General features: G+C 39.4%; 4 protein-coding genes across 5 annotated transcripts in view; 1 reads left to right on the top strand and 3 right to left on the bottom strand.

Annotated features, from left to right (window-relative positions):
- Window positions 1–7,479: 7,479 nt before the first annotated feature.
- LOC311057895 (claudin-7-A-like) lies at window positions 7,480–13,463 on the top strand. Its single transcript, XM_084075046.1, has 4 exons — window positions 7,480–7,970; window positions 10,845–11,009; window positions 11,135–11,219; window positions 12,457–13,463. The coding sequence occupies exons 1-4, from the start codon at window positions 7,748–7,750 to the stop codon at window positions 12,611–12,613; spliced, it is 630 nt and encodes a 209-aa protein (XP_083931172.1). The 5' UTR covers window positions 7,480–7,747; the 3' UTR covers window positions 12,614–13,463.
- Window positions 13,464–14,939: 1,476 nt separating this feature from the next.
- npm1a (nucleophosmin 1a) lies at window positions 14,940–24,200 on the bottom strand. Of its 2 annotated transcripts, none has more exons than XM_084073477.1 (11): window positions 24,016–24,200; window positions 21,255–21,334; window positions 20,553–20,672; window positions 20,154–20,247; window positions 19,122–19,237; window positions 18,990–19,033; window positions 18,825–18,897; window positions 18,079–18,150; window positions 17,768–17,872; window positions 17,379–17,453; window positions 14,940–16,219 (listed from the first exon to the last, which is right to left on the bottom strand). In XM_084073477.1, the coding sequence occupies exons 1-11, from the start codon at window positions 24,062–24,064 to the stop codon at window positions 16,169–16,171; spliced, it is 879 nt and encodes a 292-aa protein (XP_083929603.1). In that variant the 5' UTR covers window positions 24,065–24,200; the 3' UTR covers window positions 14,940–16,168. The 2 variants fall into 2 exon arrangements, with proteins under 2 accessions (XP_083929603.1, XP_083929602.1); XM_084073476.1 differs by having other exon boundaries at window positions 18,987–19,033; window positions 24,016–24,199.
- Window positions 24,201–29,622: 5,422 nt separating this feature from the next.
- Window positions 29,623–38,972, bottom strand: kcnip1b (Kv channel interacting protein 1 b). The gene is made up of 9 exons (XM_084074568.1): window positions 38,900–38,972; window positions 34,655–34,782; window positions 34,161–34,230; window positions 34,001–34,071; window positions 33,782–33,889; window positions 33,591–33,695; window positions 31,410–31,472; window positions 29,778–29,871; window positions 29,623–29,702 (listed from the first exon to the last, which is right to left on the bottom strand). The coding sequence occupies exons 1-8, from the start codon at window positions 38,955–38,957 to the stop codon at window positions 29,824–29,826; spliced, it is 651 nt and encodes a 216-aa protein (XP_083930694.1). The 5' UTR covers window positions 38,958–38,972; the 3' UTR covers window positions 29,623–29,702; window positions 29,778–29,823.
- Window positions 38,973–67,912: 28,940 nt separating this feature from the next.
- hrh2b (histamine receptor H2b) overlaps window positions 67,913–67,952 on the bottom strand; it is a gene marked incomplete at both ends in the record, with an annotated part of 1,338 nt that continues 1,298 nt past the window's right edge. The window contains one exon of the mRNA XM_084074261.1: window positions 67,913–67,952. This exon is cut by the window's right edge and continues 464 nt beyond it. Within this exon, the coding sequence (XP_083930387.1) occupies window positions 67,913–67,952 (40 nt within the window).

The following is a 67,952-nucleotide window of genomic DNA, read 5'->3' as shown; positions in this document are numbered from 1 at the left end:
AGCTGAAATGACTGTGCTTTTCCCACTCATTCCCACAAGCTCATTAATAAGGCATTGGGTTCACTATGACCTGCTCAAACTGCATTTGTGAAACCCACAATAACTTTACATCATGCTTAATCGTTTTAAATGCCATTCAAAAGTACACAGTAAAACCAATGCAGTGTTAATTTAACTCTGAGAACTGAGGATTTTACTGTGTAATTGTCCATGGTTGTGATTTATCAGGTGGGAGGCACCAGCACGCCAAACATCACCCCATCATTGTTCCCATATTTTTGCACTCTAAACCATTATCAACCTAAGTTGATTGCAGACAACTCGGATTGCAGTTCCAAGCTAGCTATGTACAGCTGGAGTCTGATTGACAATTCCAATTAAAGTTTTAGAACATAGATGTGGCACATGAGTCAATAGAAAAAACTTCCAAAGAACTCAGGCCTCTGGGCTGAGAAATATAATACTCTTCTCCGTCTGATCGACTTTATAATCATCTGTGTGAAAAAAAGAAGAAGGAAAAAAAAGAAGACGGCTGAACGGTAGCAATTACATCTCTTCATGACTCCATTAGACACTCTGTGATAACCATGGTAAATGGATGACGGATTATGTCCCACATGAAAAAAAGGTAATTATGCTAACAGGCCTATGCCAGCACACAGTGCGGGATCTAGAATATCAGCTTTGCTGGATTATTGTGTTCTAAGAGCTGTCACTGACTTTCACAAATAACCCACCTTTGAGCTGTGACCTCAGTCAGACTAAGCCATCTGCCTTTCCTCCTCTGATCCCTCAGGCTTTAGTGACAAAATCTCATGGATGCATGAATCTAGACTATTCATATAATATTATTCTGTATAACCACCCACAGAAAGTAACAGTGTACATAAAGCACTTTGTGAGTCCTCTCTGTGAAAAGTGCTATACAAATAAAATATACTTACTTACTTACACACTCAAACTTAACAGAGCTTTATGTTTTTTAAAGGCAGTGACTATGGATTAAGGCATATCCTAAATGTCTTGACTATTCTAAAATAGTCAAGACCGTTCTCATAGCACTTCAGGGAACTGAAATAGGATGCATTGCATACTGTCAATTAAGAGCATCTATCTGTTATATTTTAGCACTGGACAAGTACCCAAGTACCCATGACACTGAATTGCTTTTAGTGTTAATGCTATGATGAAAAGGGAACAAAATACAGAAAAGTTAGGTAGACTTTAGACTTGCATTTAATTCTGGTGTCAATGGCTCAGATGCTGGTCACTCCCTGTCCCTGCTAAGCGTAAAACAGACACGATAGGAGGAAGTGATCAATTACCAAACTCCCCTGGGGAACTCATATCAAATAAAACAGAGCCAACAGGTGGATGCACAGCAGCAGGTATCACCAGCTGGCATGAGTTTGAGCTTGGTATTTACACTGGCCTACTGTCATGGACATCTGACACCTGAATCAGGGAGCAGGCACTACTCCACTTGTCTGTCTGGCTTTATTTACAGGTCCAGTTGAATTCCACAATTTTTACAGACACCTTCATCATGTATGACAATCATTAAAGTCCAATTATGTATTTCCATTCTTTTCCCCTCTATTGTGTTTCATACCTTTGCCATATTTCTTGTATGTTAATAGGTAATAGATTAACATTGCTGTCAACAAAGGAAGGAACTCCCCAACAAACAAAACAAGTCCTGCTGGCATTCTCAGACAGTGTGGGGGAGACGTTTGACTCAGAAGTGTGCTGCTGGCGTGCTTCACCTTTGTTGGAACATTGCCATTCTTTGCAAATAAACGCTTGATGTGGTATATTTGTATATTGAAATATATGTTTATCATAACCATCCTTTATTTGAACTGGGTAAGAGGAGTAATATAACCCTCTGAGGTGTTTTAGCTGCAGAGTTCAGCCAGACCATGTCAAACTCAGAAGAAACACTGCATGGCTGCTTTGGAGAATGTGGTAGAATTCTCAGTTGAGGAGATGTTGGAGTTCATTTGAATGCCAGGAACCAAAACACTGCAAGAAAAACACGAACTTTGACATTTCACAGAAGTAAAAAACAGGTATCGTTTTAAATAAACAAGAATACTAAGGCGCCACATTGAATGCTGCTGTGTTGGAATTAGATGACAAAAAAATAGCTTTCACTATTCTCCACTAGATGACAGCAGTGAGTTGTGTGGTTTCATTTATTGTCATTTAGCCTGGTGTGATCTTTTGTCATGTAGTGCTTCACCAATCTTAGTTCCCAAACTCATGATTACTGTGTGAGTGCTTTGAGGCATATTCTAATCACTGTGTTTTAAAAGTAGAGGATCTCAGCATTTTGAAGTCAAATTTGGTGTATTGGGGTTTATTTTAATGTGAGTAGTTATACATCCACTTTTAAAAATATATATATATTCTGACACAAGTAACATATTTGCCACTTTAGTCTGTATTTTAAGAATAGGTGCTATAGAGTGCTTTGAGGCTTTCACAAAGCTATATGTCAGCTTGAGACTGAAGTAATAATACAAAACCTTGGCCCATATTACAATTCATTGAATAGCTGTGTTGACTTTGGTATGACCCACCTTTCATAGCACAGTGGATTCATTTTATAAGAGGAGTGAGACAGTGAACTAAGACAAACACTCACCCTCATCGAAACAAAACATTACTGTTTCTGTTGGAAGATGAGTCACACATGTCAAACCTCTAGTCTACACAACCAAAACAGACTGCCCCCACACCTAAAACTACCACAAAGAATGTCTGTTTGAAATATTTTAAGATTGCACAAGTGATTATGAAATAATCTACACTGTATTGTATGTATGTTTATCTCACACTGAATAGCTCTGCACATACCATGCATTTCAACCAAATGCTGTCTTTGAGCACTAAGCAGGAATGTACTTGTGTAAGTAGGCTACTGTAATATGCAGGCATTTGTATGTTAATTGCTTACATTTTGGTTTGTCTTGTTTTTTTGTCTCTTTTCCCTCTACACTGCTTTGAGGGAGCCTAATAATGAAGGTGTTCAGTAAACCTGTTTGACTGGTGGCAGGGACTGACTGACTGACTGACTGACAGACTGACTGACTGACTGACTGACTGACTGTCTGTCTGTCTGTCTGTCTGTCTGTCTGTCTGTCTGTCTGTCTGTCTGTCTGTCTGTCTGTCTGTCTGTCTGTCTGTCTGTCTGTCTGTCTGTCTGTCTGTCTGTCTGTCTGTAACTGGTAGTTGCTCAACTAGTCATGCAACATATAATGTTGTAGGTTACAGCTTTATTCATTTCAGGCTCAAAGGAAAAAGCTAAAACATCATCAGATTTATACAGCTATGGATAAATATGGTGTACTAATAAAATCAAGACTCAGAGTATACAAATGTAACCAGATGGTCCTGTGGCTCCATTTGTCTGCCTTTGTACGCTATCAGAGTTAAATTAACACTGGGGATTTTACTGTTTACAGAAAAGCCAGCAACAGCGTTGTCTCATGAAACTTAGGCTGGATCACAACATCTATTGGAGTCCCGCCCCTACCTCCATTACATCACATTGCAGTAGCAAAACTGTCATCTGAAAACAGTGCTGCCTCGGGTCATGGCACACCTAAAAATAAAGCTCTTAGTCAGTCAGGAGCTGCCTGGATTACAGGGTCATCAGGAACTCAAAAGTAAATTCAGATTGAGTGATGAGATTTTTGATTTTTGTTTTTAGCAAGTGTTTGAGTTTCAGATATACGTATGTAATGAAACTAGAGGTTCGGGCACACCTAGGTTGCACAGAGGAGACTGCACAGAGAGACTGATATGCCCATATATGGAGATCTCTGGATTTGTCGGTCCTTGTCCCTTTTATGCCCACAGATGGAGAGTCCCTTTTATGCTCATATATGGAGATCTCTGTATCTGTCGGTCCTTGTCCCTTTTCTGCCCATAAATGGAGATCCCTGATGTCATCAGTATATGCCCATATATGGGCATGCCCCCTTTTGTGCCATGGTGACATGAGCGTGATGTCAGAGGTCCGTCTGTCTGCCCACCGGCCGGTGCTCCCTTGAGACAATTTTAATATAGGATAGTATAGCTTCTATCTGAAAGATAACCAGTTAGGAAAATGGAAACAATACGATACCTTGTTAAGTATACTTCAGTTGGTCAGTAAACAGCAGTTGAGGGTGAAATGCTTTGAGAGTATTCTCAATAGCAGTTTTTGAGGGATGAGAGTTTGTTGCATATTATGCTCCAATTTCCCAGCACAAGATTAGTCTTGGCTACCACTATTGCATCAAAGATCAGCTAAATTAGGTTTGAAAGGCCATGTTCAACCCCAGAGTTCAATTCTATTTTGTGGAATCCCTTCCATATTATACCCTGAACTTCAGAAACAACAGAATGATGTTACTATGGCAATTTCTGTCAGCTCTAGAAAACACATTACCCTATTATCTATCCTTAAAGTAATATTTTCACTTACAGTAATTAGTATGGGAGACTCCAGTATGACTGTAAATAATGTGAATCATGCTTATCAGAGGATTCAGGCAGTATCACCAATGGCATTTTTGGCTCACTATGTCCTTGACCTGTTCTCTACTGTATCTACTACAGGAGAAGATACATTTTACATTTTTGTTTCAACAGAGCATGACAACAAGTTCAAAGAAGGTACAGTTCATAACTAATAGAGCAAAGATTGAAAACAAATATGAAAGAGTATGAGTAAGTTAAGACTATACGGCCTTAAAGGAGCACTTCATCCATTTTCTTATCATCAAATCATTTCTCCTAATGCTCATTATTAGATGGCACAATATCCATCTACTCACCCTGTGTCTCATTGGTGTGCTGTGGACAGTTCAGAAAACAACATGTCAGCACACCAATGACATCATCAATGGGGATTCTAAGCTAATAGAAACTACAGTCTTTCTCTTTATGGAAAGTTTGCATGCTGAAATAGCGATCCTTTAAGTATAGCATCACATCAAGGTGTGTAAAAGTATTTTTTCTTCTTTTTTTTCGGGGAAACCCATTGAGATCAAGCTCTCTTTTTCAAGGACACCCTGATAACAGCATATAAAACACATACATAATGAAAAACAATAACAAACATTTGAATCACTTTACAATGTCACAGATGCAAATAAATATAATGTTACATGACACAGGTGCAGTCACTATGTAGAGTGTCCTCAAGAAGCACCCTAAAATGAATAGAATAGTACACACACAAACACATTAAGCATGCAAATCACAGAACAATGACTGACCTATGTGGAAAACCAATAATTTGATATATATCATTTTTCATTACAAACTCACTAGTGAAATAAAGACCTATTGCAGGAGGATACAGTTTGTACACACAAGCATGAGTACATGCAAAAACAGTATTCACTATTTGTATGTGACATTAAGAATTCTCTGCACAAGCAGGTGACTTTGATCATGTTGGCAGTGCCCTGGAATTGCCCCCAAAATGCATATTTCTGCGTAACTAGCCTGCAAGTTAATAATAAAATTGACACGTTCAAGCAATGGGTGAACAAAGGTTGTGTTGTGACAGCAGCACACGCTCACACAAAAGCGTGAGTGTGAGGAATAACACATGGCCAACACATAGCTTGAGTAACCAAGGGTTCGATTGTGGGGGTTATCCATGCATCTGTTTTGATATCTGGTCATTCATTTTGATCACCAGTGAGGATAGGTTTTTATCCCTGCTTCTGGACAGAATTAAATACATGCATTTCCTTTTGGTAAATGTATTCTGAACAATAGAATGTCTGATATTCTTTGACAATATCACTATTTAACTATTTATTACTACAATTATGTTAAACACATTAATCCTGGTATCCCTATTTTGGGCACATTTTTCTAAAGGCATTATCTTTTATTATTATTATTGTTTAATTTATTTTAAAAAGCAGATCTAAAAGCTGACAACCTACATCACTAGGTTCTGGGTTTGATAATAATACATTTCATCAAATAAATGCAAGGCTCTGTTGTTTGCTAGACAACACTTTACCAATGTATTTGACCAAATATATTGGTCAAATGCACGTTTTGAAATAAGAATATTTATAAATAAAATCCTACCTAGTTAAAACCTTACACTCATTATGCCTTCAATAGGACCTACATTTCAAAATGGAAAAATACAACTATACAATGGATAGGAACTATAGGCTATGTGTTCCCTTACTGACCTACGAATTTGAGGAAACTTAAACCTCACATAATAAAGTAGCCTATACTGTTTTGGCTGTTGAATAACATTTCCATAATGGTTCTTTTACACTACTGGATAAATATCACTTGTCATCAAGTCATTTATAATTATGTTAAATATTTTTTATCATTATTATTTTTTATTATTATTATCTATAAGCCCATGCTGTGTAGACTGAACTAATATTATTGGAACTAATGTAAATAAATAAATACATAAATATTACCAAGCCCTACACAGCCAAACCAAACAATCAAAATCAACATAATGATGTGATGCGACTTCTCTGTTTCCTCACAGAGTGAGGAAACAGAGAAGTTGAAACTGTACAATAAAAGAAAGGGAAAAAAGGAAATTCATAACAATTAGACTATGATTTACAGATTCAGCATCAGCAATGCATTTGACAATAAAATTATAAATGAAATGAATGATGTCTCAAAGCGTCATGAAATGGTTGTGAATAGCAGTGGTGGTAAAAGTACTTAAGTAAAAGTATCATTACTGCAATGTAGAAATCTTCTGTTACAGGTATAAGTCCGGTATTCAAAATGTACTTGAGTAAAAGTACAAAAGTATGGGCATCAAAATATACTTACAGTAAGTACTAAAAAGTACTCATGCACAATGTCCCATTTCACAAGTTTCCAAATGTATGGAATCCAAGCGGGCTGTTTTCAAATAGTCAATGTATAATAGGTCTGAAGTGTTAATGTATGTTTTGTTTTACAAAGTAACTAGTGATAAAGTTTTCAGATAATTGTAGTGGAGTAAAAAGCGCAATATTTGCCTATGAGATGTAGCCTAGTGGAGTAGAAGTATTGAAAACTGGAAAAACTCCAGTAAAGTAAGATTATAATTGTACTTAAGTACAGTACTTGAGTATTATAACAGTAACAGTTATCAGTGTCTACGAGCCCTCCCCAAATCTCTATTGTGGTTTGTGTCTAACACAATTATGTACTTAAAGCTAAACTTTCCACCATTGGTGTTGTTGTATAGTTGGTTTTGTTTACTTTTAGCCAAAGGCAGCCTATGGGTTATTTCAGTGCCTTTCAGTGTGGGTGCGGGGGTGGTGCAGGTGGGTGCACCGGGCAGGTGGGCGGATGAGACGCAGTGACATCATGATACTTCAGCTCGCGGGAGAAGACAATGATGAGTCGATACTACGTGCGCGTCCCCGCCCCCTTGGAACTGAAACCGCCTAAAAATGCTCGTCCCCGTCGCTCCTTTCCCATTGAAGGTGCTGCTGAGGAACAGGTGCGTTTAGAGGAACAGTTGTCTTCGAGTTTAATAGCGAAAAATCTCTGCCGCTTTCCCAACTTATATTGTGGAAAGCCAAAAGAAGTAACTTTCTAAATATTTAGGCATTGCTGGCTAAACCTTTTCTTTGGAAACATTTAAAAGATTATTTAAGAAACCCATCAGATTTGAGGATCATCTTTTCAGCAGGTGGACATAGTTTTTTTTGTTGTCTTTGAGCGAGTCGTTCCGAAGGACTTTAAAATGGCCAACTCCGGGATGCAGATTTTGGGATTTGCCCTGTCGTTATTAGGCTTGATCGGATTAATAATCGGCACGATCTTGCCTCAGTGGAAGATGTCTGCGTACGTCGGTGACAACATCATCACCGCGGTGGCCATGTACTCAGGACTGTGGATGTCGTGTGCGTTCCAGAGCACTGGCCAGATCCAGTGCAAGGTGTACGACTCCATTCTACAGCTGGACAGTAAGTGAACAGTGGCCTATTCATCCATTCTGTTGGAGAGTAGCAAAACAGCATTGCTGAAACAACTGCGTTAAGTAAATCATCTGCACCTGTTGTAGGCTAGTGGTGTAAAGTAACTTAAGTACATTAAGTACATTTACTCAAGTTCTGTATGTACAATGTTGAGGTATTGTTACTGTACTGGAGTATTTCCAATTTTCAGTATTTTTACTTATACTTCACTACATCTCAGAGGCAAACTATTGCAAGCACATTTTCAATTCCGGACTTTTACTTGGAACAGAGTATTTCTATAGTGCAATATTGATACTTTTACTTAAGTAAAACATGGGAGTACTTTTTCCACCACTGCTGCTTCCCATTTTCTATACTAGAGCTGAGAGTGGATCTTGTAGCTACTAGGCCTGATTCCTGTAACCAAGGCCTACACTCATTAACCCAGCCAGTCCCCATGACGTTTACCTCACAGGACTTTCTTGTTATGTGTAGCCATACTAGCCTACACTATATGAGTCCTCATCTGTCATTTTGGGGTAAAATCAGTAAGTTTAGCCCACACTACAAACTTTAAAGGCATAGGCTATTCCTCTTTCATTGCCACTAAGAGAAAGCCAAAATGAGTTTCAGTAAATGTGGCTGACTTGTCCTCTAGGAGGTAATGATTATCTAGAGCCCATTGTCCTGTACCTGTATTGTGGCAATTCCACCACCAAGGAAAAAAAACCTGTTCTAGATGTTTGCAACGTGTTCTCAAGGTGGTAGGCCTAGATAAGGGCCGGGGGACTGTGTTAGGCAAAACATCACATAGCCTACAGCCCACTGTTTTGTCAACATGGATAAATACCTTACTGGGTCAATACATGCATTTGACTGGTGTCAAATAGCCTACAGTAATTTACATTAAATTCCTTGACATTTTGCAGCTGTTGGGACTGACTCTCATCTGGTACAGTCTGTACTGGACAGTCCAAATGCAAGTAGCTACTCCAATAATCATCATAGAAACTGGCTATAATATTTATTAAAGGTGATTTGACAAAGTGGCTATTCAAACTGTTGTTCCTTATACTCCCAGACTTTTAGCTGTGTGCTGTGCTGTTTGTGGCAGTTATGAACCAAACCATACACGCCTAGTTCTTTTAACACAAAATATAACATGACATCGCGTTACCTAACCTGACTACAACTATACAATCCTTTACCATTGTGTTTGTCACTACCAGTACCTTCAAATGAGTATCACCCTGTGCAGTCATAAGAATTGGAGTATTTGTTTCAATTTTTGTATTTATTAGTCTTTTCTTTGAATGCCTTTTTTCACCTTAAGGGCAGGCACGGCATGTTTGTAGCTGTATAGGTAAACATTTGAGTGAGATTAGATAATATACCAATTTCCTATGTTTTAGTGGCTGTAAAACCATTTCAGTTATCAAAACATTTGATAAGATGTCTGTAAAACAATATATCTTATCGCCTCTGTAAACATGAGCACAAGCCAATCTTGATAAATGTGGTGCGATTAAAGCTTTCACCAGATATGGAGCAAGTCCATACATAAATAATGTATGTGACTACTATTATGAATAGTGGAATCCTTCAAATGGTATCTTTAGAATTAATCAGGCCTAGGCACAAATATAAAATAGGAAAGTAGCATTGTTTTACTTCACTACTTGTCTTTTGATAGAAAGATGAAGGTGTTAAGCCATGACCATAAGATCTACATACTGAAATCTACCACTGGATACTGAGGCCTGTATTTGATTTTAATGCTAGAATCAAGCTGAGGGAAAATCCACCTGTTGAAAAAGGCAGGTTGTGTGCAGCACGCAGAGGGAGTGTCTTGTCTTGGTTGGAGTGAAACCTGAGACCTTACATGCGCTTAACTGGTTAGACCTGTTCTTTCTGACATGACAACCTACACCCAAGAGAGTTTCACAGGGCTTCCGGTTAGAGGCCGTTTCTGCTGCATGGGGGTGGGGTGGGGAGTGGCTGATCCAATGTAATCTCTCAAGAACAGATTCCGACCTGCGGTGGAATCTGTCGGAGCGGTTCGTCCTAACCAGTGCGCATTGGCTAAAAGTGGGCGTGCCTTCAGATCAGGAAGTGGGCCGCGCTTTACCCAATCAAATGTAGTGGGCGGGATTCACGTGTCCATCCACCATGATCCACCCTCCCCCCCTCGAAACTAGCCGAAACTAATTTAACAATAGCGTCCTCGGAGCGGACAAAACCACGGAAAGATATTCACATTTTAAATTACTCTTTCATCATAGAAACAAGTGGGCTTATAACCAAAACCATCCATGTTCTCTGGGAGAAGTGGTGTTAGTGTTCCGTGTAGAAATATTGTTAGTGGGAATGAAAACATGGTCGCACCAACCGGAAGTGATGCGCTATAGGCAGACATGAAACCGGTGTTTCCCTGCGCTCTAGTCTAACATTATACTCCTGCCAGACTCCACAGAATATCAGAAAAGCAGAGGTCGCTGTTTTTCATTTTCTGTGGGGTCTGGCTACGCGAGACTAGATCCAATGTGACATAGGAGCGAGGAGTTGTTCAGTGTAAATTTAACTCTTCAGAGTGTACAAAATGTTACCGAATGTTTTAACTGGTTTACGAGTTTCCTCAAATGGTTTGTATCCGAGTACACTAAATATAATTCTTGTGTTAAAATGTAAACAATCCTGTGGCCTAATCAAAGAATGCTTTTTAGGACCCTGTGTGGGGCCGTCCACTTCAGAAATTCATATCACACACACCAGTTAGTTCAGTTAAGGGGGATTAAGTTATTTGTCTAGTAAAGTCTTGTGATTGTTCCCATGTGTTTTATTTTTGTCACATGACTTGACTCTCCCTTTTCACCCACCCAGGTGCTCTTCAGGCTACCCGTGCCCTTATGATCGTAGGCATCCTTGTAACGGTGGTAGGACTCGGTGTGGCTACTATGGGAATGAAGTGCACCACCTGTGGAGGAGACGACAAAACAAAAAAGTCCCGCACTGCCATGGCTGCCGGCATCATCCTTCTGCTTGGATGTAAGCTCTACTTTTTGTTTTTATTGATTTTTGGTATTTGTTTATTATTTATTATTCTCTAAATTGTTGCTATTTTCACTCTCCTCAGTCATAATTAAGATGCCGTTTTCCCCACCTTTCCACAGCTCTGAGTGCGATCGTCGCCTGCTCTTGGTTTGCTCACAACATTATCCAGGCGTTCTACAATCCATTCACTCCTGTCAATACCAAGTAAGTCGGAACACCGTCGTACGAGAGCATAAACTATGCATTATGGGGGTAAATGGGCATTTCTACATTATGCACCCGTGCATATATTCCTGTTCGCCATACCTGATATTTTCTTGGGATGCTTTGATTAACGTTGTTTCATTGATTAATATATTTTAGTGGTAGTCAACAGACTACCCATGGAGAAGAACTAGCCTGCCCGTGATAATATTCCTTATTCCGGCAAATTTAAAATATCTGACTGACTTTCCCACATGTAGAGAATCTACCCTCACCTGAAGAATGCTTATTATATTTTATCCATTTTGAGCCTGAATGACAGACACAGTCAAATCTAGTGGAATCTAGGGGTGCCACTGTTAAATTGAACTATTCAATTTAATCGATTTATATAAAATAATTGATAATTTAATCAAATGAATGAATCAATCCTCATTTTGGGCATGTCAGTATAGGTGGAATGCTTCAAAAGAGTGTTGCACTTTTTGTGTGTGAAGTATAAAAATGTTTGAAGGGGTGAATCGATTTATCTAAAAAAATATCTTCTCGATTAATTGAAAATGTAATCAATAGAATAATTGCTAAGTAAATAATCGATAGTTGCAGCTCTAGTGGAATCAAGGAAGGATGTGGACAGAAAAGACATTGATGAAACCGGCTAGAATGAAAGCATAGTTATCTCTCCATTTCTCTTTGAATGTCCTGTTTTCACTGTCAATGTTCCTCTTTAGACTTTTGGTTGAAAGGTTTCTCTTGTTTAAAATGTACCTACAATAACAATACACTGTTTCTCTCCATATCTAAGAAGCGACATTAAATGGTGAAAGGGCTCTTGTTTATCTCTGTTCAAAAAGGAATGACTGTCCCCAGATAAAAAGGGCTCTTAGAGTTTTTAATGAACTAAATGTACTCCAAGGATATGGTCTGCACAAAATGATTGCACAAGCATTTCTATCTGCACCTGTAACATTTGATTACACACACAGTTCTCAGTATGCAGTTATACCACACATCTTTATTAACTTTTATAGCAATATACAGTATAGGCGGTATATAGAGTTCCAGCTCTTGAATTAGCCATTTATTATTTTCCAGCCCGCCGTCTATTGGCTTTGAAAATAAATTAGCCCCAGGTCAAACTAACTCCCCCCACTCTATATTTCATCATGATGGTATGAATTGCACACATACAATTTGAATTCATTTGACATAATTTATTTTCCCACCAACTCTGCAGGTATGAATTTGGGTCAGCCATCTTCATTGCCTGGGCTGGAGCTTTCCTGGATGTAGTCGGGGGTGGCATGCTGGCGGCATCCTGCCCGAGGGGCAAACCTTCACCCAAATATCCCATCTCTAACAGACCCCCCAGCAGCTCCAAGGAATACGTTTGAACAGGATGGTAGCCAGTGCCTGGAGCTTTCACATCTACACTGGTCCAACTCGATAGCATATGGTTTTAATTATATTCTAGTAGCCGTGTACAGTGTATGCTTTATTTTTTATGTTGCTTTTGATGATGCTGTTTTTTTATTGTAATGTTATTTTAACATAAAACAACAAATTTAGACCACAGCTCATGTTTACTTCAACTCGCGTTCCCTGTCCAATTGGAGTGACTGCTAATCAGAAGAGGCTTTATTATGTTTGTTTTTTTAGATGGTAATTTTTAACTTGACACACTTCAGTATAACCTGACTGTATGTTGTTAAAATTGTCATGTTGACATTTTTCACATGCTATATATGCCCAAAAATGGGACATGGCAACAAGGAGCTCTGAATACATGACACACAAACACAGGTGTACAGATTTCTTGTCATTTAAATTCCAGCATTTAAAATGTGCAGAAGCTATTTTCTGTTTGTGCCTTATTTCTTCTTGCCTTCATTTTATGAATGTAATTCAAATGTCAACAGAACATAATGGCACTGTGGCATTATCTCTGAAGTGCCTAAGTAGAATGATAAAACGATAAAACAAAGTCGAATAATCCAGTAGTACTGCTATTATACCCAGCCTTTGCCTTATGATTGCCAAAGTTTTTGTTGTCGGAGGACTGTAATACCAATTGTCAGGTAGTATATTTAAGCACCATTTTGTGCCTAAATGGATACTGCCATTACCATACACTTACAATAACTGTTTCCACACTTACAAAATGTAATGTTATGTTTTTACATGTGTTAGGAATTTGATTATTTCATGATGTACATAAAATAAAACTGAAACGTTGTACTGTCATTGATTCATGCACATTTTTCACTGCCAAATGGAGGATACCCAGACACACATTTTCAAAATGAAGGAATCACCAGTATGAAATTGTCCATATTTATTTAATTTAATTTAATTTAAATATACATTTTGATTGGCATTGTAATTGTTGATGCGAAGCACCATTCCACATTGTCATCAAACCACTCTGTTGTGAATCTTGTTCATTTTAAACCTACTAAACGGTTTGTTAAATATCTGAGTTCTTTGTTTTTTATTTTCCTTTGCTTAACCATCCACACAGTAGCAGTTGATGGAACATAATGAACTGTGTAATATTTAGCTATTTAACTTTTGATAAAACAATGTTTAGGAGTTTTAATCCTTGCTCAAACTTGCACTCTGGGAAGAAGCCTATGCTGCCAAACCGGATCTGTGACAGCCACAGCAGGTTGACGACTTCACACGAATGGTTCACATAAGGAACTTGGGCATCCTAAGATGAACGATTTTTAAGTTCCTTTGGCATTATCGCCATCTTGTGGAGTACATAGGCAACAACACAATGAAATACAAAATGTGGAAAATGTTTAATTTAATACATTTAATTTATATGGATACATCTGATCAGTTTATTTTAACATACTATATATTGGCTATGTTTAAAATAATATTGCTACCGTAGAGCATGTTTACTTTTCATTTTGCAAAAACAAATGTTCAAGGATGGCCATGTACATGCATGTACAAGGCCGGTAACATTGCAATGGATACAGTACACACACACACACAGACACAGAGTATCCATTGCAATGTTACCATAAATCATGTGTATTCACTATCTACAGCTCTACTGTAGATAGTGTGAATACACATGATTTATGGTCTTCACTGTGGCTGTATTCCATTGGATGTCCTTTCCCTGTCACAAAAGCTCACATCTCGCTGCTGTGCTTGCACATTGCTGTACTTCACCCAGCAGAATGTGTTAGTCGTGTTTTCTTTTTTTGGGGTGTATGTAGTCCGTAGGAACTACGTTTCTCTGACTTGGTACAGTTGGCAGGTAGTTAAAAAGTGCAGCTCAGTCAGTGGAGTCTGTCTTCTCTTGGGAGCCAGATCTGTGCTTACTGTGTCTACGTATAAGGATGCCCTAAGTTTGAGATCAGTCAATGGTCAAATATTCCATTAGAGCAAAATAGCATTCCAACTTGCTCCGTTTTTTTGGTTGATTCTTTCCAAATGTCTGAGTTTCTTTTTTTGTTTCTTATAATCTGGTTTAGTCTAGTGGGGTATCTGTCCCAGAACCAGCTAGCAAATGGGGCATCTCTCCTTCTCTAGGAGATGGCTTGGTTATGGAATGTATGTATAATTACTGTGGTGCGTACTGTCCCATTTCTAGTCTGCATGCATCATGTAGTGCTTTCCATTGGATGCAGAGAATTGAATTGCAGAATTCAGCATACATACACTTCTCAAAACCATCACTGAAGCTTGAAATCTTACTTGGGAAGTCAATATATTTGTTTATTAAACAAAGCAGTGAACAATTTCTTTCCTGTAACCTTCAATGTAGTACTAAAACAAATAGCAGCACAAGGATATAAAATCTAATTTACAGCAACAATAGATCAAATCTTGAACTTAACATAAAATTGTTACATTTTGTTAAACAGCAACAGAAAATGAAGATAACATGCAAGAGCCATTGAAGGACCTGTTGCTGCGTTAAGCATCTCTGTAATCCGATTCCGACATACAGTATTACTTTATAGCTCGCCCTTCATAAAGAAGACAATCTTCCTTTCGAAAGTGTACAAAGGGATGCTCCTCAACACTACAGTAAATGTTTTCAATGGACTCGCATAAGCATTCATTTATTAAAACTGAGCCCACACAAACCACACAGCAAAGCAAAATTAAATACATTCTTAACATGGAATGGCATTTTACTAACGGAACATTTTCTTAATCTCAAACTTTTATGAAAAAATAAAATTGGCAACTGAACCAAGAGGCCACACCCAAATTCCACATATGTGCCTGACCTAGATTGCAAAGGCCTAATTTTATGGTGATGGAACTCTTTATCCTGATTAAATAGAATCGTGGACGGCAAAAGAAAAACAAGTTTAGAGTAGTTCATTTCAGATTTTACTATGCAATGGGCCATTAGTTGGTTTCTATGTGGAAAGACAAATTGAACACAAAAAAATAAGTTTAATTATTTAATTCAAGAAAAGAAGTAAGACTGGTGTCTCAAATTGGTTGGGGCTTGAATGTTATTAAAACTGCACTCAGGAATTGATGCCAGAATTTGTGCATGCACAGATCCTGCATGAGGCCCAATCAACCTATCAAAAGAAAGACCACGGAAAGCCTTGGGCAGTTCCTGCATGCTTTCTTAGGTGCCATACAATACAATAATAAAGAAGCCACATATGCAACTTTCCAAGTTGGATCTCCTGATCTGATTAAACCTGGAACAATATCCACATACTGCGTACCGCCCGAGAGGGTAGTTCAAAGACAGGACTTTACAGGTCACTGCCCTGTTGTGTTCATACACATGGCATCAGTTCCTCTCAAGTCTCTGATACAGCAGGGTGGTGGGAGCTGGACTCAACTTGAATGGATACAATGGGAAAGACGAGGCACTGGCTGAGACTCCAGAAGGTTTGCGAGGAAGAATATGTAAGGAGGGAGATGAAGGAAGTGAAAATCCCTGGACCACATTATTTAGCATCAGTCACAGTCTGTCTCCACTTCCACAGGTCAGCAACCATCTATAGGGAAATACATACACATATTGGTCAACATGTTCACCATACATGCTGAAGCAAACATATTGTAAGAAAAGTGTAATTTTTCATTTAGTTGTGGTGGAACTAAATTAGCTTATTTTTATAATACATTTGTTCTGATGACAGTGAAATGTCACCTCAACCATGGTGGGTGTCTGATTAAGTGACAACAATTTCATATCTTTGTACCAAGTTGCACCATTCACCTAGCCTGGACTGCATAAAGTCTTGGAATGCTTCTTTTTATCTTGTGGCCATATTAGGGATGGGTGATATGGACACTTATCAAATATCTCCATTTTCGACCAAATACCTCAAAGGCAATATCGTGACTGGAATATCGTATGATGATTTTTTTTCCTTTCGTTTTTTGTTGTTGACAATTTCGAAGTATAAAATATGGCTTAAGTGATCATATATTACAATATCCAAAATCCCAGACGATATCTAGTCTCACATCACAATATTGAGATAATATCGATATATTGTGCATCCCTAGGGCATATTAAATAGATTATGAAGGGGATGAGCCAGTGGGGGTCACTGGTTGGATATTCCTATCTTCTATTAACTTGCTAGCATGAAGGCTAATTTACACTTTGTTGCATGGTAACAAAAATAACATTTTGAACTGACTGCACGCACAAGTCATGTCAGAAAATGTCACTTGAAATGAATGAGGCATTAAAGATAACATTTGCAGATTTTGAATGCAAATCCAATTGTTCAGAACACGTGAGATCATACACTGTATATGTGAAATACACCATGTCTTATATTTCTCCACAGAATGCTATCGTCATATATGTTTCGCATCATCGGTCAAAGAAAATGTACTAAATGCCTGGCAGGCACTGCACATTAAAAAACAAGTACCAAATAAAATGCATTCTGTGATTAAGCAAATACATAATTAATGGAGCCTACCCAAACCTAATGGTAGACATTTAAAATGATCCTTAGCATTGAGAGAGCTTGTCACCTAATAATGAGTGTTAAAACATTACCGAGGTGGTATCAACATGTCAAACGCTTCAATAAAGTGTATGAACATGACAGTCACCCAAACAAAATGTCATTACTGCCTATGCTACAATGAATGCTTCCATAAAAGCCTAACTGATAACTACATTAACTTTACCTTGGAGTCTGTCACTTTAAAGCCATTCTTTGCAAAGTTCTCAAACTTGAGCTGGGCTTTTGGCAGTCCAACTCCCTGTAACAATGGAAGAAAAAAAGACCAAAATGAACAGGTTTTCTGCAAGTTACAAGACAATAATAAATCCATGCATTCAATTTAAGTTGTATTAAATAAAGAGAATAACAAAATTCTAGGGCATTGCATGAACATTTCAGACAAGAATCTTCATCGTGCCAGTAGCGATTCTCTTTTAACAATGAAGAAGTGTGTCTTGCCCGTCACATTCATGTGATATTAAATATTATTACTGGGAGAGCTGTACGTAGAGCACATTGTATCAAGTTGAGCATATATTCCTGTTAAACAAAGGGACCATTACTGATACCAACCTTCTTCACCGACTCCAGCATCTTGGCTTTTGTTCCTTCAAATGTTGCTGGTGTACTGGGAGTTTGGGGTTTGGGGGTCCTAGCCTTATTTTTAGGACTTTTGGCCTGCAAGGAGTACAGTATGACATAATTTACCAAGAGAATACGTTAAGCATCCAACATAACACTATAACAGGCCAATGTGAAAAGGGTGGCATTTCTTCCTCAGCCTAGTGGGAATGTGCGTTGGCAAATAATTAGATTTAGAAGTGTGTTGCATTTAGTGTGTGCATGCTGTATACAACATGACAAAACAAAGGAAAATAATTTACCGCAGGTGTACTGGGTTTAGGACTCTTCCCATTCTGAGCAGGGCCTTTGCCTTTGGGTGTGGCTGCCTTGGCCTGTAAACAAAGTCATGGCAAACTGTTAATGACTAGGTTAAAGTAGACTTTCAAGGAGCAGTCAGTAGGGTTCAAACATATTTAACCCTTTAAGACCAGAAACGCATCTGTCATTTTCAGATTTCTTTATCTATTCAAAAATAGCAGATCTCCAAGTTCATAGCGCGGCACAGAGTGCCACGCTATGAGCTTGTAGATCTGCTATTTTTGGAAAAATCTTTGCATATATATATTTTTTTTTTAAGCAAACATTTTTAACTCAAATCTTTGCTTCTGGGGATTCTACAAATATCCTAATAGTTTTCTGAAAAACTTATGTTACTATAATATCAGTGGTTCTGAAACTTGTCAAGGACCTCCAAAATTATATGCATTTGGCGGATCCCCCCCCCCCCCGGCCATCTGAAAATATTGTTCCAGGGACCCCCAGAAGCAAAGATTTGGGTAAAATAAAAAGTGCTTTAAAAAAATATGTTTATTCAAAGATTTGCACAAATGTTCACGATTTCTCTAAAACAGCAGATCTACAAGCTCATAGCACAGCACTATGAGCTTGCATATCTGCTATTTTTGAACAGCCAAAAGCACAAAATAATGGTTTAAGTGGTTACACAGATGCGTTCCCGGTCTTAATGGGTTAACTGATAAAATGATCAGTTATAGTGCCCCCTTGCCTTCAGAGGGGATTTTTCTGCCTTCTTGACCTTGACGGGGGATTCTTCTTCCTCACTTTCCTCATCATCCTCCCTTCAAAAAGGAAAAGAAACAAATATTTAAAATCACCTGCTGTGTTAGTACTATTAACAGTGCGTAAGTGGAATAAGTTATACACCCACTCATCATCATCGTCGTCATCATCGGCTTCCACCAACTTGATTTTTTTCTGTTAAGAAGAACAGAGGTGGTTTATTTTAGATACTGATGAACTAATTGATAACATGTTTTAAGCCAACTGTAAAATATATACACACCGATGACTTGGGCCCAGCCATCAGTGCAGGTCTTTTCTTAGAGGATTTCACGTCTTCCTCTTCTTCCTCCTCATCATCATCGTCATCCTCATCAAACGATTGGTCACCTCCCATCACTAGCAATAAGAAGCACAAAAAAAAGGGTGCCAAATGGCTCTACTAGCAGAATAAAGGTTATCTCCTTCAGATATTCTTAAAAACAAGACTAACGCAAGGAACCCCACCAAAAAGGCGTCTGCACATGTGCTTTATAGAGCAGAGGGCACTAGAGGGCGCCATCCCCCTGGGTCACAGAGTTATTTTTTACTTTGAAAATGTATTTTACTGACATGGATTTGAAGCATCCGCTGAAAAAGTTGAAGAAAATATAGTTTCTCTCCAAACAGATGTACAAATGTAACTCAATACGTTTATTTTTTAGATTCTCAATGTAAAAAATAACTCTGTAGTGGGAGTAGAATGGGGTGGAAACATCTCCAGCTGAATGGGGTACTTTTAGCATTATATCAAACATTATTTTAATCATTTGCTTTATAGAAATGTAATGTATAGTAGCTAGTTTTAGAAGTTATACAATTTAATTATTTACACATGATATGAAATGGGGTTCGTTTGGGGGGGGGGGGGGGAGATTAAGAATTTTTCTTTTGGCGGAAATTCGGGATCAAATTAGTTCATTTTCCTTAATATGGGGATAAATACTGCACAAATGTCCTGAGCCAGTGGCAAATTTCCCTTTATGTCTACCCTTGCCACGCAACAACCCTGGACTACAGTTACGCACAGAGCATATCGCTAGTTTTTAAACAATCATCACAATAGACCATATTCACACGGCGTAATGTGAATATGGTCTATATGGTCTATATGGTCTATTGGCGTGATCTATGAGGAATGCCATATTGCAGGTAAACGTTTATCAGACTTGACTGTCCATTATCAACCCTATCATAACATTTTTTTCTTGGTAAATGTCATATCTTTGCAAACAGTTCCAAATCATATCCCTGGTATTACTGTAATAATACTCACTGATAAGGTGCTGCCCACTGATATGTATTGGACCAGAACCAGCCTTGAGACGGAACACAGCTGGGGGAGTGATATTGAAACCACCAAGACACACCTGTAACAACACATAAATCAGCATACTGAAGTTGTAACAATGATGAATATCGTTCATGTTTTAACACATAAATCAGCATACTGAAGTTGTAACAATGATGAACAACGTTCATGTTTTGAAACCTCGAGTTCCCAACAGTGAACTCAGTGTCTAAGTGAAAAATATAGGAATAGGAAAAACAATTAGCCTATTTCAAGATTTCCTTGATGAGGTGCATTACTGAGGCTCCAGTAATTCTACAGAGGAGGCTTTGTGTAGCCCCATCTTGTATTTCAACATTTGCCTGAAAAATATTTTATACTCACACTCGGCAGTGAAGAGGGCTTCAGTGTAACCAACACAGCCGTGACTGTCTGGCCTTCTGGGTCCTGTCCTTCCACTTCCACGATGTGAAGTTCATCTTTGGTGTTTGTGTCCACACATGCCTAAGGAAGTCAAGGACTAATGTCAAACCTGGATGAAAAAGCCCACTACTTTACATGTTGGGTCAACATTTGTCGACCCAACATGTACAGTAATGGGTCAAGAAGACTAATTTCTCTTACTGATTGAGTGAGCCGATAGCTGGAAATTTGTACCAATGTTTAATTATAGTAAAGTAAAATGTCAGTACACGTTTATTTTGTCTTCAATGCCACACAATTGCATTTTTAGTTAAATGACTTCTCAAACATGCAGCTTTTGAAATTAGATTTCCCAGCAGTCACTAAAGACAATTTAGTGACAATTCATTTGATATTTTAAAATCTGCCAGCATATCAGCCGATGATATGGAAAAGGTACAAATATCTTAGATCGTTGACCACTAGCTTGCATGTAAGAACATAATTGGAACTGGTAGTTTACTTTTCCTCAACCCTGAACATTCACTTTCTGCCTTTGAGCAAAGTAAAAGTTCAGACGGTATACACAGCACTAATGCAAAGGGTTTTAATTTGTTTATGGAAAAATGTATACAAATACAAGTTAAGCAACTTATCCAACAAATTGGACATTCTAACACTTACCATTCTCAAGTCCAGCTGATGCTCAAAGTCATCATCCTCAGGATTAAATAGAATCTCCTTCCCAGATTCTAATACACACCCTGGTGGAAAAAAGGTTCAGTCAGTACTTGCCAATAAGACAAAGGAAATAATATGACAATGTTCATATAAATAGGTTCTGTCACTGTGCATTGACTGCTGTTCTGGGTTTCCAGAAGATGACATCCGTTTCCTGTTCCATCTTCCGGGACAGTTTCCCATATCTGGCTTTGATTGACTCAGGTGAAGGCATCATATTTGTTACCCGTTCAAATCTGCTGCTGAGCCAATCAAACAAAGCTATGGGGAACTGACCTGAACAGTAACGTATGCAACCTTCTGCAAACCTGGGACTATAGTGCAGTTATGAACAGAGCCTCTTAGGCTTTGGAGGGCTGTGTGCATCACACCATGCGTCTTCAGGTAGGACCTTGAAGATAGTGTTCTAAGTACAAGTAAACTCAACTGTACAGAAGAGGGGGGCCATATCTGTGAATGAGTTATTTTTAGCTGGCCACCGTGGCACAAAAAAATAAAAATAAAACATAAATCACACAGCACGTTTTTTTTAAAAGGAAAAAAGAAACAAGCTAGACTCACAGCTCTATTTTATTCAAAGATACTTGAGGATCTCTGCTGACACTTTGATGTGGGGTGATATACAACATGTTGATTTCTCTGTTTGTTTTTTAAGACCTGAGGTGACCTGAGGCTAGACTGACTCTGGCTGTCCATCACATTGAGCTGAATATGTCAGATGATAGTTGCCTTAAAACCTTCTTTAAATGTCAAAATGTACTTTCAACCTACACAAAATAACTGATTAATGTATAGTCCAACTAACAAGTCCAAGATGAAACACAGCGGTAGGACCCGGGGAACAGACACGGTCCCATAATTCAAATAATTGGATTCAAAGCATATAAAACACTTAAGGAACAGTACATTTGATTTGACATTTAACTTTTAAGGATAATATACAAACCACTCAACTTAAAGGAAGACGTATGTATTTGATTATTATGTATGTTAGGGTTAGGCTATTAAAAAAGGCAACATAGTAATAAATACTGTACATCAATCACTGTAAAGTATATTTTGGGTAAAGACACTCGAAAGATTACACCATTTGAAAACGTAATCTTTGTTCACTTGAAGCTAGCTGATGTGAACCATAGCTCTGTGGGTGAAACGAGGTTAGTGGGTCTCCATGAGGGGTGACTGCAGTGTTGCCAGGTTTAGCGAGAGAAACAAGCAAACCGGTCTAGGAAAACAAGCCCAAAAGAATCAACTTAGGCCACATCATGAGTACTTTAAACCTAATTGCCGCGACAATTTGAAAATAGCCAATCTACAAGCTTACAACGTGTCACGACCTGTTTTGAGCTTGTAGATCTGCTATTTTCAAAAACTCTTGCAATAAAATGGAATATTTTTTTAACATTCACCACAAATGTCCCTGGGCAGTGGCCACAAAACATTTATGAAAATATTTGGGAATCACTGTTTAAACGGTTTAAAAAAAAAAAAAAAAAAATTGAAAGCAAGCCTAAATAAGTACACTTTAGAAACTAGCCCCAAAAAACGCAACTACCAATATTTACAAGCAACTTTACAGAAATAGAAGCCCAAAGTCACTTATAATAAGCCGACATGGCAACACGGTTAGTGGGTCTCCATGAGGGTTAACTGAGGACAACTCCACGTGGGAATGAACCCACATTTACCATGATGGCTCCCCCAAATCTTTGGAATAATACAGTACTTATGCCAAACACCACCAGCTAACACCGCTTACTGTATGCTGGAGCGGCAGACATTGTCCCAATGTGTTAAACTGTGCGATGTAAAAAGTCCTCCTCACTGGAAGTGTGTGCACAGCACAAGTAACAGAGACGCGGGCCGCCATGTTGCTGAAAGCACGTGGTTAACATTTATAGGCAGTGAGTCGATACAAGGCTGTAGAAACGTGTAAAATGTGTCAAGATTGAATCCATAAAGCACTATTCATATCCAGGTATATACGTTTGCTCGACACCATTCAAAATCTATAACAGTGGTTTTCGCGTAAAGGACCCCCAAATTGACACATATTAGCCCATGGACATTTCAATTTCTTGGGGGTCCCAATCTACACTGTATCATCATCATTAGTGTTCATTTAACTCTGAGAGTTACAGACACGTGAGGGTAAATTTGGTTTCTAACTATTAATTTAGCTGGGGACCCCTGGAAGCTGGAACCCCCTCAAGGACCACTGTCACTGATATATAACATGCTGCCGTTTACTCCGCAGTGTCTGATTCATTCAGCATCGATACCGGCACAGAGACGCCTGTAACGCAGTAGCGTATGGTGGGTTCTAACGTGGACCGGGCCAGATTCTTAAACCCCCCTCGCGGGCCGGCGGGGGGGGGGAGGGGGGGGGGGGGGCTCGCGCAACGATGGTTTGACGGGGAAACCGGTTTTTAATGGCCACCCATTAACAATCCGGCCGAATGCAAATAAGCCCGATTTGAAAACAAAGGCGAATTTCTGTGGTTGGCTACAACAGAATGGGTGATGGGGTGCTAATGTTGTTATGTTGATTTTTTGTTTTTTTCCCCCATGGGGGAGCAGAGTTTTCCAGACCGGGCCATGGCCCCATTGGCCTCTATGACGATACGCCCTTGCTGTAACGACGGCATGAAATGAAATCAATGCTGTCAGGCTTGATGTGACATAAAATAAATGCCAATCTTACCATACAGAAAGGTCTGTGGTGACATCTGCCCTTCGTCGATGCCGTTCATTGTTGAAGAGAATTGTTGTGTGTTGAAGTTGAATGAACAGCGGTAAAAGAACACTGATAGTGCTAGCGCCACAGACAGACAGCAGAATGTGATCGGGTACTCAAGTGCTCAACGTGGGACTACTTTCTTCTTCTACTGCGGATGCTCTTCCTGGTTCCTGATTCGTCTTCTGCGTTTATTTTAATGGCGGTTGGCAAAACGTTTTCGGGTGCATTACCGCCACCTAGCCCTGATACATGGCTGTCATATATTATATGACAGTCGTGGATGATCTTCAAATTAGTGTTTGAACTTTCTCCCCGTTTGGTCTTACATCTACATAAACGTCCACATTTCAAATATAAAGTACTAACCTCATGGCTACGGATGTTACAATTCTTTACGGCTTCTCAAAAGTTCGTGCATATTACGTGCTGTTCAATAAAAAGCATTTTCATCCGATTGGTGGCCATTTTCCCGTATTTTCTCCATATGATTTAAATCAAGTGACCCTATCGATTGGGAGGTGTATTGCACTAAAATACATTATTTATAACTATGAGAAAATTACCATCGATCGGCTTAAAATGCTTTTTATTGATCAATACGTAATATAAGGGTACTTCTGAAAGCCCGTACATAACTTTAACATCCGTGGCCATGGGGTCTGCACTTTATATTTGAAATATGAACCTTTATGTAGATGTACGGGCCAAAAAAGAGAAAGTGCAAACACTATTTTGAAGATTATCCATGACGGTCCGGTCTGTCTTGTTATCCATGGCATTACCAGCACTAGCCTTGGTTGGAGCAAGACTATCATCATAGTATATATTTTTAAATTTCTCTGACAAATCTACACGGTAAAATCCTCAGTGTTTTATTGCCTAAATGAGGCTTTGTCCCCGTTTCGTCCATACATGGGCATAAAAGGGAATTTATTGGGTCTGGCAGAATCAGGTCTCCTGGTCTTGTTTAACAGTGTGTGTACACATGGAATGGACCTGGCCTGGGTCCATTTGGTTCCATATACACATCCTTTTGGTTCCTTACTATCAGTAATTTATCTGATGTCATGTCACTATCCGATGTCACCCCCTGGCCTGGAACCATAGAGTTAAAAATAAGCCTGGAACCCGCCTCAAGGAACCCATGGGGGTCCCACTATTTTCTTTGTGAGTTCTCTCTAACGCTCTGCCAGGCGCTGGGCTCTGCGCTTGTACAAGGAATTCCACTGCCCTGCGAGGACTCCAACAGTAGTGAAAATAAACAAAACCATTTCGCTACACACCTAAACAAAGGCTGTTTTGTGTTGTTGAAGGTCTGTTCTCGGAGGTGGGAAGCCTCTCAGCACCCCACCTTCTCTGTATAATACACTTTTTGGCCAGAAAAGAAAATATTTCACCGGAAGGAAAAATCTAGTCAATAGAAAAATTCCATTGACCAGATCTGTAGAGGGCACTGTGGAGCAACCAAAACATGTTTTTCCTTCCAGTGAAATATTTTCTTTTCTGGCCAAAAAGTGTATTTTACAGAGCCCAACGCCCGGCAGGGCGTTAGAGAGAACTCACTAGCTCGTCTACCCGCCCAGAACTCGCTTACGCTGTGACCTGAGCTAGCTTTTCTGGAGCATTATTGCCATCTACTGTCGTTGTATAGAATTGTTATAAATCAGATCTCTTCTGAAATGTCCATATCAACTTGAAGGATGGCAAACGATTGATTGAAAGTTCGTGTTTACTTCACGAATCCCCTTTCCCACAGCAGTTGAGCAATTGTCTTTGTAACGATTCTATTTTAATGATGTATGACGCCTGCACTTTAAACATGACATTAATTGCATTTAAGATGCGGCGGGACGATTACCAATGCCTCAACTTGCACTCTTGTAAACAACCACTCGTCCTGCGTACCACCTCCAACTGTTTTGAAATTGCAGGACATTGACTGTGATGTTGTAAAACGAGTGCTTCTAAACTCCAACACAGAAAAATCATCATCAGAACTTGTCAGCAGTGGACTTTAAAAAACAAAAATAAAGACTGACACAGACAAAGAGGATTACCCTAGCTTTCCAGTACCCGTACAGCTGCAATATTGGTGAGTTTGCCGTCGTTTAATAGAATCAGATGGGACTTTTCTGTTTCATGAATGGGCTGTCAATGGAGCTTGTTGCAATTTAGCAGATAGCATGATCTATGTTGATTGCAGCCATTGCTGTAGCCTATGTAGGTAGGTTAAACAGGTTAAAGGTGAGCTGTTGTATTCTTTTGGATGGGCAGATTAAACAAGTGGCTTCACAATATCTGAGGTTAGGGTAGCAATGCATACTAAGCAGACACTATTTCCCTCCTCCTGTTTTGCACATACAATGCAGGAAAAAATAACAAAGGCCACTCAGAGGCTGGGATCCAACTGCAAAGTAACTAAGTACATTTACTGAAGTACTGTACTTAAGTACAATTTTGAGGTATTTTTACTTTACTGGAGTATTTCCAGTTTTCAGTACTTTTACTTCTACTCCACTACATCTCAGAGGCAAATATTGTACTTTTACTCCACTACGATAGGCTGTATTCACAGAAGCCATATTATGAAGACATTCACAGGTGTTACCAATGATACTAATGAAGGCTCTGTTCCATTCTCGTCAAACAGAGTCAGGGTTCTGGTATTGTGCATGTTGGCTCACTGGAAACACTCTGTTACACCAGTGGGTCTACAGTTGGGGTCCAGGGACCCTCATGGGCTTCCAAATGGCCCCCTACAGTTGTGTAACTCTGAGAGTGTACAAATGGAACCAAATGGACCCGTAAGGGTCCATTTGGTTCATTTGTACACTCAGAGTTATGGGGGTCGTGGAAACCACTGTGCTAGACTAAATGGAACAGAGCCTTCATTAGTATCATCGGTAACACCTGTGAAAGAAGTGATAATATGGCTGCTGTGCATAGAGCCTATTATTTGAGAACTTTAGCTATTAGTTACTTTGCAGATATAAATTATTACATTATAAAACATATACATTAACCACTTTAGTCCTATTTTATACCCCTAGGCTATTTGAAAATAGCCGATCTACAAGTTCACAACGCGTCGCGTCGCAACGCGTTGTGAGCTTGTAGATCTGCTATTTTCAAACATTTTAGTACTTTTACTTTTGGTACTTTAAGTTCATTTTGATACCAATGCTTTTGTACTTTTACTCAAGTACATTTTGAATTCCGGACTTTTACTTGTAACGGAGTACTTCTACATTGCAGTATTGATACTTTTACTTAAGTAAAACATTTGAGTACTTTTTCCACCACTGACTGCAACACCTCACAGCAGCAGATACAATGTGGATCCCTGCTGCTTGGCCACTTTCAGTGAAGGGGAAGCCATGGTGCATTGATGGGCCCATGTCTTTGAAACATTGCACCCAGGCCTGAGGCCTGGCTTAAGCAAGGTTTTGAAGGGTGCTCTGCTCTGTCCATATTCCATGTTCCTTTGGAGTACCATAGTGTTTCTCAATGGGGTGCTATAGTACCCCTATGGATACTTTGGGGTATTCCACTCAGAGAGTATATGTTTTTTCTTTAGTTTTTTGTTAGTTTTTAAAATCAGTTAAATGTGGAAACTAACATTTACGAACAATCTTAGGCCCATTTATTTTCAATACAACCAATTGCTAATTACCTCAGCCACCCGCCAATAAACAACAAGTTGCCAGGTGCTGGGTGGTGCAGGGGTAAAGTATGTACCCAGTGCCCACCACAACAGAGTCAAAGGGGTTCAAAACCAGGTGCATCTGGCTTGCCGAGCTGAGCGTCTGACTGTACAAATACAATTGGCCGTTCAGGGGAAGGGGATCTTAGAGGAGGGAATTCATTGTCATAAAGAATAATTGGGAGAAAAAAGGGTGTACAAATAATTGGGTACTCTACATAAAAAAGTTAAAAAAGCTATAGCTATCTGGCCTGAGGGAGTTTTTAACTGCAGCAAGATAGATGTGTTGATAGATACAGTATATTGGGAACAAAACTGGATATTGGTCGATTACAAACAAACTTTTCAAAATGGCGGCTGGTCAAACCTTCCTAACCCACCCTCTAGCCGCTAGCGGCTATAGTTTTTGCCCCAGGAGTTGGACATGTTGCATGGAGGTCGTGTGTGTGTGTGTGTGTGCGTGTGTGCATGCGTGCGTGCCTATTGGGTAAAAGTGGGCGTGGCGATTGAGGTTTGGACACAATTTTGTGGAAAGGTTGGTCATGAGTGATGAGTCATGATCCAAAGAACAGCTCAGCTGAGAAGCTATTTGAAAAAGGTGTGTGGGACAGTGGGAGTGACCTATATGGCGATGCATAGCTCAACATATACAAACAATCATCAAATTTAGTTTTGATCCCAATATGTCTTTCAACACATCTGCCAAATTTGGGGATCTTATCACAAAATGAACCCACCAATCTGTACTTGCACTGCAGGGACACAGAACTCTGCTATGGCCTAATAATGGTACTGTATAAGTCTTCTTCCAACATGAAATTCAGTTGTATTCATCATTGATAACAAATGTATTCACTGTGTCTTTGAAAATATTGTCCTTCGCTATTAGGTGGAAACCTTGTATGTTCACAACCGTTACTTTTCAGGAAATGGAAAGAAGAACCTGTGTTCCACTGGACACAATGTAGTTATTTAGTCACAAGCTCTTGGTTAAATTGTTATAAAACCCACAGATAGACTGAATCACTTCACTCTGGCGTCCCTATTTTGGACACATAGGCAAAGATTTTTAAAAATGTCAACATTTTTGAAAGATGGCAGATCAGCTATTCACTAATTTATTTTACAAGAAGATCAATATAGAGAGGTTTCTAGTTTCAACCCGACGGCGACATTTTGCAAATATCAATGACATGAGTACCACCATTTCAGTGAACTGTGTTGGATAATATGAGTCAGCAAGCCAATTAAACCATACAACAATATGGTGTCCTTTTTTTCCATGGGCACTTATTTTTTATACAGAAGTCAAACTTGCATTATACATTCTTAGATATTGGACAAGCAACCAGGGAAAGATGCAGTACTTGACAATTTATTGCACGTACTAGTGCCACACCACATTACCCTCGTTAAAACGTACAAAGTAAACCTATCTCAAATCTTCTTGAATTTCTAATGCATCATAACTGGCATTCAGACAAAGTCATTGCAACAGTGGAAACAAAACACAACACTTCACTTTATGCCAGTTGCCAGATATCTGTCAACCACTAGATGCATTAAATAAATAGACTAGTTATCTGAGACTAAGACTTGTTCAGAGAAAGCTTTTTAGAGGGCAATTCAAAACCTCTTGCATGCTATTTATTTTGGCAAAATGAACACTGTGGCAGAAAACAAATGGATCTGCTGGTTGAAATATCTCTTCACTTGGAAGCAGACTCCTAAAGTAGGAGTGTTTCCATCTATAACAGACCAGACACGTATCTTGATGGGAGGACTAAGAAAATGTTCCAGGTCCAAGTCTGTTAGATGGGTCACGCTGTATTGTGTTACAAAACTCCACAAAGAGTTAAAAGTATGACGCAGGTTCTAAAGAGTGATCAGTAATTGTTTTCCAGTCCAGGGCCTTCTTTCAGGCCATTGTGGTCATAGTGTATCCGCACTATGAAAAGCACAAGTTGGACAAGATGAGAGTAGGATGAGAGATTGAATATGTTGCACATATTTATCAATACACATACACCCTGAGTTCTCCCATTCTGTCTGTCTTATGATGTCCCCTCCTACATCACATTTTCAAATAGCTGCATGGATCGCATCATTGTTTCATCCTGTAATAAAGGAAGAACAATCATGACAAAATGATTCAAGAACCAGCCTCACTCAAAGACATGTAACAGGTTGGAATTGTGTATATTATATGCAATATTGTATAAATATTAGAGCCTACATATTTCATGTGGTTACTAGGGCCACAAGTTCACACCACAGCAAGTGAATGATTCACTTCCTGTGTTGTGTTGAGGTTCAGGCCGGGTTCTTTATTGTTGTCTTGTGTGAGGAAGGCTCTTGCGCCTAGGTTATAAACATCTATTTTAAACATTGTGTGCATGCAAAAGCTGTAAATTGACTTGTGGCAAGGTCCTAGGCATTGTCCAACGCACAGGCTACCTCTCTGACCCCACAGCATGTGTCCTTGAAACCTTTTTTATATTCATGTACGTTCGTTCAGTCAGTTAATCTTTTTCCCCCCGACAAGCTCAGAAATAAGTAAGGAATGATATAATGCAGTTTTATCATTATTTGACATACTTAAAAAATATATTGTTGGCCTATAACATGTTGGGACCTTCCCTGAGTGACAGATGGTACTTGTTTCTAGTTTGATGCTTCTACAAGCTATTGCTTCCAAAATATAAATAAACACTAAAAGTTGGCAAGTGGCCAAGTGCGAGCTGTGCTATTATTGACAAACATTGCACTCTGTGGAGGCAACTCTTCATCTAAAATTACCATCTTAATTTCCAGACTAGACATTGGAGCAGCTGAGGACACGATGCCATCATCTGCACTGATGGAAGATGCTTTCTGGTGTTTGACACTGCTGCTGCCTGCTGGTAGGTGTTTAATGGTAGGTGACAGTTTAATAAGCTTTTGTTGTTGTTGTTCGCACAGGATGTTTAACTTGAGGCCCCCAGAAGCCAACATATTGATAATATATATTGTTGTTGCCAGACCCAAGGGGTCGGCCTACATGAGGCTTTGTCCCCATTTCGTCCATACATGGGCATAAAAGGGACCTCGGTCCATTTCGTCCATACATGGGCATAAAAGGGACCTCGGTCCATTTCGTCCATACATGGGCATAAAAGACACAGAATTTCGTCCCCCTTTCGTCCATACATGGGCATAAAAGGGACCTCGGTTATTCTGGGTCTGGCAGAACCAGGTCTCCTGGTCTTGTTTTAACCACATACAGTAAGCCTGATTTATACTGTTGTATGACGAAGTATGACGGAAATAAAATTTGTAAAACGTTTTAGGTTTTGGAAAATGTCCACCTGTAATGACATGCCCATAACAGCTGCAGCAGCGAGGGTTAATGTGGTTGATGTATTATGTAAATAATAAACTAGAATGTAAACAATTCAGACACATACACATCTTTGGATGTTGGGGTTAAACGTGAGCAACAGGAGGTCAGGATAAACAGGGAGAACTATCCGAGCTGGTGGATTTATTTCTAGTTGTTGTTGCATATCGATCACTTGGGTTGAGTACAGTAACCTAATTATTTGAACAATCTCTACACACACGTTATAGTTAATTCTCAAGTGTGTGTATTGCATTTGTGTGTATTGTAACATACCTCCTGGCATGCCAGAACGAACTCATCCAAAGTGACAACTCCATCCTTGTTTTTATCCATTTTCTATGGGAAAACAAAATGTGCAATGTACAAAATCAACATTATTATTATTAATACTTTCAAGCAGAAAGCAATCTCTTGGAACTTAGCTTGTGAACTCACGTTAGGATGCTGAACATTAAAGGTTGTTGGCGTTTTCAAAACATTGCAACCTTTAAAAGTTGATGAATGGCACATTATTAAGCCTACCATTTGTCCATGCTGGAATAATGAGACAAAAGGTACGTGTTTCCCATCAAATTCAGCTCCTATTTATGTTGGTAAGTCTCTGGAATTGCCGGCTCTTAGAGGGTAGCAGTAACACTAGCACTAACACAGCCATTCATTTGTCATAAGGAGTGGTCACCAATAATGCCCACAGTACCAGACTTTCTTCTTTGATTCTATATGTTTTGTCATAACATACATATTTGATTTGCTTACTATGGCTTTTTACATCAGTGATGGTATGTATGAATATGGTCAAGCTTGGTTATGCATCTTGCTTTCCGTAGGCGTAGACTAGGCTGAATGGTGCTGTAAGATTATCATATTTAGTATAGATAAATGTAGACCCGTGATATGCGAGTAGTTTTGGGAGTAGATCGAAACATCAGATTGAGAGCAATATTTGTGGCAAATAATACATTTGCAGAACAATTAGCAAATTCACAATTGCCTGGAGGACAATTCCTTAAATAAAATTACTAAAAATAAAACATGTATCTACTATCTACTAGTGGTTTCAGAAATATTTAAAAATGAAGTTATGTGAACATGTGGCATAAGGGTACATTCACACTAGCTGCCGTAAAACAAACAAACAAAAACAGTAATCACCTTACATGAAACCTCTTTTTATAAGAAACTCTATGAGAAATGATAGCCTACGAGAAAATAGCAGCCACTTTTAGTAGGCCCTGGTCAGAGCCCTTTTTCTGGCCAAGCAGAGCAGTTTTAAAGTTTTGAGACTAGTTTAAATTGAATTTTAACTTTTCCTTCTTTTTTGTGTGTTTTTGGTCTCCCCTACCTCTCTTCTATCCCAAAAATAACCCAGTTTGAACACTCAGGCTTTCACAGCATATCTGGGGTTTTCTGTAAATTGGTCTCAAAACAGACCAAACTGATTTTCACGTCACGTCTGGGACTATCCCTCCCGTTTTTTCAGTTCCAACTATTTTTTTTATATTTAAAAAAAAAAAATGTATATATAAATTTTTTAACTTTTTCCACACAGAACCAGGAGATAACATGCATACAAACTTGCTCAATAGCGCCCCGTGCCAAACAGGACAATGTGGTATTGCAGGTGAAAGTGCTTTATAAGCCAGAGAGAAGTTAGTAAGAATGAGTATATCTGAGGCTTGATTTAGGCTCAAACCTTTTGAAAAACGTTTGAGGGACATAAACAATATGATATTAAATATTCAATTTTTTTTAAAATTCATGGTGTATACCCTTTAACGTTTTCAGAATGCGCTTATGATGTGGATTGCTTTTGATCAGCTGTCCAATCACGACTGTACACGAATGCAGAGCTGCTCAGCCAAGCTGATGGTCTCTGTCTCTCTCTCTCTCTATGCACACCCACACCAAACTACCACCGCCAGTGTGTCCCTCCTCCTCTTCTGCCTAACAAAAACAGTATATTAAATTACGTTTTATGTGCTATATTCATGTATTTTCTTAAAGGCAGTATAGCTCCCATTCAGCTGCACTGCTCCACATAGACAAAAGCAGCAGCCATGCCTGCAGGGAGAGAGAGGTAACAGCCGACGAGGACAAACACAGACACGTGTTCGCCTGACAGCTCATCTATAAAATGTCAATTCATAGTCAAGAAACATTCATTAATTGAGTAATCTCAATCGAAATTAATTGCACATTTTTACCCATTAGTTTAAAACTTCGTTTTCAATATAATTAGGTACTTTACATATATTTAAGTCCATTTATGTTGATCGCATGACCCCCCCCCAAAGCCCTTCTTTTTTTTTTTTGCAGAAAGAAAATTCATCTAAGGCGCCTAGTGTGAATGTACTTTATCCTATAAATGTTTTAATTCCCTACATAGAATAATGAGATGTTGGGGTTGAGAACGTGTTTTATGATATGGCTCATGCATGCTGTAGGTGAGTTAACCTGGAAGAAAGCATCCACATGCTGTTGTGGGTCATCTCCCTTAAGCTTGGGGTAGGTGTATTTGCCCATCATGTCATAAATGGCGCTTACGATCTCAGTCATCTCCTAGAATGAAAGAAATGTAGGTCACAATGTTTAACAATGTAGTACATGACACCTATAACATAATTTCACATCCTCCACTTCTATACCTCTCTGTTAATGTATCCATCTCTGTTAATATCGTAAAGGTGGAAAGTCCACTCAAGCTTTTCTCTTAGTGATCCCCGGAGCAGGGTCGACAAACCCATTACAAAGTCCTGTCAGCAACAGGGACAGAGGTAGAGAACAATGAGGCCAGAGAGCAAGAGACTTCATTAATCAATATGTAATCTTGATTAATTTGTATTTTATTTTATATAATTTGTTACCTCAAATTTAATAGATCCGTTGTTTGCTGTGTCAAATGCATTGAATAGATAATGTGCATATGTGCTTGCATCTGCAAGAAGAAAAGACAATTGTAGGCCATGAAGTCTTGAGGTTGTTATATATTATATTCTTGTTTAACATGGGTGAACAGTATCCTACCTCCATGGGGGAAGAACTGAGCGTAGATGTGTTTGAATGTTTCCTCATTCACCACACCACTTGGGCACTCCTGTGGGAAAACAACACTCTGCTTGCTCAACATGTTGCTTTTAAAGCCACAATACAATACATTGAAAGAGAATTAAGGAAACTACTTGGCATTACAGTATCTCAATGGCTATCATTAATATACTATCAGCAGTTTCAGATTGAGGTAATTTTTGCAGATTTGTTGACAGTTTCTGTGTCATTAACACATTTCTGTCACTGTTGTCAGATAACCGCACAATTATCAGAAGTGATTGATCAAGGGTAACAAAGTGTTAAATGGCTAGCAGAGGCTAATCATAATTATAATGATCTGGGCTGTTACTGTTTTGCAATGTCTCAACCTCAAGGTACATCAAACTGAAATATGTTTGCTGACACTACCAGAGCAATAGTAATTAAAAAAAAAACTATAAAACTAGCAAACATGAGATGCTTGTGCTCACATTCTTGAATCCACGGTAGAGGATCTGTAGCTCCTGCTTGGTGAAGTTGGTCTGTGCTTCCAACTGCTCAAGGCCCTCAGGTCGGTGACACACCATGGTCATCATCTCCAGCTCATCATCTGTCTTATCTGCAGAGACGAGAAAAATGCAAAGCGATGAATGTGTTATTGCTATAGCATGATTAAAGGATAACCCCTGTCTAATAGAAAGGATAACCCCTGTCTAACAGTTATCCACAGACACCTGTGGTAGAAATGTAAGAACTTGGTGAACCACAGATGCTCTGAAGCTGTGTGACATAGACCGCTGCAGTGGCGATGGGAAAATTGAGTCAGCAGGAAACGTCTTAAAAATGTGAAGAGGAAAGCAGAAAAAAAGAGGTCAAAGCTAGCAGAAAAAGTTCAAGGGGACCATATAGCATAGAGGTTAAAGGCACGTGTCCTCATACTTTATTTATATACTGTAGTGCAGGGTTGTCCAAACCTTTTTCAAATATATTTCAAAATATGGAAATACCGTGTCGTAGGGCCGACTGCATCTCCTGTCATACTGGACCATAACAAAGTCACTTATACAGTAAATGCATTGCATTACGACAATTTAATTTAACTACAGTGCAATGACAATAGTATTTTTTTGGGGAGGGATTTGTATATTTGTAGGTTCAGTTCTCGACCTGATGCAGACCCTAACCGGTCGAAACATGTTGGCATTTTTATAGAATAAAAGTTGTTTTAACTTTACTTCCTCTCCTTCACATTTTTTTAGTGCTCGGATCTCTCCCTTTTAAGTCTACCTTCCCGCTGATCCTATAAGCACCTTCAATACTCTTTTATCTCCTGTCAGCACCCGCTTGGCCTTTTTCTCTGCAAATCAATAGTCTTTTCTTTTGGTGGCAGTGTAGCCAAATGTAAGTCATTCATCTGGGCTGTAAACAAAACAAAAACAATTCACCCTTATTTCACATGCATGCACAGCATTACTACATTACATTTACAGTCCAATAAATTGTCTTTTGCTCAAATAACAGTGTATCCAGTTGTAACCACAAGTGAGAGTGTCTGAAGAAAATATTTATTATAATAATTATAATAAAAATAAACAGCCTGGCCCGGGCCGCTGGTGTGGCGGTCTGGGCACCTAGGCTGCAATGCAGCATGACACTGTGTCGCGGGTTCGAATGACCTTTGCTGCGTGTCACTCCCCATCTCAAATAATAGTCTCAGATTAATGTATAGAGATCAATACATTGTTTTACTATTCAAATAAGAAAACACATAACTTTTCTGTGGTTTCACATTCAGCCCATAGCGATTTCTATTCCTCTTGAGATCAAACATTGACGTCACCTTTTTTTTCTTTTAGTTGTTTGCAAATTTGAACATAAAGACCTGAATGCTTAAAATGATTGTGCCTCTTTCCCAGACCAGTCACTATGTGAAATTAAGATAATAAAAATAATACTAATAATAATTTCCCGCTTGGGTGGCACCGTGGTGTCTATGGGTTTGAATCCACCGCGGTGCATTCAACTTAGCCGACCGTCTATGTGAACACAATAGTCTGTGCGGAGGGAAGCATGCCGGAGAGTTTGATGTATGTCACTGCACTACTCCCACAGGCTGGGGGGCGGCACCTGTCAGCGGGGAATAATGACAGGCACTGCACCAACATTGAGTAGGATGGAGGCGTTACATCCTCTCGGTGGGGGCTCCTCACTGGCAGGTGAGCCAGTAGGGTACAACAGCACTGACACTAAACTGGGGAGAAAAAAGGGGTAAAAAATAATAAGAAAGAAAGGTAATTTCTCCACTTTACCTAGTCTGTGTCTCTTATAGTTTATGTTTTACTTCTGTCTTTGAGTTTCCTTCTGTCTTTTCACTTATCAAAGAAGGCGTCAAATACAAATGGATTATCTATCATCATTCAAGGCTTTTTGTTCATCTGCTCCTGCTTGACTCTTTGTTGTCATGGAGACAACCATGTGCATGTGAAAACAGGATGAATTATTTTACAGAGGAAAATACGAATATAAAAGTTGACCAAAAAAAGACCACAAACTACCTAAATGTAAACCCCTGAATTAATTCAGCCTTATGTGTGTCTTAATATCAGCCAGTTTTTAACCACTTTCAACCTTGCGTCCTTATTTTGAGCATGTCATAGGCAAAACATTTTAAAACATTTAAAGAATATATTAAAAAAAAAATCCAAAATAGTAGAATAAGTAGATCTACAAATTCACAATGCATAATGTATGTTGCTCATGTCATGACTTTGTAGATGGACCGTTTTTGCTATTCATCTTACAACAAAGTATATATAGAGCTTAAGTGGTTAAAGATAACCTTTGACAAATCCTTACAATCACAGTGTGAAGAAGAGGAGGCCGGCAGAGGTGATGATTAGAGGAAGGGGGGGTGAGAGAGTGAGATATGAGGAAGCAGGAAGAGAAGGATCTAGGAGGTAGAGTCTGAAGAAAAGGATAACTACGGTAGGTTGATATCCACACAAACATTAAGTCTTTAGATAAGACGGGGGAAAGGCAGGATAGGGTTAGGAGACACTCGCTTCTGAAAATAGTAATTTTACCTGCTGAAAAGCATTGCTTAAACCAACACACTGTGTTTAAAACAACATATCTCTGAAATGATGACCAAATTGTCAGTCTTTTCTTTAATGAAACTTCAGCGTGGGAAATACTAATCCTTTTGCTGCCCACACTGTGGAGGCAACGCTGCTTCCCCAGGGTCTACTTAACAATCACCTTTTACCACCTTCTAAATGGCAAAGCCAACAAGATAATATGATGTTACTGTCATAGGATTCAGCTAAGGAGCCATTTGAATCCCATAACTGAAAGGTCATAGAATGGATCTGGTAATGATGAATGTCAGCTTGATCAATGCTTGATCAATGTCTTCTACGCGTGTGTTGTAGAATCTACGACAACCTAACCCAACCTTTTAACATCTAACCATTTGAAGTTTACAGTATTTTGAACACACTTTAGAACATTGTGTTCAATCATGAAGGAAATTATTAGTTTATCATATTGTATTTTTGGGGTGCTCCTCACAATCCGTGCTTTTGAGTTCCCAGTGATGATGATCAAGGGCCAAGGCGTTATTAAAGCTTAAAGCTAGCTTTAATTAGTAGTCGTGATGAAATTGAAGATCAATCCCTCTGATTAACTACCGTATGGGGAATTGGTTATTCTTCTTTACCTCTTCTTTCAATGGAGAACTTTGCAAATGCAGTGCTGTGAAATACACTGCATTATGAGATGAGATTTTTGAATGGTGTTAATATTGAATGATTCTTGAACATCCATTTGTGTGGTACAGTACAGTGCAAGCTAGCATTTCCTAGATATCCTAAAGCTCATAAGCAGTCAACCATCCAGAGACGCACTGATATGTTTCAGTTGTACCATACAGTCATTTACTGCTGTGTCGTGCTGCTTTAACTTCATCATTCACCCAGTGTAGTCAGAGCTGAGAGTTGTTCATGCGTTCCACTTATGCCCCCACAACCCAGTCTCCATGGCAACGTGGTTCTCAAGCATAAGCCCAGAGAGAGGTATATGATATGTGAGCTGAGTGTTAATGCACATGGTCATACACACACCCACCCTGACTCCATCACCCTGGACTCTGGGGTGATGGTTTCGATCTCCGTCTTTCCCAAGGGCATCTGAATGTATGACATGTTATATGACATTGCATAGACCATTACCATGGTGATGGCAATGGTCTATGCAATGTCATATCCCTCAGCCATCACCATGGTAATGTAATATTATCTGTCTCACACCACTGATTATTCTCCCTCCCATCTCTCACACTTCTGTTGCCCCTTCATTCAGTAAGGTGTGTGTGTTTTTGTCCAACTAGCTATATTTACACTCCGTTCTGATGCTTTTGATATTTCTTGTACCTTAACATTGCTACTTGTAACCCACTTCAGGTTTAGATAAAAGGAGATCAAATGTGGCTAAACGACAAATGAACTTCCCCATGATGGCATTCCGTATTCATTCCACAGTAATCTCACTAAGCTCTTCATAGTTAAGACGATTTCATTTAATGGACCTTTGCAAATATTTGACAGTTGACACGTGTCATTCTCCTAAGAGAAACATACATTAATCATTGACGGGCATTCCCACCGACCCAAATGTTTGTCTGAACGCTTGAATCTATTTATCTGTCTTCCCTGTCTTTCTGGTGATCATTGACGTACCTCTGGAGGGTCTCCTCTGCTTGGTTTGCATGGTCAAAGTGCCCACAACTGCACCCATGTTGTCACCGTGGAAACCAGCCTGTTCAAGCAACCCAGAGAGTAGTCCTTTATTTATTCCTGATTTTTTTGTCAGAAGCCTTTTGTTTCTTTCCCGTCTATTGCTCGGTATCTTTGAGGGGCATTCCTTTTATCTCCTCTCAGTGGCTTTAGATCTATCTCTGATGAATGTCCTCTTCTTTCTCATACGGTCTTTCTCGGTTTACTGATCTCTCTCTCTCTACTCTCTCTCTCTCCAAACACACACACGTTGCCCTTGCGTTGCCACTCCCCTTATTCTTTCATCTTTCTCCCTTTCCCCTCTTCTTTTCTCTCTCTGCCCCTGTTGTCAGATAACATCAGTAACTGTTGCAGTACCACCCCCCCCCCTCCACCCCACCCAGCATATAGTGGCTAATGCAAAGCGTGTAACGGCTCAGAGCTCTTTGTTCTTTGCATTTATCATACTGTGCATTTCCCTCTGACATGTTTTGCTCTTGCCAGCCACACACACACGCGAGCGCACACACACACACACACACACACACACACGCACACGCACACGCACACGCACACAAACATAAAAGTTAATGTGTATTTAGCTACTATGTAAAAAAAAAAGAAAAATCTATGCAGTCCTCTACTTCTTGTCGTTTTGTTTTGGATATTAGTATCATTAGAAACATTATCTTTGAAAGCAGCCATCAGGCTGAGTCTATGAAAGGTATAGAATTATTAGAATAGTCTGTAATAATTTGAGGAACAGAGATGGCAAGATATATAGACTTAGAGAGAAAGGAAAGTATAAGATATGAGGTCTGCGATAGGGATCTCATTCTCAGATGGTTATATAACATCAGTATGCGGCCCAGCCACACAGTGTGCCGTGGTAACAACATGGCCATATTGGCCTCTCTGTACAGGCAGAGGTTCTAACCCATGTGCAATTATCCTGAACAAGAGATCATTCTATAGACCATATAGAATGGTACGTGGGGGGGAACAACAAAAGACATGTCCGCGTTGCATCAAAGCCCCGCTTCGTCCCGAAGCCCCGTGCCTAAAAACAAGCGCTCCCCTTCCAATTTACCTGGAATGCCAATTTACCTGTGACATATACATCAAGGCAATTATGTTTCTGCACTCATTTCCGGTTTTGGACAAGAATTTTCCTTTTGGTCCTAAAAAACGCTGCTTATCAATTAATCAATGAATCGATTAATCGATTGATAAGGTTATCAACTATAAATTAATGAATTAATCGATAATTTGCATCCTTACCTGGATCCAAGCCATCCAGGCTCTTGGTGAATCATGACCATAAAACATTTAATTCTGTGTCAAAAAAATATTTGAATATTTAATTATATACTTTTTTTCCCCTTCGGTTTTCAATTTGTTTTGGACACAGAATCAAATGTGTTATGGTCATGATTCATCAGGAGCCCGGATGGCTTGGTTCCAGACTTAAAATAATTAATGTAGCCAAAATATTCTCGGAAAAAAATATGAAATTAAATTATTTCTGTCTGGGGAACCACAAAATGGCTGCCAGTGCTGTGCTCTATTGAGGCCCCTCAACATGCGATTCCAATTTGGAGATTGGAATTGCAAAAATAGGCCCGCCCACAATTTTGTGAATCTAATTACAGGTAAAACATATGGAGTATGAAAACCTGGTTTGGGGGTCATTGTCACCTGGTGAAGAAGAAAAAGGTGTAGGGTTTCAGACTATAGAAGCACATGCAGTAGAGTTTTAAATGCGGCAGCTTCATTGTTCATTGTACTTTTCAGGAGGGGATGGACAACTGTATGCTTGAAGCAGGATGGAGAGGTACCAGTGGCCATGGACTTGTTAATAGAGAGGATTCTGAGACTGGCCATGTCACACACATCCCTCGGGAGGGCAATGGGGACAATGTCAAGGTTGCAGTTTTCATGGTGGAAACAATCTTTATAAGAGAGGATAGTGTAATGGGTGAGAACTAGTCCAATTTAATGCACAAATCACGGGGGATATTCATTCTAATGTCCTCTAGTTTTGTGATTTATTTAAAAATTTTAAACAAATTATTAACACTTAGCAGAGGACATATCCAAGATGATTCTGGGAGTTTTGTGATTTATTTAAAAATTTTAAACAAATTATTAACACTTAGCAGAGGACATATCCAAGATGATTCTGGGAGCAGGATGGATGGTTTTGCTCTCGCTGCTTTCATTGCTTCCTGATAGGTGTGAAGATTGTTTCCCTCTTCAGGGCTCTGGTGGTGTCATCAAGCCAAGGCAAACCTTTGGGCTTAGGTATTAGTATTTTTAGTATTTTTTATTATTATTTTATTTTAGGGGAGCAATAGTATTCAGAAAAGCAGCACAAGTGGTAATAATGCAGGTATTGGAAGCAGCAATCAGAGCTTCAGATTGGCAGTTGAATAGTTAATGTGAGCGCAACTTAGTAGAGCTTTAGTAGGAGAGAAAGACAGATTTACTAGGAGAGAAAGACAGAGATTTAGTAGGAGATAAAGACAGAGGTGCATCAATGCAATGTAGCAGCACTATCTACCAGCATCAAGTATCTCCATAATTGCTGATTGGAAAACCAAATCATAAAACGAGAATTATGGCTTAGCTTATGTGTGGGTCCAGTGTCAAGGAGAGTAACATTAATAGACTCCAACAGATGCATACAATCTTTAACGAGAGGCTTAGCAGGACAACAGACATTAATATTAAAATCACCAAGAATCAGAACTTGATCCGACAGATGACAGCCAAGTTCTGAGATAACAACGTTTTTATTTCCATGAGCTTTACAGGATCAGTGCTACTTGCCATGCTGTGGTATTAGTTGAAATCAAAACTTTTATCACTAAAGAGAACTGTTATGTAGTGGACAGTGGCTCTTCCACAGTGTGTGTGGGGATGGCTGGTTTATAGATAGTAGAATAAATAAGTCTTAAGTTAATCTACTTGATGCTTGCATTCATCTGCAACATTATACCTGTGGCCAATGTAGTTGTAGGTTTCATGGTAATCATTCTGATTGAGGTGCCAGAGATCATAAAGATAGGCAGTTTATCCGACTTTGGTATCAGCGATTTCTATTGCTACGCCTCTCATAAAGCACAGCACATTTGATGTTTTTTTTTTTTACTTCTAGCCCTGACCACTCCAGAAACAGAGAAACTACACAGAGGTATGAATCAGTATGATTACTGACTCATGTCATGCTGCTTTTTGAACATTATCAGCATACCTCTGGATGGGGTTTGGTGAGATTATGTTTGCTGGGGTGCACTACTGGCAAATCTACTTGAGCCATTGATTAATTGCTAAAATGAAGTTTACAGCATGGAAAGCACAATTGAAACTTAGTAAACATCCTTGACTAAATACACTTGGAGCCGATTTCCTCTAAGGCACTGATCACAACATCACTGTATGTGCAAAGTCCACACAAAATTGTGTTTTTACAGTAAAATCATTAATGCCTCTCATCAGGCAGAAAACATGTTCATTCAGAAACAAAGCAGCAGTAGCTCTCTCTCTCCTTATTGCACGTGACGCCATGACACACACACACACACACACACACACACACACACACACACACACACACACACACACACACACACACACACACACACACACACACACACACACACACACACACACACGTGTGAGAAATACACAAACGTCCAGGTGGTGAATTAATTATTGAGATTACTATGAGAAACCTACTATTTTCCACCACTTGAGGTCTACAAGCAATCAAGCATGCGCATTCAGTAAATCTCAGTCCCTGGAGTTGGGTTTGTTCACTCTTCTACCCCCCCCCCCCCTCTCTGGTCCTCAGCATTCCTTTCCCCAACTGAACTATACACATGTTACTCTCTTCCTACCAAATAAATACCATCAGAGATGACTGCAAACTTCCATTCATGACTCAGTATAAAAACTGAGCTAATTCATGTTTAATATTGCCCCTGAAGACTCCCAGCATTTAAGGTACAGTATAGATTTAGTCTTGTTGAACCTAGCAATTATACAGATGATATACAGATCTTATACAATTGTAATTATATCACTTATAATCACCCACATAGTCACAGCTTCTTTTTACATTGCAGACTGCAGTAAACATACTCCTGTATTAAATTATTATTGTTTTTCACCTTTTGTTGTCATGTGCTCCTGGTGAGCAGAGAGTTGACAGCCTCACAGGTGACCTTACAAAGGAACTTTTGACCACTGTTGTGTTACTGAAACAAAGCCACATTTATTTATGTGGAAAGTCACAACTATAAACTTAGAATTATAGGTGAGATTGTTATTCTACTTCTTGAACAACAGGTGGCAGCAATGTAAGCTCTTCTTTTCTTTCACTGCCAGCACCAGAACCCTTAATAATGAATAATTATAGCCTCTAATTATGAAAACCATGACAACAAGTGTGGAGGTAATGGAAAACGAATGCAGATAATGGAATAGAGGGTGAGAGAAGGCGAGGGATAAAAATAAACAGGAGTGCAGTGAGGTGTTACATAAATTGGGTAGAGAGATTATTTAAAAATTAAAAGCAGAGACACATACTGTCAGCTTCAATCCACTCCCTTTATGTGAGAGAGAGGGTGAGGGTGATTTAGGGTAGATGATGAACAGACTATGTGAAAAGTTCATGCGCTCCAAATCTGCACTACACTATTGGGCAGGAGGTAGAGGAATGGTAGATGCTTGGGCCACAGATGTGGAAGTCCTGACTGCCATGCAAGGCCATATGACTACTGTGGCAGGGTTACAAGGTTAATGTTAAGATTTAATGGACGTGAAGGGCATGTAGGCTAATGTCAGACAGGAAGTCTTAGTTGGGGCCTTGCAGCCATTATTACTTGTGAGGTCTTTGTGTTATTATTCTTTCAGATGATTTCTTGGCATTTATGCTTTATTTGGATAGAGACGGGAAAGGTGGAAGAGAGAGGAAGGGATGACATGCAGCAAACGGCTTGGGTTCAAACCCAGGTCAGTTGCGGCCTTGCGGGAAGGATTTATACTGTAGCCTTATTTGTGTGGTATGCGTGCTGACCAGATGAGCCACTGAGGTGCCCTGTCTTACTGTTGTTTTTGTCCATCATTTATCAAGAATGAATGAGTTTGAGAAAAATTGCCGACTTGTGAAACCGTGGGCCTGTAGGAGGCATTTCAACAGCCATTTATGTATAATTGCGTGGGTTTATTGCATGTGTGCATTGTGTGGGTTTGCTCACATGCACACAGTTTCACAATGTTTGTCACAAAGCATGCATGCATAATTTATGCACAATACAGTGTTTTAAAGATCTCAGCACAAACTGTACTATTTCCATATTTATAAATACACAGCAATTATTTAGGAGTGAATCCATGAAAAAATCTTGCTAATGTGGCCTTAAAGCAATACAAGGCAGGTCCACAAATAACGATTTGTAGCAACCTCTGCTGGTCACTACCGTCACAGCATGTATTTTGCGTAGTGCTGCATTACCCAGTATTCCATTTGTTTTCACCGGAAGGCGGAAGCGTATCTGCGGATCGTTTCTCTTAGCCGGTGGAGCATTAGTTACCGTGAGCTGTGTTTTCTTTTGCTGTTGTTTTTCCATCTTCAAATCCTATAATGTCTTAAAAACAGCGTGAGATTCCTTTTTGTTATTAGCGCGGTAGTTCCTCGCCAAACAGGAAACCGGTGTGGTAGTTCCTGGCCAAACAGGAAACCGGTGCATTTCCGTTTCTGTTTTCCGGCCGGATGACGTCATTTTCGCGGGAAGGACACCCCCGGCACCGTTTCAATAGAAAATAGTTTATAAAAGGCTTTCGGGGGTGAAATTCATGGAGTGGGTGTAGTGAAACATTTGTCACTCACAAAAGATATACAATTTAACTTTATTTATTTTTTCAAAAAGTTACCTAGTACAACTTTAATACTTTTTTAGTTTTGAGTTTACCCTATATAAAGTACCTGTTTGTGTGAAAATATGCATTTCTAACCTCATGCATAATGTATGACACGTGCATGATGGTCCTCTAGTCTAGTGATCTAGGTGATCTCTCCAGAGAGATGCTCTTGCCCTTGCTTCTCTGGGGCTGAGTTATGTTACTTGGCAGAGGGGTCAAGGAGCCACAGGGTAAATCAAACCAAGATCTGTGTGGAGTGGATCTTGTCATTTTAACCTAAAATGTTAACCAATTATTTTCGGATGGAAACTAGATCTAAGAATTATTGCAAAACGGGTGTGTCCTGATTTTATGTGACGGTAAGGCCGTGATCCGGCTGCTGGGTAATGGGAGGTGTCTTTAGGTAATTTTCCTTCAGATTTCGGTGGACTAATGTGGTAATCGGTGGATGATGGCAATTCCACCATCCAACTGAGGTTTGTCCATTAGATTGGGATCCGGGTGGTGCGGTTTGAATTAATGAGACATAATTTAGTTGTAATAAGTTCACACATTTGAGATGGGGTGGATATCTGGTGGGCTGAGAAGCCTTGGCCAAGGCTCTCAGGCAGTCAGTGTGAACGACTGTTTGTTGTGATGACATGGTGCTGTTGTAACTGAACACCGACTGGACCACAGAGAGGGGATGGACTTATCTGAGTAAACAATGCATCTCTTGAGTAAACTATGCATTGACCTCTATGGCTGATGTCTGTGTTTATAGGTTGAAGAAAGTGATTAGCATTAGTCTTAAAACTGGACAGGTGAATGATGAATACATTCTTATGTTCTTGCCCCTTAAATCCTGACACATTACCGTATAATATTAATAGTGTCAAGGCTATGTACTCATTCCAGTGATCTATTCTGTTTTATTTTGGCTTCGATGTCTTATTGCAAACAATCTGTTGAGCAAAGGAGAGAATCATCACCTGTTCTTCCAAAATTAGCTGCCTATCATTTAACCTGTTCAATCCAGGAACGCATCTCTGTCATTTTAGATTTCTTTGGTTATTCAAAAATAGCAGATTATACAAGCTCATAGTGCGGCACAGATTGCCGCGCTATGAGCTTGTAGATCTTGTAGACCAAAGAGACTTGCACCTCAACCTCTCTTAGTGAGGACCTACTCTTGTCCGTTGTTTATTTATCGTCAGCAGAAAATCTTATTTGTTTTAAATCTTTAAATCAACTGACCAGCTCAAAGGGACAGCAACATCATGTGGGGGAACATGGCAACTCTAGCCTTGATTAAAACAACATTATTAATACCTCCAGTTATGATAGATTATGTCTGACAGCTTCCATAAACATCACTGTCTCTTTTATCGGTTTCTTCTGACTCTCATAAATAATATACCATAGGAAAGTGACCTCTTGTCACTTGCACTTTAAATCAACTGCTCATAGTGCATCAACTCAGCAGTACAAACACACTCGGAAAATAGATAAATCCAACACAAATAGCCTAAGGGTTTCTGTGCCGGACAATAATCTGTATACACCAGCAATAAGAGACTCCCTTTAATTCATTGATTTGATTTCAGCTCTGATGCCATTATTATTTGAGTTATCTTTGGCAGTGTTGAGCATATGGTTGCTTGGGGGGCCTGTAATGGTCTGATTATTTCTTCATGAACAAGCTAAGTAAAAAAGCTTCCACGTCTTACTGTATACAGTATGCTTGACTCCCTGAGGCCCTCAGGTCACATTTACATTGCTCTCTCTCATGTATGAAAACAACTGAGGCAAGAGGTTTATTAAACGTACATGATTATGTAATATTATTGAGGTCTACATCCATAGGGTGTATTGAGTATAGAAGGCTATACTCAAATGAAAATTTTAGTTTTCATGGGAACGGAATGCAGTCTCTGCCTCTGAAAAGAGCGTATCCTTGAATAATCATTCATGCAGGTGCGTGTCTCAGCGTGGCCTAGTTCTGAACTGTGCTGACATATGAGCTTGTAGATCAGCCAGTTTTTGATGTGCAACACCGCTGTATGACAAATTACAAATTGTATGACCATCACTTGTTTCTGTCTTAAAAAAAAAGCACTTTTGGAGTGTGAGCAGCAGTGGACACTGCTACCCTCATCTCACCTGTGCACCGAGCAAGAGATAGGTTAAATGTGACAACGAATGTGCACTTAGACTCTGCATTGGAGCTAATACTTTGACTAGAAATGGTTCCATCTTTACTGACAGTGAGAGCAGTGTTTAACCCATTCAATCCGGGAACGCATCCGTGTCGTTTTAGATTTCTTTGGCTATTCAAAAATAGCAGATCTACAAGCCTATGAGCTTGTAGATCTGCTATTTTAGAAAAATCTTTGAATATATATATATATACTTTCAAACTAAAGCGATCATTTGTAACTCAAATCTTTGCTTCTGAAGGTCCGCGGCCAAATACATATCTAAAAATCTTTTCTAAGTCCTAACAGTATGTTGCTATATCAGTGGTGCTCCAACTTCTCCATGTCAAGGACCCCCAAAATGATATGTATTTGGCCGCGGACCCCCCATCTCAAAATATGTTGTCCCAGGGACCCCCAGAAGCACAGATCGGAGTTGAAAATGTTCGCTTTAAAACATACATATATATTCAAAGATTTGCACAAATTGAAAATAAATTAAAAATAAAAAAGGCAGATCTACAAGCTCATAGCTCATAGCGCATTCAGTGCCGCGCTATGAGCTTGTATATCTGCTATTTTTGAATAGCCAAAGAAATCTTAAAATGACACGGATGCGTTCCCGGTCTTAATGGATTAATGGAGATTTGCAATGTTTTATCTGTAGTGACTGTGTCCCTAAGCAACTGTGAAGTAGTGACTCAGCATGTGGTGTTCCGATTGCTGTTAAGTTGAGAGATTGAAACATGAGAGACATCAGGTTGATACAGATGTTGCTGGGGTTGTTTGTATATAAATTATGTGAAGAAGGGATTTATGGAAGAAAGTGATTTCAGATACAGATTGACCTAAAGAGAGATAAAGAGATTCATGGAAAGTGCAACGGGTCGGAAGTATAGAGAACACTACACAGTACAATACACTACTCAGTATTCATTTAACGCTGAGAGTTTACAAATGGGACCAAATTGACCTGTACTGTATGTACACTCAGAGTTAAATTCATTCTATGGATTCTATTGTGTACAGCTGTTACTGAAATGAAAAGAGGAGAGATGTGGTAATAACTTACAGTAAGCTCATCACTCAGTTTTTGGGGCTATAGAAAACTGGTTCTCAACGTGCAGTCACGGGGGTCCCCAGCTAAATGATTGAGAGTTAGGAACCAAATGGACAGTTATGGTTCCATTTGTACACTTTCAGAGTTAAATTGACACTGCAGGGATGTTGCAGTGTAGATTGAGGTCCCAGAGATTAAAAATGTTTTAAATGGGGGCCTAATGCATATCAAACTGGTGGGGTGTCCTTGAAAAAAACTAAAACCCTGAGAATCACTGAGAGCATTCTACATCATGTCTTTGATGTAGGCTCTATTCAAAAAACTGGTATCCCGACTCCAACACAGCAAGCAGTCATTTTCTAATCAGAATGGCAGATGTTTTGAGAGGAGTTTCTTTTTCTCCTTCATTGATAATTGTATACAGTATTTGTTAAATATAAGAATGTCATATGCTTAATGCTGTATAGTAAGACTGTTCAATATTGTATCTCAAATTATGTTTTTTTTTATACTATCTTGTTTTATTGTCACATCACAGGTTTACAGAAGTAAAGATGTGGGTGAAATTCGTTTTCGTGCATAGTTAGGATAGCTGCCCATCAGTAGGCTCCAAGCTGAAACGACTACATGACAGACATATCCAACTACATTGTTGGAAATACATTAAATTGGCTTATTTAAACATTAAAATGGGCTAATAAATTGGTGAAAAACAAAACAATGTTAAGCTATTAAGTCAAGACATTACAGTACCTTTCGAGAGGGTTCCTGACACAAGTCTTTGCAGAGACTGGATTAATTTGAGCACCCCCTGTCTGCAGCGGCTGGTACAACCAGCCATCCTGAAGCAAGTGGTGGTCGCGTGGCTGATAGGGCTTCAAGAGAGAAAATGTATCCACTACCCTCCAATATGGCTTCAAATAATGTCAACACAAGGAATGCAAGAAATGCTTCCCTCTAGAGGAATATAAAATGCAACAAGGAATGATCCCTAGGAGAGAAACAATTTAATACTTATGAGATATGAGGTCGTAATGTCTTGACGAAATCTTCAGTGAAAAAAAGATTGAGCTTTTCTGCACTTTTTCCAACCCAGGTGCAATGATTGATTTTAAAGTCATACAATTACTTCCAGGTATCTGTTTACTCAGACAGTTATTCCCAACATGTGCATTTCACTGAAGCGTACACACGTGCTCTGAGGCTGTTATGCTGAACAGGCATTAAACCACACCAGCAGCATTGACAGGAAAGAAAAGCCCAGACCTTTTGTCTAAAAAAAAAAGAAGAAAAAGTTGTGGTCCACAGACAGGGAAGAGGCAGAAGATGAATTATTGAAGAACTCCGGAAAGGAGTCCGTGAAGCGCCTTGAGCAATGAAACTTCTGTATGTCTGAAGAATCGCACTTTGGTCCACTTCTTCTCACCTCGCCTGTGTAATTGCCCCACCAGGCATTTCTTCTCCTAATCTGTCTGTCTTGTGTCCCATGTGTTCCTCCAGTGGTCTGAGATGCAGCAGCGTGTCTTTTGATATAATACTAGTGTGTGTGTGTGTATGTGTGTGTGTAGGTGTCCTCTGGGCTGCAGTGGGAGCCCTGCGGCTATGCTCTGTAGTGGAGCTCTGCCCCTCAGCAGATCCCTGCTGCAGAGAGTGCTGGCTGGCTACTGTCACGGCTGCACCTTCCCTCCCTTTTATGCTCCCCCCTCCCATCTGTGCTTTCTCACCGTCATGTTCACTTATAAGATAGACATTCTTTGTTTGTCTCTCTGTCTCTGTCTGTCTGTCTGTCTGTCTGTCTGTCTGTCTGTCTCACACACACACACACACACACACACACACACACACACACACACACACACACACACACACACACACACACACACACACACACACACACACACACACACACACACACACACACACACACACACACACACACACACAGTCTCTCACACACACACACACACACACACACACACACACACACACACACACACACACACACACACACACACACACACACACACACAAAAAGTCATCACAACATTACTTCTCCAAGATGTCCACATGATTAAGAGGATGTGCCACAGATATTCAAAAGATGTAATTTAGCTAAGTGCTACTGCAAAGTTCTTGACAAAATAAGAGAACAAGAGATCATCATCATTAAAATGAGTAATATGTAAACCTTCAGTTCACATGCAGTGTACAACACATTGGCATTGGGGTAGCTGATGCCAGATGTGCCCAAAGCTCATCTCAGACTGGGTAGTATTCAACAACGCAGATACTGGTAAACCAGCAGTGTTGTAAAAGACGCAGGGAAACTGGTCTATCTACATGCATGAACACTGGCTCACACACACACACACACACACACACACACACACACACACACACACACACACACACACACACACACACACACACACACACACACACACACACACACACACACACACACACACACACACACACACACAATTCACACATTCACATTCACTCACACATATGCACAGCCACACTGGAACGGGTTATGTAAAGTTGCAGTGTGTGGGGCGACTGAGCTTTTAGACCGTATTTTGTCTCAGTCCACTGAGCTGGGTAAATGCTTCAGCGAGTGCATGATGCTGTGCTTTCTCCTGATCTTTTCTCTTTCCATGGCGCTCTGTCTAGAAAATGCTCAACACTATCCACAGATATTGCAGATGGGCCGTATCCCCCCACTCCCACCCACCCATTGAAGTAACTGCATTGCATTTTGAAAGGTCTCTGTTCTCTGTGTAAATGCCACACATACAATTTATGTACCAAAAGGGAGGCAGTGGCATTCGTGACTTGAGGTAGTTGTTCACACAATTCTGTCTATATCCCAGGAGAGGAGAACTCTACACAGAGTGGGGCAGAGTAAAAATAGCAGCACAGAGGTGCTGTAGCCCTACTATCAAAAAAGAGGATGAAAATGTCATGCAGCTTCCAGCTTACAAATTGGGATCAAAGGAGCTAGACGAGACTAGAGTCCAAAAGCCCTTAGAGGACAGAGGCTGGGCTGCTCCTTGCACTCAACTGGAAATTTTGGCCAAACGGTGGTGCCAGAGGAAAGGCCATGGGGTCACTCAAATGGTCAGGTTCATCCTTTAGGGAACATGATTACGCTCAGTAAGTTTCATGGCAATACACCCTTTAAATTCTGAGATATCTTTTGTGCAAGTGGAGATTTGGCCTAAAAGTGGCAGTAGAGGAAAGGCCATGGGATCACCAAAATCACTAGGGGTCATCCTCCAAGGACCATGAAGGTGCACAGCAAATTCCATGGCAATCCAGTCAGTCATTTTCAAGGTATGCTATTTTAGGACCAAAGTGCTGGATTTTGGTCCTAAATGGTATGATGGTATGATCAACCGGCATTGCCATCCTTAGAGACCTGCGGTTAAAAATCAGAAAAAGACCAACTTTGATTTAACATTGATTGTGTGTTTTAAAACTACACAAAGGGTTAAGGCTAATTCAGGACTAACAAATGGGTTTCCTGCACTATATGGTAAATGGTCAAATTATGCATTTATATAACACCTTTATCCAAAGCGCTTGACAATGTGCATTATATTCACCCATTCACACTGATGGCAAAGGAAACCATGCAATGCACCAACCTTTGGGAACAGTTAGGGGTTAAGTTGCTCAAGGACTCTTCGACACTAACCCAAGGAGGAGTTGGTGATCACTGGGAACTTTCCAATTCCCAAGCGGAACAGTTAAGTCTCGCCCTGATGTCGACACTGGCTGAATAATTTCACCCTGGTGCCCATTGAAAGTGTATACTGTATACTGCATCAACTTTACACAAACTCAATGAGTTTCACTGCCACACATTGAGATAAATAAAAGGAAAGTGTGAAGGCTCAGTTGTAGGACAGATGACAGTTGAGGTTTGTTGAAGTAACAAGATATTTATTTCTGTGAACTTTTATAGAAACGGTCCTGCTTGCCATGTTGTGGTACGCGGCCCAGACGGTTGGCGTAACCGTCTGTGCACCGTCTGACATCGTGTCGCATGTTCGATTCCCGATCCTGACGACCTTTGCTGCGTGTCACCCCCCCATCTCTCTCCCCATTTCCTGTCCGCCTACTTTCCCATCAATAAAGGCAGAAAAAGCTCATACCTATGAGCTTGTAGAACTGCTATTTTTGAAATTTGGTGAAAATCTTTGCAAATCTTTGAATGTACATATTTTTAAAGCAAACATTTTTTACTCAAATCTTTGATTTGAGCACCAATGATATAGTAACATAGCCTACATTGTTCAGAAAACTGACATTTTGTAGAATCGGAACCTCAGGCCTTGATGGGTTAACTGAAAACAAAACTGTATTTATTGCAGAGAAACTGTTACAGGGAGAGCAGATGTAGTGTTTTGTCCGGACAACTGGCTCTCCTGAGATTTTGTGGGGATGGATGGCTCATTTATCCTGTGCAGGTGTGTGCAGTCACACCTAGCTCTGACTTCGTTTAGTTAGACTCAAGCCACGTGTGACTGCTTAACTCGGCCATCATCCCACACAGTATGTATGGCCAATATATATATATTTTTTTCCTGTAATGTTTCTACATGCATCGGTTATTGTGGATAGAGTGAATTTTAGGTTATGTTGTTGGTTAACTGGGGTCATACTGTATAGGCCATATAGGCCTATTGGTTGGTTAACTGGAATCATAAGCCTATTGCTTGGTTGGCAGTAGTACAGTTGGCAGCAATGTGTTGTGAAAATGTTTTGTGATGAATTGAAAGCTGATGGAAATAAACGGTTAATTCAATTGCTGATATCGATGTAAGGTTAGGATTTTGAAGCTGATTTCTCTTGTGTGTTGAGACTTGCTCTACTTTTTCTACTTTCTGTTTTTCCTAATGCTCTATTTACCTAAAATCTGTGACGTGTGTGTACAATCATGTTGGTTAGTTGGGAATCGGCCTACAAAGAAAGTGTAGCTCAGGGGCCCATGGTCACTTTAACCCACTACTCTTGCTTAATGTGAAGAAAAGTATACATATATTTGTCCCTCTGCTTCCTTGCAGGGAGTGTAATTATGTGTGAACAAATTGTCTCAGAAAAGTCAGAAACAAGGGAGCAAAAATAAAATAAATAAAGAATTGTATCAAAAGAAAACAACTGTCTTCTTCCCCATCATATTTCCCTGTAGAACCAATTCTGTTTTGTTCTTTTATATCTCGAGGCCCTGAATCTCTGCTGTAGCCTTACATTCTGAAGCTTGGAGGAGGTGTTGAAGCCTAGATGACAGAACATTTGTGCAAATGCAAAAAAGAAAAAGAAAAACAGAACAATCCAGACTCCAGAGTTTAGTGAACTATTGTATACTGCCGCCTGCTGGTGAAACATTACTATGACTACAGATTAACTTCACTGAGAGGTAGCTTTTACACCTACCTATTACAGTATAGCAAAACCAAAATATTCCTGGTTGTTTGGTTAGTCATTCATTGAACAACAGTGAGTATACCGTCTAACAAAAGTGTCTGAGTCACTGAGGTTTCTGTTGATTTGGGGTTTGAAAATGCTTGTCAATGAGACACATAGTTAAACATGTCTTTTATAAACTTAATTGAAAACATTTTAAACACCAAGCTTAGGCTAAGACAGTGTGTTCAGGGCTGATATAGGCTCTTCTGAAGGCTCTGAGAGCTGTCCAAGTTTGTCTCCTATTACTAGTCCTGTGTTCAAAATACAAAATGATGGATGTGAAATAATGGAGAATAACTAAATGACCGATTTTGAATACAAACATGCCATTCAGCACTGAGCACTTACTGTAACTTCTAGAGCCGTAAGGGTCCATTTGGTTATAGTTGTACACTCAGAGTTACAGACCTGTAAGGATTCATTTAGAACCCCATTAGACCACTGCTCTAGTCCCATCTGCTGCTCTCACTCAATGTTTCTGTGGACATATTCCAACCACGCTGTTCATTACCAGATGTTGACTTGTCTTCTTAGCTTGATCTCATCATCATGAGCCAGTGAAGTGAACATGTTCATTTCATATCTGTTAACATAAAACGACAGAAACAGCCATCGATATTGTCGCTAATGCAGTAAAATATTGTTGGATTTGGATTTTGGAGTAGCCTATATTTAGAATGGGGTTACTGGATTTGGTCAAGGTTTTATTTGTGACATACAGTTGCTTAATAAACATGTACAACTTTAAATGAAATGCTTGGAAGCATACTCCAGTCGCCGTGCAATAGATACAGAAAAGAAAAGCTAAGCTAAAGAAAAAGAAAATCAATTCATAAAAGAAAGAAATGCTATCCAAACAAAATAAAGACACTATGAAACTGACACTATCCTAATAGATACAGTTACATATAGTATGCAATTTACATATGTGCTGTGTTAGTTGCAAATTAAAGCATTAAAGCATGTATAAGATGCATGAACAACGTACTTATGGAAAGTGCTATATATTGATTGTATAATTGTGATATATAAATCTTTAGAACATAAATATATCAATATATGTGTGATATACTGTACAAAAAAGGAAGTGCATATTTAAGCAATAACAGAGAGGGAGTGCTTTATCTTGGCTATTGGCTGTGCTGTGGCAAAGGCATGACGTGCATGACAAAGCATGACCTCAAGTATTGCTTTTATAAAATGATACCAAATATGGCAACATAAAAATCATAGACATATTCCAATTAAAACAGTTTTTGATAACAATTTCATTACATTATTATTTCTAGAAGAAACAAGCAAGGCAGTTGCTACCCCCTGTAACTCCATGGAAGCAAAAGTTCACAAACTTTTAAACTAGCCGTTGTAACCTTGAAGTGAATCAATATTGAGCAACTGCATGGCCTTCTCACCTGAAATGTTTTAAGAAACCGTTTTTGTTGGACTGTATAGGTCTGGGTGAAATAGTATAGAGCTTGTTTTCAGACAAGCCACCATTGTTATTTTAGTGTTTTTCTTAGCCACGGAGAGCTATAGAACCACACCTATTGTGATTTGACCAACCTTAGCATACAGTATGGAATGCCCATTTTATTATGACCTATGAAAACACTAACTGTGCAAACACTGTAAGCAAGGCCAAGGAGTATAAACTGTAATGAAGCTTGACATTTTGGATGATGTTTTTTGTGAAATATTATATTAGGAATCTTTGTAGTTTCCCCTGCTCTGGCAGAAATCACATACTGTATAATAAGGACATTTATATGTTTAAAAAAAAAAAGATTATATATACTGTATATTACTGTAACAAATATTTCCTGTTCTGCCTTTGAACTATTGTCATAGCTTAATATGTGTTCTCAAAGTGGGTTCCGGGGAGGGGCTTCCCGCTTAAGTCCTATTTTTTTTTGTTCAGTTATTTAGAAGTAGCCTTTCTACAAGCTCACAACGTGCATTCACATTGTGAGCTTGCCTTGTAGATCTGTTATTTTAGAAAAATTTTGACAAACCTGGCACAAAATATTTTCAAATGCGTGCCCGCAGCCAATACAGATCATATCAATTTGGGGGTTGTTGACATGGAAATGTTATATGTCATTGCTACAGGCGGTGGGGAAGCACAAGCCATAGATGGCATCAAAACTCCATCAACTATTGCCGTGACAGAGCTTTTTAAATGGACATAAAGCTGTGCCCCCTCCCTCTGCATTATGCATATGCTGGGTAATAATTTATATTACTTACTGTATGTTTTTTCCCCCCTTCCATAAAGACATCTTTTTACACATTATACATTGCGAAAGCATTACACAAACATAGATTTAACACTGTTGATGCAGAAAACTATACCAAAAAAGGGGGAGAAACACATACAGTGGTGGATCCCCTGGGAGAGCCTGCGGAGAGGCTGGCTGCCAGCGCGGTCATGGGTTCAGCGTTTCACACCAGTTCTGCTGTGACTGGAAACGGGTCGGAGACGCACAACGTAAACATTAATGGTGATGCACGTGGCCTTGCATCTGCTGCCAAGTGATTACCAGCCAGTCATTCAGTTCACTCAGTGTACTATAGGGCAAGTTGTGTTTGGCCAATATCTTGAAGGCCTCTGTGAGCATGCGGGAGAATCATTTATTTGGTCAAAATTAAATGTAGTACCTTTTTAAGTAGCACCTCCACACCGTCCTGGAGCCTTGCTTGCTCTACCGTTCCTGTACATCAAAGCACTTGTGGAATCCTTACATTTTAGGACGAACATGGAGGGGTAGATCCATAGAGATTGCCATCCTTCATTGTGATCGGTTGTGTATTGACTTAAAATAAAGATAGTGGTAGATTAGGGCTATGGATGTTTGGGGGTCTTTGGCATGGTTGAGTTGTGTAGCACCTGTCTCAGAGAACCGCTTGTCCCTTGAAACAAACAAACAAGCAAACAAACAACAATGCCACCCCTTCAGCGGTGATCTTCTAATGTCTGTATCGCCCTATTCCAAGGCTCTTTACCACATGGTTTCAGCTTTCCACACATAGTTTAAATATGTACATGGCTCTCAGTACTTGCCATGTTATCCCCCATTCAAGCAACAAATCATTTACTTGAGTTCTTCCGTAACTTTCCATTGACTCTTCATTCGTATCCAGTATAGCATGGGAAAACCTTGTCCAGACCAATCCCTGTTGTCCCATTCCCAGGAGAACACTTCTGATCCCACATTAGCTGCTGTAGCATCCTCTGATTTCCTCTTAAGCATTCAGTTCATCTCATGAGGCATATGCTGCCATCAAATGCAACCCTCAGTTCATCTCATGAGGCATATGCTGCCATCAAATGCAACCCTCTAGTCTATGGTTTCAACATGGAAAGTTCTCAATTATAATAATTACAAACTGGGCAGCATTAAGTCTCTCTCTCTTTCTCTCTCTCTCTCTCTCTCTCTCTCTCTCTCTCTCTCTCTCTCCCTCTCTCTCCACACGCACACTAGTGTTGGCCTGTTGGGGGAGCTACTACTGGAAATGTTATGAGTTACTCTTTACTTATTAAGAAATCTTATTATTTTAACACAAAAGAAAAAAAGTGATACAACCTGTTAAGCCAGCTCCTTTTAGAGCTGAATCCACTTCATTGTGATAACAATTAACCTCACAGCACTCTGCACAGCCTCACAAACCTGATGGGATACAGTATGTCAGTGCCCTAATACTAATAATTCTAATTTTACCTTTAGTTTCCTAGTATAAATAGCGCCTTTCAAGAGACTCAAGGCTGCTTTACATCAACAAATAAACAAACAGACAAATCCTGTGTAAATAAGATATTTTTAAGGTATCGGGCATTCTGAAGTTAGTTGTTTTTGCGGACGACACAAATATTTTCTGTTCAGGAGATGATTTAAATCAACTCATAACAGAAGTCAAGAGTGAGCTACTCAAATTGAAATACTGGTTTGACAGTAATGAATGATCACTAAACTTGAGTAAAACCAAGTTTATATTTGGAAATCGTCAAATAAATATAGAAACTAGAAAATGTGCTCCTCGGAGCACAAGTCTCCGCCAGCAGACTTGTGTTGGGAATGTTGGGAATGTTCTAATTCTTACAAAAAATAGAACATGTTACTGTGTCATAGTAACATGACACACTGTCTGTGTAAGTGTCCTATCCGTCCTGTCTGTGTAAGTGTCCTATCCGTCCTGTCTGTGTAAGTGTCCTATCCGTCCTGTCTGTGTAAGTGTCCTATCCGTCCTGTCTGTGTAAGTGTCCTATCCGTCCTGTCTGTGTAAGTGTCCTATCCGTCCTGTCTGTGTAAGTGTCCTATCCGTCCTGTCTGTGTAAGTGTCCTATCCGTCCTGTCTGTGTAAGTGTCCTATCCGTCCTGTCTGTGTAAGTGTCCTATCCGTCCTGTCTGTGTAAATGTCCTATCCGTCCTGTCTGTGTAAGTGTCCTATCCGTCCTGTCTGTGTAAGTGTCCTATCCGTCCAGTCTGTGTAAGTGTCCTATCCGTCCAGTCTGTGTAAGTGTCCTATCCGTCCTGTCTGTGTAAGTGTCCTATCCGTCCTGTCTGTGTAAGTGTCCTATCCGTCTGTCGGAAAGGCGACATGTAACCACTAAATGTTAGCTTGGCTGATGGCACTGATGTCACTTCGGAACGCGCACCGCAGCGCTCCGAAGTGACACATCTATTTATAGGCCGCTATACGTCATGCGTCTCACTAGCCAATCAGAGCACACTCTTTCAACGTATTGTCACGTGTCACGTGAGGCTTGACCAATGTTAGCTTGGCCGAGGGGGGGGGGGGGGGGGGGGGGGGGGGGGCGGAAAGTGAAAACATAGTCTCCTGGCGGAGACAATAAATGTAGAAATAGACCAGGTAAAGTTTGAAAGAGTGTATGAGATCAACTTTCTGGGTGTCCAAATTGACCACAGACTCAGCTGGAAATCCCATACAAAATATGTGTGCTCCAAACTGGCAAGAACAATAGGGATACTGGGTAAAGCCAAACACATTCTAGATAGGAAATCACTACACACTCTGTATCGTGCACTTGTTGACCCTTATTTTTCGTACTGTGTAGAAGTATGGGGAAATAACTATAAAAGCACTTTAAATAAGATTTGTACAAAAACGAGCAGTAAGGATAATTAATTTTTAAGATTAATTAATTAATAAGAGTTTACCCGGAAACATCCAAAAGCTTTTTAAGGAGAGTGATGGAAAATATGATTTAAGAAACAACATAATTTTAAACAGATAATGATTATTCATTCAACACTGAAACAAATGTGCATTTCAATATCAGGTATTAATCTTTGGAATAATCTTCATATAAGTATCAAAAACTGCAGAAATGTTAAACAGTTCAAGCGATGCTATAAGCAGTCATTTATACAACATTATGGTCAGTTGATTTTATACTGATTTACTGATTTAATAATTTACTATGATTATTTGCTTTATATGATGTTTTGCTTTTTTAATTGACTATTTTCTTTACTTTATATGATCTTTTATTACTTTTAGTAGGATCGATTTATGTGTACTGTATGTAAATTGTGTACTAATTTTATGGTATAACATTTTGTATTAAATCATATTGTTTTACAATAGGTTATTTGTCATGGTAAGGGGGCCGTACTAGATTAGCATTTGCTTCTTTCTGTCCCTTCTTGAACAAATGTTTTGTAATTGTGATGATGTAGATGATAATGATGTATGGAGTTTTCTGTACTTTTAATTTAATTTTAATTGTTCAAGATAAATAAAGATCAAATCAAATCAAATCCAATCAAATCAACAAGTGTCTCTTCAGCGCAGACTTAAAAGAGTCAGTGTAGTACTGGCAATTTGTTAATATGGGCAGTTTTCTAATACTTGTATTTTATTACCATCTATTTTCCTAGTAGGTGTCCACGTTCTTAATAGACATTATGATTATAGAATGCTATGTTGTACACATACAAATAGATAGTACAACTTACAATATATTACTTTTCTAGTAACTCTATTTGATTACCATCTTACTTTCCTAGTAATCACCATGACAATAGGGACCTGTGCAATAATGGATTGCAAAAGAAAATGAAGTGAAATGTGGATTGGTTTGTAAATATATGTCAGGTTGTCCATTATTATGTTGAAACCCCTTTCATTTGTTATCAGACAGCAGGGTTGTATATATTTGTTAATGAGGAGGATAACATTAACAACCATATTCTATCCTGATTGGCATAGATTGACATCTAAAGTTTGCAGGAGTGGCCCATTTTTAACAAAATGCCGCAAATCATGAACATAGCGTCTAATAGAGTTGATAAAGGGTCGTAAATCCTACTCTATGTTAACTAAAACTGAAAAACCCAGTGTAAAAAGGATGAGATGAAATCAAAGACACAGGCCGGTTCTCAAATTAAAAGGTTGACATTGTATTAAGAATCAATCCACGAGGCACCGTACAGCAAAAATATCTCTCTGACTAAACAGTCAATGATCACAACAGTTATACACAAATGAAGTTGTTATTAGCTCTGACGATGACATCTGGCCATGAGGAGCCTTGCTCGTAGGTTGAGAGAGAAGATGGCAAGCGGATGGTGTGACAGTTTATCTTGGACAAACAGCGTCTAAATGTCTCAAACAACACGTTGACCTCAACTCTGACCGGCGTCGCTGGAGGTGTTGTTGCTTTGTCATAGATGGTCAAGTTAACTCCAATGAGCGGTTATTGTATTCCTCCAGAGATAATCAGTGACCTTGGAGGGCTTGCGCTCTGTACAGCTCAAAACACATGCAGTCTCTAGAGGAAAGGAGAGAACTGATACTAGGATTAGTTTTGTCCAACCTCGAACTTAATAAAATCATAAGATTGGTGGGCAAACTTGAGTTATGCCAAGATGGCACACTAAAATAGGATATGATGGCATATATATCAATATTGTCGACAAAATACATAGTTTAACTCTGTTTAACTTTGCACACACATTCGCACAACTTTGAGGAACAAATGCACCCTTTCAACATTGCCCTATTATAGCGCCACCAGGAGGCCTATTTTTGCAAAACATTATAATGTTGTCCAAACATCACACAACTTTGAGAAGGCATTAATGCGAGTTCCACTAGAACTCGTGAGACATGGGCAGAAATATATGCAGGTATTACATAAAGTAATTTGGAATGTTTGGTTGTGTATGGTAACTTTTATTGGCAGTTTGACACCTCTATGTTAGATGTTTATCAGATGATCCAACATCCTGGCTACTGGTTTGCTTCTGACTGCTCCTGTTTCGTCTGCATCCCCAGCAGCTGTATGGGGCAGTCACATATACATAGGGTCAAGTAAGGGTCAGTAGTCACTCATTCACTTTCAATGGCTGGGTTGAATGGGGTGAGACGAGAACCAGCTTGCAAACCTTTAACTGTCTGTGTCCTTATCCGGTTAGCAGAGAAAATGATCAGCTTAGACACTGAGCTACCTATTCACTCTGCTCCAACACATGGCTTATTAGCTTCTTTTGATGGTCCTGCCAATAGTTCTGTAGTAACTGTGGTGTTTTAATGGAGCCATTGCAACGTAATGTTGTTCTGCTGCGCATATCTGATGTAAAATTATGAATGACAAGAATGGGAACTTGAGTAAGAAGTTTTGGATTCTGTCTATTTAACATCTACTGCACTTCATTATCTCGTCTTCTGGAGTGTCCCTCCTGGCTCCCAATCTATTGGAATAAACCCCTCTTCAGACTCCACCTCACCACCTAGCACTCCTCTCTCTTTCTCCTCCTTATTGGCATGGCGAGAGAGTATGTTTTGCACCCTGTCCATCCGTCCTTCCGTGTGTGTGTCCTTCTGTCTGTGGACAGCTAATCTCTGGCAATGTTGGCTTGATTGCTGTGAAACTGTGCACACACACTCCCTGGATCCCAATTCAGAACCTCTCCCCCAAATGTTTCACATGGACCTGTTAGCACCATCAGGAGGACGCTTTTTGCAAAACAATTTGTTTGACATTACTCCTACACATTTTGTCCAAACATCACGCAAATTGGTACACAGTATCTCTATAGTCATTAAACCAAACAGTTCTTTCAGATTTTTCATATTCCATCCTGATTGGCTAATAATATAATGGCTTTCAAAGTTTGCAGGACTGCTCCGTTTTGAACAAAATGCCTCAAATCCTCAACACAGCATGCAATTTCCGTGAAATTTTGCAGGCACATTCTCACTAGGCCGAGGAAGAAATGCCACTTGAACTTTTTAAAATCAACCTCATGGTGGCACTCTAACAGGCCGATTCGTGTTTTTACCTATAACTGCACCTACTGTATCTGTGTAAAACTTTGAATGTGCACTCCCTAGAGGCCAAGGACAAACCTTTGCCCTGCATTTTTCACATCTACATTTTATAGCGCCACCAGGAGGCCGACTTATGTAAAACACATCTTTAGATATTACTCCTTCAGATTTCGTCAGATTTTTCACATTCCAGCCTGATTGCCGAATTCCGAACACTGCTGGCCCACAATAACCTACCTGATCTGGCGGAGACCTGTGCTCCGAGGAGCACTTTTTCTAGTTCAGATTATTTTGATTTTGCACTACTTATTTCCTTACTTACTTACTTACTTACTTACTTACCTACAGTACTTACAAATTTGCACTTGTAAATCTCTGATTAATAGTGTAGCCAGCTATAGGAGAAGTCAGATGGCTGGCCCACATTTGGTGGCCTCTGGCAGATTCTACTGCCACTATTCCATCCTACACACAGACCATTATTATTGCATGTTTTATGAATTTGCCTACCTGATCGTAAACATGTAGTGAATTATTATTGTATTATTGTAAAGGAGAATTAAGCTTCTTGTGTGTTTTTAGGCCACATATAAAACACACCAGAATGTTAATAATTAATAATAATTAGACCTTTATTATGTTTTATTTATTTATTTACTGACACCTTCACTGTAAAACATATAAAGACATGCCACAATGATGGTTAATGTATTGCTTAACTAGAAAAATAAATACACTCTTATTCAATGCAAATAAAAAAGGGTTATTTTAAGGGGATCATGTTTTTAACCACTTAAAGGAATACTTCACACCCAAAATGACCCCCCCCCCCCCCACATATCAATTACTACTCACCCCATGATGGCTTGAGTGTATGGACATTTTTACCAGCTTGCAAAGCTAGCTGGTCTACAAACCGACAGACCTACTTCCGACAGATTAGAGATTTGCATTAGACACATTTTCAACACATTTGCATTCGACACATTTTCAACACATTTGCGCGTCATTGGCTGTCCTTTAAGCCAATGGGGATACTTTCCCAAAACCCATACTCTGCACGGGCGGGCCTCGTCCTCCCAAGCTATGGGACTAGACACGCCTCTGACTGCCCATGAAGACAGTCTTCTAGGGCTGGCTGATTTTCCAGAAGAGCTGAAATGAGCAATGAGCAAATGAAAAAAAACGTCTAAAATATTCTAAACCCACTATAGCAATCTGGTAATATCAGGCTACATATCACTTAAATGTCAGAGCTTAACTCGGCATGTAAATATGATATAAATGTGTTAATGTGAAGTGGATTCCTTCCAGCGCTAGCCGATTTTGGCTAATAGTAACAGCAACTAACTAACAGTTTTTAGCCAAACGCGGTCATGTCCGCTCTCCATTAGTTCTCGACGCAAGTCGCGTTATTACACCCGTAATGTTCATGTATTGTACATCCCACAATAAAATGTATTAACCATGTTATGGTTTCTGTCCATTACAAATGTCACAAGACACGAAGGAGACGAGGCAGCGGCCCCGCGGGAGTCGCGGCCTAGCGCAAGCATAAGCCTCGCCTGGGAGTGGGGCCTTTACCCCAACATCGGCGGGCCGCCGGCGATGTCGGCGCGCTGCCACCCGCGACGTCCCGCGCCATGTAAACAAACTACCGGTTGTTGCTAATACTGTCTAAAGCATGTATGTGATTGTGAATGCTTATGTCCAATACTGTGTTGCCGTTAGTTGGGTTTAAGCCAACAGCTGCCTATAATGGGCCGTCAGTGTGTAGCTAAGCCACGGGTAGCGTTAGCATGCGGCTAACGTTAATGTTACACAACGCAGCTGTCGTCACTCAAACGGCTACGTTAAACATCTTATCAACAACCTGTATGAACGTTAGTGTGGTCAATGTCATCAATGCTAACTAATTAGCCCGTTGAACAGTGTTATTTTGGTGTCTTTTGTGCCTTTCTGTGACACAATGTCACGATGTAGCAACTCAGTGTTAAGTCACACGGAATTGAATAGCTTAGCACTTCCGGTCGTTCCTTCACAATAAGGGTTGCAATCAATTGAAAATAGCCGATCTACAAGCTCTCAATGCGTCGCGATACACACAATATACACATCTTTAGAAAACAGCTGATCTACAAGCTCATATATATATATGAGCTTATAGGAGTGCCTGCATTCAGTGTATTGTGAGGACGCCCCCCCCCTCCCCCTCGCTCCACAAGACCTGATTGAATGGAATGTTAGAAACTGCAAATGTAAATGTAGGCTTTGACAATGTGTGTACATGGGGCTACTTAAAATATCCATTGTTTGCGTTTAAAGTCCATATTAAAGTAGCTATATATGTATGTGTGTGTAGGTGGAAAACGTTTTATATATATATATATATATATATATATATATATATATATATATATATATACAATTATATATATATATATATATATATATATATATATATATATATATACATATATATATATATATATATACATATATATATATATATTTAATAAGGGTCTCTCTCTCAGCTAAGGGGTCCTTTCCTTGACCTGAAATACGTAGAATACCCAGGCCTGTGTTATTATATTATATGAATATAATCCAGGAGTATGCCATTTGCAGCCATAATGTTTTACTAATGTTTCAATAGCAGACCTACAAGCTCAATGAGTTGCATCCACGACACGTTGTGAGCTTATATCTGCTATTTTAGTCACGGGACACCGACGTGCTGCGAAGTGAAAGTTAGACTCTAGCCCAGAGCAGCAGCAGCAGCAGAGAGAGAAAGAAACGGCATCAATAGTGAAACGTTGTGAAAAATACTTTGTTTTAAACACAAGCAGTACACCCAGTCGCAGCAACGTTGTTGTTGTTCATACGTGTATAGCGCAGAAGCTTTCTTTCATTACAACATGATCTTGCGTCGGACACTCTGCAAGAAGAACAAACAGCTGTGGGTCACTATCACTCAACAAAATCAGCGTGTTTCATTAGCCATGGTTCACATGACGCTTGACAGTCATGTTTCAGGGCTACGTGAATGGAATGTTAAGTAGGCATTTCTCTCTCTCTCTCTCTCTCTCTCTCTCTCTCTCTCTCTCTCCCCCCCCCCCCCCCCCCCCCCATTGGAATGGCTAAGATTTTATTTTAAAGACAACTTTTACATTTTGTGCTGCAGATTGGGGCAGAAAAAGCCTCCCGCAAGCTGGTATATTATGACTTTGTCATTTCTTGTTTATTTGTATCACATTCGTTTAAGGTTGATGAAGATTCCAAAAATTAGAATGATTTGAAAGAATAGGGATCCTATTAACAACAGCAAACCAAAAATAAATGTAAAAACTCCAAAATAACTGTCACAGAGTAATGCAAGTGCAGTAGTTTCCAGGCTAAACAGACTCATCCATGAACGATGCACACACCTGGGAAAGCATGTGGGCTCAGCTCGTGTTGAACCCCACGTGCATGCCAGGCACATTCCTCACTTATTATGAGATGGTTTACACAGGAAGTTAAAAATAAATATATAAAGGAATGTAATACAACAAATATGTATTTATGCCATCACTGAGTGGGTAATTGATTAAAAAAAAACTTTGTTGTGGGTGAGTATTCCTTTAAACCAGCCTACTAGTTGACAAGGGTCCCCGAGGGATCTATAGGCTACTTGGTCTGCTCCTTTTCCCCCAAAATCTCTTATAGCCGATCTACAAGCTCACAACGTGTTGCTCACAACGTTTTAAATTATATTATTTGTAAAATAAACCCATGACAAAAAGAACTCGAAAATAACAAAACATGTGAATCACTTGACTCAAATCATGTGACTCAATCAACTCAACTTCTGGTAACGTCTTAATTTTCATTAATTTTCATCTTCACTATCATCCGAGTACATGCTGAGCTCAAAAAGTGCCTTGTCATTATTGTCCACTTATAGTAACACCAAATAAGTTAAACAGAAATAAGCACAGAACAATTAGACCTGCAAAATTGCATGAATGTGTCTTTGAACTCTACTGTGGCCAAGTATGACTGACGTGACACTCGCAACATTAACATCACAAATGCAAATGTAAGCACTGCGTGAACATTTCAAGTAGACAGACAAACAAGTTCTAACACTTCAAATCAATATGTTGATCAGCATGAGATAAAGCTCGCAACAACCCAAACATACACAATTGCGTACGTGTCTTTTGGTTTGACATTTATTTTCTGCTTTAATAAACTCGCCTGCTAGAAGAAACGGTGCTTGGCATGAAAAATGTATCAGATGTAGCAAACTACATTGACTACAACAAGCATTAAAGGACTAGTTCACCCAAAAAAAATACTTATTTTCTATCAATTACACACGCCATAAAGCCTTGAATTCATGGAGATTGTTTTGTTTTTGTCGCATTCCTAAGCCAATAATTCGATGGGTGGCTGCTGAGTCGGATAGACTCCGCCGGTCATTGCCGGTCATCAAATTATTTGCTTGAATACGACAAAAAACAAAAGAAATCCATTAATTCAAGGCTTCATGGGGTGAGTAATTGATAGAAAATAATAATAATATTCTATTTTAAGAAGGATCTCTTTACTTAAAATTCTGCCCATAATTCTCAATGTATTTCAGATGCTTCCAATCTTGTTTTCAAGAAAATTAATAAAATAAATTAATATTTGGTTTAGTAGATTTGTCTGAGTAAAAACACTGTATGAGTCTGACTAGATTTATTAGCCATAGGATAAAGGTCTGTCAGTGCCTGATGTTATTGTGCTAACAATTGGCTTCACAACTACCCCTATATTGCTGAGTGCATTAAAAATGTTAATCCCCTCAGGTTAATCCTTAAGGGGTCTCTTTACTTCAGAACAAAAGAGGCTAAAACTTTTATTATTGACAATTAAACACTACAATATTAAACCCTGGCAGGATAATGCTGTATGTATATATTATGAAACAAAAATACTGCTTTAATTTGATGAACTGTGTAAGAAATACAACGTATCACAAAATTATATTGTATATGACAATTTATTTAAATAGACAAAAAAATACTCTGGCATTTGTCATCAATCTTCCGTTGGAGAACATACTATCTGATATTTGTAAGAGAGGCATACTGGGGCTTGGATATAGTTTTATTTTTACCGCTTTATCAATACATTATTTTGGGGGCATTAAGATGGTGTGCGGACCTTCTCTTTCTTTACAGTTTATCTATTTTAATCCAGCACCCGTCGAAATGTTTGGATGTGCGTGCACCTCTTGACCGCTTGGATTTAGACCATGTTCTAAATTTGAATGATGACTTAACCACAATATTGTGTCAAATATGGAAATTGGCAAATGACAATACAGTTTTTAATAGGAGAAAGGAAATTTAATTAGTACTACAACGTCTAGATTACTCCCCAGGTTAGGCATTGGATTGTAGTCTGAACTGTCTGAACTGTGTACTGTATGTAGTGTTGTACTTAGGCTTGAAGCTTTATTCATTGTTTTTGCACTAATAAATATACGGAGATATATTGGAAAGACATAGTGGTTAGACCTAATTCTTGACATTAAACTGAACAAGGATATACGACTTAAAAAAAAAACAATTAAACAGTGAAATGTAATGGATCTACTGCCAGTGCTAGGGATGGGACGATTTGAAAATTACATGTCACGAAAAATATTTGCGATTAACGATATTGCGATAATCAAATTATAAAATGCCACTTTACACCACTCGAACCACGCTCGCAACGCGTTGCACGTGAGCTTGTAGATCTGCTATTTTCGGCGAATCGATTGGTGTAGAGTGAAATAAAAGCGTGCCAAATGTGCTCTTTACAGGTCTGTTTTATCAAGCATAGAGGGTGTAAGTGGTACTGAATTTGCAGCTCAACAAAAGCTAATTCATCCTAGTGTATGACGGAGGACAATTACACTCTCTCCGCGATACAATTATTGTGAGCTTTGTTTTATCATGATAAACGATAATAATGATTATCGCCCCATCCCTTGTCAGTTCCATGTAGATCCATTACATTTCACCTCGGTGCATCAGTGGTGATGTTGCCATTCCTTTCC

Source organism: Gymnoscopelus microlampas (assembly GCF_963454915.1).
Source record: "Gymnoscopelus microlampas genome assembly, chromosome: 12".
NCBI classification, from domain to species: Eukaryota; Metazoa; Chordata; class Actinopteri; order Myctophiformes; family Myctophidae; genus Gymnoscopelus; species Gymnoscopelus microlampas.
The sequence above is the reverse complement of the archived record's forward strand: the minus strand, read 5'-3'. Positions and strand labels throughout refer to the sequence as shown.

Excerpts from the sequence above, each read along its gene's own strand:
- LOC311057895 (XM_084075046.1), top strand. The coding sequence starts at position 7,748 with ATGGCCAACTCCGGGATGCAGATTTTGGGATTTGCCCTGTCGTTATTA. Across the intron at positions 11,010-11,134 it reads CATCATCCTTCTGCTTGGAT|CTCTGAGTGCGATCGTCGCC; the intron begins GTAAGCTCTACT and ends ACCTTTCCACAG. Across the intron at positions 11,220-12,456 it reads TTCACTCCTGTCAATACCAA|GTATGAATTTGGGTCAGCCA; the intron begins GTAAGTCGGAAC and ends CCAACTCTGCAG.
- kcnip1b (XM_084074568.1), bottom strand. The coding sequence starts at position 38,957 with ATGGGTGCAGTTGTGGGCACTTTGACCATGCAAACCAAGCAGAGGAGA. Across the intron at positions 34,072-34,160 it reads TCAGTTCTTCCCCCATGGAG|ATGCAAGCACATATGCACAT; the intron begins GTAGGATACTGT and ends TTCTTCTTGCAG. Across the intron at positions 33,696-33,781 it reads ATGGATACATTAACAGAGAG|GAGATGACTGAGATCGTAAG; the intron begins GTATAGAAGTGG and ends CTTTCATTCTAG.
- npm1a (XM_084073476.1), bottom strand. The coding sequence starts at position 24,064 with ATGAACGGCATCGACGAAGGGCAGATGTCACCACAGACCTTTCTGTAT. Across the intron at positions 19,034-19,121 it reads TGGCTGGGCCCAAGTCATCG|AAAAAAATCAAGTTGGTGGA; the intron begins GTGTGTATATAT and ends TCTTCTTAACAG. Across the intron at positions 17,873-18,078 it reads CTAAACCCAGTACACCTGCG|GCCAAAAGTCCTAAAAATAA; the intron begins GTAAATTATTTT and ends TACTCCTTGCAG.